At 40.0% G+C, this 72,089-nt stretch overlaps 1 protein-coding gene across 2 annotated transcripts; it reads left to right on the top strand.

The window, feature by feature from the left end:
* The first annotated feature begins 14,764 nt into the window (after window positions 1–14,764).
* On the top strand, window positions 14,765–70,947 carry LOC121330891 (xylosyltransferase 1-like). 2 transcript variants are annotated; one of them, XM_041277811.1, is made up of 11 exons: window positions 14,765–15,080; window positions 47,030–47,621; window positions 50,453–50,625; window positions 51,020–51,222; window positions 55,023–55,103; window positions 56,966–57,182; window positions 57,818–57,994; window positions 60,807–61,069; window positions 62,458–62,653; window positions 66,147–66,480; window positions 67,017–70,947. In XM_041277811.1, the coding sequence occupies exons 1-11, from the start codon at window positions 14,787–14,789 to the stop codon at window positions 67,337–67,339; spliced, it is 2,853 nt and encodes a 950-aa protein (XP_041133745.1). In that variant the 5' UTR covers window positions 14,765–14,786; the 3' UTR covers window positions 67,340–70,947. The 2 variants fall into 2 exon arrangements, with proteins under 2 accessions (XP_041133745.1, XP_041133744.1); XM_041277810.1 differs by having other exon boundaries at window positions 60,804–61,069.
* Window positions 70,948–72,089: the final 1,142 nt, after the last annotated feature.

Here is a 72,089-nt window from a genome sequence, read left to right as displayed (position 1 = left end):
TGTTTCAATATAAAAACATAAAAACACACAACAATAACTACAGCATATTCTTACATAGTAATCTACTATATTTGAATCATTACAACAGTTTGATAAAATTATTTTAAGATGACATGTGTGAGACATTGTTCACACTATGCAACCAGATCACATTACAGCACAAAAGGTGCCCAACAGGATGAATAATCAATAAGGTACCCAGAAGGGAGCAGGGCTGCCCAATTTGCTTGAAATAATCTGTACCTCCAAAACACTTTGCTTCAAATTTGCGCTATTCCTTTAAATAAAAATGTTGTATTTCTTGTAACACAGTTAGAATGCACCAGAATCACATGTATTAGCTTGCTACACCTAAACACAATTCTATTGGACAGGTTTCCCCTCTGAACCAATTAGCCAACAGGTAGTGGAATTTGGGAGTGGGACTTAGCATTTTGATTGGGTTTGTGCGAGAGAGAGAGAGAAAAGGTTCGAGAGTGTGAGGAGGAACAGGCGCAACGTGAGGGAGTGAAAGAAAACTTTTATAGTAAAAGAAATATTATCAGAACGATATATTTTGTACTTAATTAGCAGAGTATAAGAGGCTAATATATTTCAGTAAACCAAACGTTTGCTGTAGACAGTCACCATTTTATCGTATAGTCTTTTTGTTTGTTATTAATTTACTTTTCTGCTGGCGTCTGGAACTGCTGCTGAGACCCTGATAGCACTCGGGGTGACCGGGAGAAAGACCCGAGTACCTCTGGCCACGTTGGAAAAGAAGATTTTTCAGCTGTCGTTGTGTTTATTGTGCCCTTCTACGAACTTACTTGGGAAGCAAGGAACGGAACTGTGTTGCTGGTCGTGAGTACTACTTTCATTCAAAAAATCGTTTTTTGAAAGTATGATTTTGTTGTTTATTTGACATAAATAAGTGAATGGGCATTTTTTTTTTGCCACTACGTACCGAGCGACGGTTCAGGCCTGCAACGTGATATTTCTTTTATATTGGTGTACGTGTTTAGTACACGTGAGTACAGGTGTGTGTGGGCCCACTGTAGTGCTGCTGTTTAATTATTTTGTATAGCAACACATTATTTGAGTAAATATATTATTTGTAATATTGGTTATATGTTATTTATTTTAATACATAGCCTTTTTCTATTGATTGTGTGTTTATGTTATTATTGATAATAATTCCTATTAAGGGGTGCATTGTGTTTTCTCATCAGTTACACAGCATTGTATTTCAATATATTCAAGAGAAGAGATTGACACAGGTTGAGAAGCAGACTGGGAAGTACATATAATCAATATTGATAGATGAAGAGTTGAGACAGATATGTGGTGATTCCAATAAAGCCATTCACAAAGGTTAGTCATGGGATATGACTTTATTCCACCATGAAGGAATAATTTAATAACTCAACAGCAGCACAGGCTTGAGGGAATGCTGAAGGATGCATATTGTAACAACCAATGTCATTGTTTCTTTATTTTATTTTGTATTTGTCTGGTTCAAATTCCTGGCTGAAGATCTCCGGGGACAACAAGAGCAATCTCATATAATCCAGCTGTGTTCTGTTCATGATGACTGAAACAACTCTGGTCTTTTATTCTGACACTGAACACCTGCTGGAAAGGTGCCTGTAGAAATGTAAATGGATGTTATAAATGTGTAAATAAAAAATAACAAAAAACTGCTCTGCTGTTCTGTTTTAATTAGCTGTCAGCTTAAACACACAAGTTTCCATTTTAGCATTTTCAATCAAAAGCTATACACTAAAAAAATGTTTGGATAAGGAGATTGATTTCATCTGAATATTTATACCTCCTTACACAGAAGAATGTTTTCCCCATACTAATACTTGTTTAGTGCTGTTTGACATTGCTTTGACTGTTTATGCTTGTGTCACTTGTGTGGGTAGCCGCTGCTTAGGCAACACAGAGAGACATGGGAGGTGGAGTTGAAAGGCCAGCACAGGCACACAGGATTTATTAATACAAAAGTAAATAAATAAAGGGGCCATGTGATGATACCAGTGATGGTAACACATAGAGGACACATACAGCAAGTTGTACAAAAGTCAAAATAAAACACAGTACAAAAACTACAAATAAAGGGTGCCACACAGGGTGAGCGCTAGCCTTATAAACGAGGGGTCCAGCTCCAGGAACTGGCTACACTACATAACCCTTGCTATACATTACATGGGATCACAGTTCCCTAAACTAACCTGATGAGCCAGTATTCATACGAGGACTCCTGCTGCTTCATACGGCCTTGGCTGGGCATTGATCACAAGCACCGCTTGCAGTTTCAGGGTTGCGTAGCTGTCGTTCCTGCAGAGCGGACTCTCTCCTCCTGAGTGAACGCAGCTCCCCTCTGTAGCATGGCGTTGCAGTCGCCCAGAGTGATCTCCACCGGATGTTTTAAAATTGCAGGACACTCGGTCAAGACCCGCCCACCTGCTTATTGAGGAGCAGCACAGCTAAGCTTGCTGCCCATCCCCTCAACCAAGCCTAGCAGGCAGCAAGTCTCAATCGAGCTCCCATCTGTAAACAATAATTTAAGCACACAAATCAACTCCAAAAATAAACCCATTTCCACATACAGATTATACCAACACTAATACCCACCTGTGCAGGGCAATCGCCCTGCCACACTGTTATACTTTTTTTTCTGTTTAGCTTTATATATATATATATATAGACATAGATATACACACACAGCAGATTCTTGAGAATTAGAACTGGTGCCTGTTTAGACCATTTCAGTACTAGTCTTGTTTTATTGTAGGAGGACCACTGAATCACAAATGCATTGTGTGCCATGCCAGTGGTCAGTTAGTGTTTCTTCAGGGTAATATACTGGTATTATAATGGTAACCAACTTCTGTTTTTCAAACTGCAAGGGCTGTTTTCCTCATGCTACAATTGGTACTTCAGCAAAGTATGGAGTGCATCTTTTTTTATTTTTTATACAAGAAAGGAGGGAGGGGCGCTATGGGCTATACTGCCCGGCACCCTGTCTGCCTGCAGAGCTCTGCTGTTGCTATGGCAGTAATTCATACTGTCACAAATCTCAGTATGCAGGTAATTCATTCTTTTGCTACGCTGAGACTCATTCACGGAGAATAACTGACGTATGGAATTATATAAATGTGCTATTAATGCAGGATTACATTCCTGTCTGTGTCACCGTGGCGATGGCTCTGGTGTTTGTACCGCACTCCTTGAAGCGCAATGGTGGCCCTGTTGCTGCATTTCAGCTGCTCATTAGCTGAGGACTGGCTCTGCCTTCCTGTCAGCCTGGCTGGCCCTAAAGTTTTTACATTGATTTTGACTGATTTATTATCTACACCACACTTCAGCTATCATACCAGCTTGAAAACGTTATCTTCTTGTGCTATGTCTAGAGAACAGTTCATTCAGTAGGGATGAAGCTTCGAATCACCTGTGTGTTGTGTGATCCACTGCCGTTACAGATTCTGTCCCCTGTAGGAGGTTAAAAGCTAACCATAGTGCTTTGTGTCCAGCCTCCACCCCTGTTACACATGGTCATTCATCAGCACAGGTGTTTAAGTGCAGCATTGGTGACCTATTATTTGAATCTTTTTTTGCAAGATAGAGCACATGCTTTCGAAATACAATTAAACCACAGGAGAAAATCTTACTTTTATAATTTAATGTAATATTTCTCTGGGGATAGTCTTATACAATATCTAGTTTTTAGTATTTCTTTTAAATTATTATTGCTTAAAGTTAATGCACTTTCTTATGATTGTATCAGGGAAGCGTTTTTCTTTTATCAATTTGGAGCTTTTTTCATCAAAATGCTTTGCCAGTCAGTGTGTGTGGGGTGTTTAATCAATATGATATATATATATATATATATATCTATATATAATATTTATATATATATTATATATATATATATATGCTGTGTGTGTGGATATATATGTTATGTACATATATATATATTGTCACGGAACGTTTTTAAAAGTCTCTGACCAATTCTCTCATATTACTGAATTACAAATGGTACATTGAAATTTCGTTCTGTTCAATATTTTATTTCAAAACACTTAAACTCAAATTCGGTTATTGTAAGGTGACATTGGTTTTATGTTGGGAAATATTTTTAAGAAAAATAAAAAACTGAAATATCTTGCTTGCATAAGTACTCAACCCCCACACATTAATATTTGGTAGAGCCATCTTTCGCTGCAATAACAGCTTTAAGTCTTTTGGGGTAAGTATGTGCCAGCTTTGCACACAGTGTCGGAGTGATTTTGGCCCATTCTTTTTGGCAGATTTGCTCCAGGTTGTTCAGGTTGGTTGGATGACGCTTGTGGACCGCAATTTTCAAATAGTACCACAGATTCTCAATGGGATTGAGATCAGGACTTTGACTGGGTCACTGTAGGACATTCACCTTTTTGTTCTTGAGCCACTCCAATGTTGCTTTGGTCTTGTGCTTGGGATCGTTGTCCTGCTGAAAGGTGAATTTCCTCCCAAGCTTCAGTTTTTTAGCGGACTGAAGCAGATTCTCTTGCAGTATTTTCCTGTATTTTGCTCAATCTATTCTTCCTCAATTGTAACAAGATGCCCAGTCCCTGCTGATGAGAAGCATCCCCACAGCATGATGCTGCCACCAGCATACTTCAGTGTAGGGATGATGTGTCTTGAGGCATGGGCAGTGTTAGGTTTGCGCCACACAAAGCGCTTTGAGTTTTGGCCGAAAAGCTCTATCTTGGTCTCATCTGGCCACAAAACCTGTTCCCACATCGCAGCTGGGTCACTCACATGCTTTCTGGCAAACTCCAGGCACACTTTCAGATGGTACTTTTTGAGTAATGGCTTCTTTCTTGCCACCCTCCCATACAGGCCAGTGTTATGTAGAGCCCTTTATATGGTTGACTGGTGCACCATTACTTCACTCCCAGCCACTGAACTCTGTAGCTCCTTCAAAGTGATTGTTGGCCTCTCTGTGGCTTCTCTCACAAGTCCACTTCTTGTTTGAGCATTGAGTTTTGAGGGACGGCCTTTTCTTGGCAGTGCCTGGGTGGTGTGATGCAGCTTCCACTTCTTGATTATTCATCCAACTGTGCTCACTGGGATATCCAAACACTTGGATATTATTTTGTACCCTTTCCCTAATATATGCATTTGTATTACTTTATCTCTAACTTCTGTAGAATGCTCTTTGGTCTTCATTTTCCTTCAGATTCACAGCCTTACTAATGAGTGTGGGTTTTTTATCCAGAAAATGTGACAGCAACTTTAATGGTTCACAGGTGGAGGCAAAAAGGTAGAATTGACAAACTATCTGAACACTTAAAAAGGTGATACTACAGAACACACAGTAGGGGTACTGCCTGGAATACTATTAATTCAAGGACTTTATCAATTGACATTTGACTTTTTCCATAATTTAAAAAGGATTTTACTGCAGATGTACCACACCTGCATGACATTTGTGTATTTAGGCAACGTACTTGATTATATATTTAGAAAAGAAAAAAAAAAACACATGACTCTGCTGGACTGCACAGTCCATATTTACATTGATTTTAGGCAGACAGGTTTTACTATTACAGTACTTCCCAGTTATGAGGTGTTGTTTTGGTTACTGTCCAACAGATGATATCCCTGTGGTCTTGTTTTGTCAATTGTTTTACCTAGTATTCAATAGAATTCTTCATCCAGGCCATCTCATTTTCTGTGTAGTTTTTCTATCAAAGCGTCTGTGTAAAATGCAAATAGAATGACTCATCAAGCATAAGCTAAAATTACCACTTAATGACGTCAGTAAACTCAGAACTTCAGTCACTGGGTCTGGGTCTGAAGGAGAAGAGACTAGTGGAGTATGGCACTCAGTCAGGTGGTGTCTGTTTAACCCTAAGCAAAGTGCAAGAGGACCCACCTGAGCCCATAGAGATTCCAATGTGTAGCACAGAACGAGAGCGTGAGGCCCAGGTGGGGTCCAGACGCTTGTCGCACATGAAGAAAATAAGGAGAGTAAAATGACCTCTTTTAGGGCCCAGTTTTAAATAGAAGTAGAAAGGATTTACCACTGTGCTAACCTTTTAGTTTACCAATTTTGCACAGTAATTTAGCAGTTCTGCCCTATATTTCCCCACTATGGTATGCTTTTTTCCTCTATAGTTTACCATGGTTTGAAATGTGTTTTTTTGTCATATGCTTTACTTTACCTCTCCAGGATTTTACTTTGCTTACCTAAGCTTTACCATCACATGTAAAACCAACCAAACAAAAAAAATACTAACTACCAGGAAGCAACAGATGTCCCTGTGTGGTAGGAGCTCTTAAGGAATCTCTTAACATCAACAACATTATGTTTTCTTTTTTAGATATTAAAAGGAATGCTTTATACCCACAGAATTTGCATAACCTTTTGCATGCCGAGCTGTTTAGGGGTACACTAGAACAAAGCAACTGTGATTTATTTTCCATAAAAGATGTACAAAAACGCTGAGGAGTGCAGGAAATGAAATCTGCACATCAGCACCACCATAACGTTCCCTTAACATACGCTCCTTCTATTGTTAAATATGATGCCTAAAGTCTAATCTAATCAGTGCTGCGAATTAGCAAATTAACTGTATTCCAGCAAACAAAATCGGCATAATTTAATTAACCTTTCCCTTCCTGGGAATTCATTAATGTTGACACATGAGTATAATTTCATTCCATGTCTCCGATAAGCAATGTTAGGGCAGGGACCTGTTATAGGACAACTCTGGAGTAGACAGGAAATTAATAACAGGAATTGATAAGTGGCCTCTCCAACCGGATCTGAATATAGAGCTGTGGAAGCCTAAAAGACACCTATTATATAGTCTCTGTGTTTTTCTATTGAGGAAAATTCATTGGGTCCATACCAGAAAAACTGGCGAGGTTTGTTTGTATAAGAACTATAAATGCCAGCCATACTACTGTGTGAAACCTGACCGCAAACGGCGGCTATAAAAAGCATCTAAAATGCTCTTGTTGTTGAGAGAACTCTCAAGATTCAAAAAGTGTTAAAACAAACACAGGTGGAATCTGAGCACAGTTACTGTAGTCTGAGGCATTCGAGACTCCTTTTTGCTCTCTGTCTGATTGCCTGATCAAGTGCTTTGTGAACCACACGCAAACTGCGTGGCTCCCCTGGTTACTAAGCAACTTCAGGAACAGTGTTCCAGTCGTACATCAGGAAAAATGCAATGCCAAAGCAGTGTCACTGGTTTTCCATTGAATTCTGTTTGGAATAGGTCAGCTAATAGCCTCCTTTGCTGTTTGAATCACTGCTTGTGCATTTATTGTCCTTGCCACTTAAATTAATACATTGTGCAGAGCACCCCTGGTGGTCAAACACTGTAACTGTAAAGAAAGTGAAATAATCATTTAATGCCCACCCCGAAAGTCAAATTTAATTAAAGCAGCTGAAAACCAGGGTGGAATTATTTAGTATGTCAAAATAATTTGCCGACTGAACAATAAGGGAAACAGAAGATGAGAGTGACTCCTGTATTAATTATAATAAATGAATTATATATATATATATATATATATATATATATATATATATATATATATATATATATATAATCTACATTATATCTGCTCATAATTATATTTATCAGTCTTAAGATAGAGCTGTGTTTATCCAGTATCTCTTGTATTACCTAGTGGTAACACCAAGGCTCTGCTAACTTTTTGACCTTAAAGAATGTACTGGACCAAGTTCCTTTTGCAATGCAGATTTAATATAGATGTATGTTGACTTCAATTACTTTGCTGTCAATATTTTTTATTTTATTTTTGCAAATCAGAAGTGCAGGTGGCTGAGAGATTGCTGCTGATTCTGAGACAAACCCTACAATTGTACAGACAGGTACTGTAGTATCTAAAGCAGGCATGGGGGGAATGCTGCACCTGGAAGCCGACTGTTCAACAGCTGTGCAGCCTTTAGACAGGTTCTCACTGTACTGTTCATTATGTATGTGTGTATATATCTGTGTGTATAATATATATTGTGGGATCGTTCATGCGGTCTTCTAGTGTAAATGAACACTGGACCACAGATAGTTTTCAAAACAGGGCATGCCTATATATTTATTTATTCACAAAATAATCAAACAAAAGCTTAACTCCTTTCAGGAGTACTAACTAAACTTTATCAAATTCTAACTTTAACCAGATGGCTAAGCAGTTTACCAATAACCAAACAAATACACTTCCTGCTGTCCGCCTTCCTCCCCCCCATGGGGGGGGGGCAGGGGGCAGGTGGTAGGGGAAAGTCCGGAAGTAGATGTGTGTCCGACTGAGTGTTTTAAAGTGGACAAAATCATATATGGACGGACAGATGAATCTCCGTACACAGGGAGTAAGTTAAAAAACAGTCCACTAAAGGTACGGCCGTTTTTTTTGTTAATCTGTTAATATGTTAATTTATTAATTTGACACATAACACCGATACGTTTTTCCCAGGGTCACAAAACACACATTTCCCCAGTGTGAGAGATATATATATATATAATATATATCTATATATTATATATATATATATATATATATATATATATATATATATATATATATATATATATATATAGTATCATCAGTGATTGACTAAAAAATAGATTATAAAAATATTGAAACTGATAGTATATGTCAGTGATTGACTAAAACTTCATCATAGGAGGAAAAATAGATTAAACTATTGCCCTAACTTCCTTACAACACCAGTCAGTAGTCTCAGTCTGTCATGTAATTGGTTCACACCACTGTCAGTCACGGCCCTTTTCAAAGGAACCCCTTTCTCCCCTCTACTCTTCACAAGAGAAAATGGCTGAACACCAATTCTGTGAGTAAACTGAAAATTAATTACAAAACATACTACAAAAGAAAGATGATCCAAACACTAAAATGGTGATTAAAACGTCACTGTCACTGTTTTCGGACTCTCTGAACCTCAAACAAATTAAACTCGACGAAAACAAATATGACAGGCGGGATATAAACTGAATTACGAAGTAGTCGGGAAACCAGATGGAGATGGAGAAAAACTTTGCTAACTATACGGTATGAACTTCAAAAACATTTTCTGTTATTTATGTTATGTATTTATTTACTTATGCTGTATCAGCTATATTTAAACAAAATATATAAAGTTGTATTTACTATCCAATCTTGCCTCACTTATTTTCTTGACTGATTCATATATTAAATATGTACTGCAGACTCAGCCATAGTGGAAAATGAAATGCCAATCATTTTCTATTATAGCTTTCCACTCCAGTCCATATTTATATATATATATATATATATATATATATATATATATATATATATATATATATATATATATATATATATATCAAAATAGTTTGTTACTTATACAGGCATAGCCAGCCATTCAGATCTGTCAGTGTAGATCTTTGCCCCTGTAAATTTCACATTCAGGGATGCCATTGATTTATAACTGCATAACTACAATACAATCGTAAAGGGTGAGTGGATTTGTGTGTGTGTGCGCGTGCATAAGTGCATGTGCGCGTGTGTGTGTGTGCGCATACGTGCATGCATGCGTGCATGTGTGCTTGTGCGTGTGTGTGTGTGTAAGACATCCATTTGGAGAACTTTAGTTTTCATCAGTCCTCACTTGGGCCATGTCCTCATCAGGTTTGGACTGCATTTCTTTCAACTTTAAAAAAGACAGAATTAATGCAGAAGTATTTAGCTTACCATAGCTTTCACATGAGTGTTGACCCATTATCACGGAGTGAAGTTGTAAAATAATACATTTACATTTAATGGAAATCAAAGGCAAAGCCCTCATAAGCAAATTATGCAGTAGGATGCTAATGCGTGCAGGTGTTTCTGTGTGTTTATCTAAATGGACAACACATTCAGGAAAAGATAGGAAACAATAACAATTTTATATTAAGAGGATGCAGAGTCAGTGATTGATGAATACAGTCAATCCTTCTCCAAAATGCATGTGTTCGTGTCTAAGCAGTGTTTAACTAAGCAGCTCAGTGTTAGCCAAGAGTACTGCAAGTCCAAAATAAACACGCCACCGAGACGTGCTATATTGATATTATCCGCCTGGGCTATTTTAGCGTTTATATAAGACTTTCAAAACCTCTAAGCATGCTCATAACAAAATCACTAAGCCTTTATATTTTTACATTTGATGATATTGTGTGACGTATACAAAGCATCTGAAGATTACTCTATATTAATACATACTTCAGTAAATCCAGAAGAACGGCACAGCATGAGTTTAATTGTAAATAGATTTATAACATTTTACTTTTTTTTTTTTTTTATGGAATGTGGAAATCAAAGAAATTAAATACACCTATAGGAGATATTGGGGCAGCAAAACTCAAAACTTGATAATTGCAAACATGAACCTGCTCTGACAAGGGAAAAGTACAGTGTTGCATTTAGAAAATAAAGTTTTTACCTTATAAGACCATAAGACATACACTGCTAAAAAAAATATTTCCCCTGTCACATAGGTGAGGATAGCAATCTATAATGCAATAATCAGACTGCTCTCTCCTAGGATTCCTAAGGCAAAATCAAAGGATTCTGACCTGTTGCAATATAATGTACTCTGTGAACAGAAGAGATACAAAAAAAATTGCATGCTGTGTTCATGCATGTATCCCTCGAGCTCTGAGTACCAGCGGTAGAAGTGTAGAGGCAGCATGCCAAAGATTGACTGACAGATAAATCCACTCTAATTAAATTCTTCACCATTTTCTCGTATTCTGAGGTCTGCAGCAGATGCCGAATTGTGTAATGTTCACTGTCCTGTCAGATCTGAGACTGCAGGACCTGTGGGCTTTCTCTTGAACACATATTTTGTTTAGGTTCTATAAAGAATCATTCTAAAGCACAACAGAGTGGGATATATATATATATATATATATATATATATATATATATATATATATATATATATATATATATATATATATATATGGATGTCATATGAATATACAAAACAAATGGGAACAAAATATTGTGTTTCTATGTTATGATACGTCATAATCTTTGAATTACAGAAATGGTCTATTTTTGGTGTTTCACAATTCATAATACATATTTCTGATATATCTGCTTGGGTCAAATATACCAGCATGGTTTGAAATGTATTAGCAGACAAAAAAGATTGTATTTGTGTTAAGGCAGAGCTATGTTATCAAAGAGCACTTTACATAAGAGCAGCAGCAATGTATTTAATATTTCTGCTTTAACATGAGCATGGTCTTTTTTGTCTGCTAATACATTTCAATCCATGCTCGAATATTTGCTCCAGGCTAGATCCATCAGTCTAATACCACTAGTGAGCACAAGCAGGATAAAAAAAAAATAAAAAATCTTAAGCCTAGATTTAGCAACATTCATTGAATCTGTATCCCTAATACTGAGGTATACTGAGGTAAATAATTCCAAAGGTAAGGGGCATTACAACTGAAAGCCCTTGCTCCAGTCAACTACAGTCCTAACCTGGGGACTACAAGGACACCAGTATGCTAAGATCTCAAAGTACGAGCAAGGGCATAGGGAGTGAGCAGTTCTCTGAGGTAATGTCCCATTTGCCTTAAAAGCTGTATTGTAAATTTCTGGCTGTAGGTGGCACTGTGGTACAAAAGGTGACACATTTAGAAATCAGTTCTGCTTCAATTGCGTCACTTAAGAATATCAGTGGTGCAGAGAAAACAGGAAGCACTTTTTCACATAATTTTTGTTTGTTTTCCCAAAATAACCACTCTCTCTAAATCAAATTCTTGGTGCTACAGACCCGAACTAATTAATTCCCGTAATTTGAAAACCGTGAAACAATTTTGATGCAAAACAGGTGAAGACAAATAACATGTTTTCCATTATGATTATTGAAATCACAACAGTACCATTGTTTATGATGATGGATTACCCTAAACAGTAGATTTTAATATGGGCTTATTTCTGCAGAAGCTGTGACTGCCATCTGTCGACAGTGAGGATACGCAGAACTCTATTGCATTGGTCATAGACAGCAATGGCATAGTTAAGGGGGTGGTTTTAGGGGTTTGAAACCCCCTGAAAGTTATTATTCAACGAAGTGGAAGAATAAAAAGTCAGCCCCATGTGACAATGTAAACCCCTGCTCCAACCATTGTAAGCTCTGACCCGCAAGCTGTTTGCTTCGCTGCCCATCTGAGCACACGTCCAAAAAAGCATTCAAACACATAACTTGTGATAGGACATTTTTACGCCAGATTCAGCCTTCGACGCCTTTGATTGGACAATGCGTGTGCACGTACTGTTTATACTGACGTGCAAGGAGCTGTCCAAGTTGAAAATGAATATAGAAATTATGGCCTTGAGGGATGGGCGAAAATACAAAACATAATTGTCATCTCTTAGAAAATTTAAGCAAGTTTCAGCTCTGTATTCTGATGATGTAACTAAAAGCAACAAACCTGTGCCTAAGGAAATAAAGAATATTGCTAAGAGGGACAAGACAGGAGTGCTATTAATGTGCATTAAAAAATGTATCTCCCAAAAAAATTATTGCCCAAAAAATTAATGTGTTAATCACAGAGGTTAACTGCAATTTTATGACAGCCCTTATTGCTACCTATCTGTAAAAATCTCCAACCTCCCAAAACAAAATCCTGGCCGGCTACACCACTGATAGACAATACTGAGATTATTTTACTGAGCAGATAGAGAACTAGTAAAAAATATAATTACCAAGCTCCATTACCATGAATGCATGAGTATACAGACAACACATAACTGATACAGTATCTATAACCTGATATGAAGTATATCCATACACTTTAGCACATACATATGGTCAGTTGTGTTTCGTCACCTGATTCAGCTGGTTCTGTACTGAAAGTGGTATGATATGTATAAGCATCCATGTGTAACAAGAACAGTTCTGTGCTTACCAAGGTTTAGCTTCTCTGGAAAACTAGCATACAGTGACTGTGTAGTAAATTGATACGAGTAATTGCAAAATTGTGTGACTAGACTGCAGTTTGAGTATATTGCAGCTGCAGATTATCTGGCTATATATACAGAGGAGGCACGCTGCATTTTAATTTGCAGTTTTACCATGCTGTTCCCAAGGTTGTACTGTGCCTTTATCATAGTTTACCCTGGTTTGCCATGTTTATTAATATGCTTTGCCATACCTTGCTATTCTTTACAATGCATACCCTATGCTTTAGCAAACCTTCACTGTGCTTTATTACACTTTAAGGTAGCTTAGCAGTAGAACAGCACTGCAGTGTACTACTTCCCTCAAAGCATCCTAGTAATGCAACAAAGCCACACTGTTTTCTGAGCAACCAGACTACACCACTTTTTATTCCCTTAAATTTTCTAATGGAGCTAGCATCATAGCATTATTATTATTATTATTATTATTATTATTATTATTATTATTATTATTATTATTATTATTATTATTATTATTATTATTATTATTATTATTATTATTATTATTATTATTAATAAACACCAGGATACAAAAGCATGTAATGTCATATCAGACTACTTTGCATCAGCATTCCTCGTGATGTGCTGTTCAGATATCCACCTGTAACAGGGGGAGGTGTAACGTGTTTGGGTCGTCATTGAATAATATTGAATCAGACACAGAGCAGTGGGTGTCGACATGCCTCACGTACACATAGATTTAATAATGTAGGTGCTGCCACTAGGGTACCATCAATGGTAGCCCTAGTGTCAGATTTAATAAATAAAACAAAACAAAACAAAGCTGGAAATACAAGTTTGCCACTCAAGGCAAGCACTAGCCTCACTAAAAGAGACCTACTACCAAGACCCTCTCTACACTTAGTTTGGTATTATATCCCTTAAACTGATCTAGTGAAGTCCCTGCATCCTCCTGGCGACTCCGGTCTCTTCCTGGCAGCCTAGGCTAGGCATATGCCTTCACAACCACCGTCTTGGAATGGAAGGGTTTCGTGAAGACGATGATGTCCACACAGCAAGCTTTCGCTTAACGCCCGTCTGCATGACTATGGCTGGACACGCCCCCCCCCCCACGTCCCCCAGCCGGACCTCACTTACAGAGGTGTCAACCCTAGAAACACTGCTGAAGATTAATTATGGGAGGCTCTAGTACTGACCATTGAGCCACAGAATTACAAACACTTTCCCCCTCAACCCTCTATAGTCAGAAAACCAAACCATAATTCCAATCAATTCCTGTCACACTTAACCAGCAGATTCACACACATTCACAAAACACGTTTATTTCTAAGAATATGCATAATACAGTTATGTATATTCTTAGTAGTATCCATAACTTTCCTCTCCGCTCTCTCTGTAAAGGTGAGGTCGCTGCATAGCTCAAAGCTGGGGAGCAGTATAGCTGGCGTCTGAAGGGCACAGCTGGGTGGAAGTGAAGGGCAGTCCTCGGTTTGACGAGATAGACAGCAGTTTAGGACTTGTAGAATTTCAGTCATAACGTGTAGACTGTAAGAAATTCCTTCTTTTTTCACTGCAATGTTACAACCCAACACCTGTCAACGAAATTAACTGCCTTCCACAACTATGTCTGTCCAATATAATTTACCTATGTCCCCATCTTTCATCGTCTCAGTACTCTGACGTCTCTCATCAACCACGGGGGGGCTCCCTTTCCTCCCTCTTTCTTCCCTCCTTACCAGCCCTCGCCAACCTACCCCCCTTCTTTCACCGAGGCTACACATAGCCACAAAATCGCGCTGTCGGCACATCGTCTGTTCAGAGCGAAGATGGTTGGTGTTCCGTGCGCTCGTAGACTGGCTCGCCGCTCACGGTCCGCCTTGATAGCGGCGCTCACCGTATTGCTTGTGCAAACGCTGATCGTTTGGAACTTCAGCAGCTTAGACTCGGGCGAAGACCGAGAGAACGGTGGCTCCAACAGCCGGGAAAAGCGGGACGGAGTTGGGGTCGGGAGCACCAGAAACAATAACCGAGCCGGCAGCGAGTTCCTTAACCGCGGGGATAAGCAACATCATCATCAGGCTCCGCTGAGAAAGGGACACGCTGTGCACAAGCAGCAGCCGGTAAACCCTTGTTTTAGTCAATGCAAGCTTGGGATTTTGCATCAAGTAATTTTGGGTTTGTAATTACAGGCAGGGATAGTCTAAGAATACATCCTTGCTTTGGATATTAACGTATATTTCTGTTAGCGAAATGGCTGTAAACTGTGTATTTTAAATGTATGGATTTTTTTTTTTTTTTTGCATTTCCCGAGAAACCAAGAAACTGTAGACAGTGTAGGGGTGTTTGCTGCATTCCAATGACAATGTCATTAGTAGTAGTCGTACTACCATAGCTGTATGGTACTAAATACTATAATGGCAAAAAAAAAAAAAAAAAAAAAAGCGACAAAATGAAATACGGTACACACTGGTTCTAGGAATCTGCATTTTGGTATTAATAGGTTGTCATGCATCGGCTAGAGGTAAGGATTTTAAAGGTTTTTGGAGAAGATGCAAATGGTTTCATAGGTCATGCATAGCTTCTGTCCTTTTTGTTTAAAAGAAAGTCGATCTTTTTAACCCACTCAAAAAAAGATACAATGTATGCATATCTGATAACAGTGTGCTCAAAAGTACACTACACTGTATTATATTGTACTATATGCGGTATTACAGTATCGAGACTGGCTTGAATTTAACTGCATGTAGCTGTTGAACTAGCGAGGTCGTATTGAGCAGTGCAGTTCTATAAAGTCTTTTCGCTTGAAAACGGGATAGATATTGTAGTTTGGGGTGGGGGTCGTCCTATATCGACTGGTATAGTGTTACAGCCGAACATTTTAACAAGTGTTATAGTATTACAATCAAATGTGATAGGCGCTTGTGTGTAACTGACATGTGAAAACAAGACAATAAATACGGTATCTATTAAAAACTGTAGAAAAAAAAAATAACGTTGAAATAACGTTGATAATCATACATTTAACAGCCATAAAACATTCTAACAAAAATGTAATACAAATGTACAGTATAATTATCACAGATCAGCTAACATCACAGACAAGCCTCTTTATTACAGAGTGTGCAAGCTCCCGGGACATCTGTTTTAAATACAATAGGCTGTAAATGGTAAGGATGTCTTGTCCAAAAAAAAAAAAAAAAAAACCCTGAACATGGTTCAGCAATAAACCAATAAACCACAGGCATTTTCAGAATAGTTACACATTCGTTTTATAACCAGACTTCAAAGGTTTAATGCAAGATGTGAGTGTTCTGTTGTTTTCTGTAGAAATAAAACACACACACACACAACAAGTAGCCTACCAAACAAGTAAATGCTACAGTATGTTTTTCTCTTAGAACAAATTGATGGAATTGAATGCTGAAAACACATGGGAATCTTTGTTTAGTAATTTGGGATGCATTTAGCTAATTTAAGCAATGGGGGTTATTTTGGGGGAAAAAAAATCATTGGTACCTGCCTGGTGACACAGTAGAAAAATCAATTTTCTAAACCTTGGGCTGAGTCAGAAACTGAGTCATGAAACAAGATCAATTGAGTCACTTGCTTGTATTTTAAATCCAAACTAACCACCAAGAAAGCTGTGGTGTCTGGATTGGAGATCTAGTATTACTCACTGCTCGCTGATTATAGCTGGGAGGAGGCCAGTAAGTAGTTAGAATCCAAGGGAGAGGGAGCCAACACTAAATCCTACTGTGGTGGTGCATCTGATATTGGAGGGTACAGCTTTTAACCCTTTCCTACATCTCTCCACGCTGCTCCTCTACTGCAGATCGTCCTGTTTAAACAGTTCACACAGATTGTTTCAGGGGCTCTCTAACACAAAGATAGTTCATTGAGCCATCGACTTGAAGTTGCATTGCTCGGCCCCTCCAGGATTTTGCATTTTTTTCATTTGAATACATTCTCAGGTAATCTTGTAGATTTCAAAGTGTGCCTCCATTCAAGTGAGACTAGGAGCGTGAATTGTCACTAACTGGTTATGGACAGACAAGTATTGGACATTAATGTGTTAACAGAGCTCAGACCAATCGAGTTCCACTGCTGCTGAAGTGTCTGAACCCTGACTATCCAATCACATTTCATGTTCTCTGTTTATACAGAACGTAAATGCAGTCCGATGATATTCAATGCAACTTCAATTAACCAAATCTCCCGTTTTTCAGATCTGAGAGCGTGTTGCCATAGAAATTCAGCAAATAGAGTTTCTGTTATTCCAAATAATTGTACAGTAATAATCTGTTTATAAACACAGTAATTATAAATAATAGTGGTGTCTGTTGGTGGTAGTTGCAGATGACTGAAATGCTGAAAACAACTGATCGAATACTGGCAGACATTTCAAGAATAACATTATACAGTAGCTGTAACAAAATAATATAGAAGTGAAGCCGCATAATAATTTCGAAGATTGTGTCATTCTATCAACTCGTGTATAATTCTGGCAGGGAACGTAGTTATATCTTAGCGATAGTAGCAAATGAGATATGACACATAGTCGTCAGCATATTCAAAATGTCAAATTCAATTTCAAACAGAAGGCAAATGTTTCAACTGTAGGACTGAGTATTACTAATAACCAAATATGAGATTGGTTATTGTAGCCTAAAATTCTCCACTCTTTCTTTTAGTCCTTTATGTCCCCCCTCTGTAGCCCTGCAAGTTCCCTGCATCATTAGGGTATGTGTCAGCAGATGAGACCAGGAGCTTGCCACTACATGTTGCCGTGGGATTTTTTCCATGATGACAGGGATACATCAGGGAGTTGGTAGCATTGAACAGCTCCGTAGTTACAGCACTGGGCTCAGTGTGGAAGACGGTGAATGCATGTAAGTTCAGCAGTGAATTAGTGGGTTCTGATTTGCTCAGTATTGATAGTGCTGGGCTGTAGTGTATGCATGAGTACTTTAGTAGGGGGCTGCAGAGAGTGGGAATAAAGTTTGTACACTTTTGCTGTTTATTTTGCTGGGCTGTGCAGTGAAATTGCTTGGCCATTGATTCATAGGGCCACAGTGTTCTGTTTTTTAGGTAAATTGTTGTTTCATTTTAATTTTGCACCAGTTTAATTTCAGAGGAATTATAACCATCAGTACGTGTATAACAGCAGAGATTCTTTCTTTTCTAAAGCAAATCTACTGGTACTATTGATTACGTGGAAAGTGAGCACTGTTTGTTTATAAATTTGGGCAGTTTTGCATTGAGGCCAAGTTGTTCTCTCTTGCAGAGGCACAGCTATTGCTCCATGCAAAGTTTTGATGAAAACAAAACTCCTGTTTCAGCAGTTCTTTTTTCTTTTAACAGAAAAAAAAATGTACAAACTTTGGACAAATCAGAAATACCAGACTATTGGCAAGATAACAAAAATCTTGTCTTTGACATTAATCCTATATACCAGTGAAACAAACACGCTATTTTTGTGCCCTGAACAAAAGTTTAATAAATTCTGCCTCTTTGCATCCAACACAGTGTACAGCATACAGTGGAATCTGTCCCCATGCTAGATTGGGGAAGTGATGATTTTTTTGGTGGAATTTCAGCCAGAGCCCTGGGAGTGTTTTAATCTCACTGGCAAATTCCCCCTGGAGTTCCCCTTGCAAGTTTCTGCAGACGTGGTAACATCCACCCACTCCTTACCCAGCCTTGGTCCCGCTGCTGCCTGTATGGAGGAGTAAGTGTTACCCCGCTGTGTGGTAGAGTAAGAGTGCCTCACGCTTTGCCTGCCTGTGTAATCATTGCCAGCCCCCTCGTAGTGGCTCAGATAAGGTATGATGGTGAGCGTGACAGAATGTTTAGGCCCCCGCTTGCTTGTCTGCCCATGTGCCTCCTGTGCTGTGATTCATGCTATTTTGTCATTATTGCCCTGCTGATACACGCACACACAAACACACACACACGCACACACACACACATGCACACATGCATGCATCCTGATTTGGATACTGTCCTACTTTCAAGAGCTTAATGTGATCAGCAGTCAGTAAAAATGCTACTAAATTCTGGAGATCTATGAAGTGGTTTTGAAAGCTAACTGAATGTATACCTGTTTGTGTCCTTAATTTATCAAACAGAAATATCTGCAAAATACTAGGGGCACTACATTTGAAAAACAGGTGCAGCCCTTATTTGGAAGTATACAATTATTATATAACCCAACTTAGCCAGCATCAGCTAACATGTAATTGGGTCTGCGTTTGTTGCTTCTGTGCATAGATTTAAATAACTTCTCTCCATTTCTCCATCCATTCATTTATCTCATCATCCTTGCTATTCTACCAGAGTACTACGGAAGCCAACATGTCATTGTGAATTTGTCAAAGCCGTGCAATAGGCCCTTAGGCACAGTGTTCGACCTTTATTGTACACATGGCTGTATAACATAATCTGCACAGTTTATGACTCATGTACCAATACCCAAACGATAGTAGTATTGTGTTTCATAAGTGTAGTCCTCAATGAACATTTTCAGTGAAGTAGTGGATCTGTTCACATTGTCTTCATTTTCTTTTATAATAGTGAGTTATGTAGTTTTTAGTATCATGTATTCAGACTGATATTCTTTCATTATTTAATATTGTGTGTTTTATTCACAAAGAGTAAATGAGCATGCTTGATGTTGGGATTCCCCATTTACAATGTTTAGTGAACGACAAAACATTTACCACGGGAGTGGTAAACTAAACTAAACAAGGACAATAAAAGTTGCAGTAAAACAGAAACTGAAGACATCTTTTTGTGAGTGTTGGGAGAGGTCATGAGATAGTGCAGTCAACACAGGGATTTTGAACATTGCCACGATGGTGAATCATCAGTCTCCCCACTCATCCTCTTGTGGTCCATGAAGATTGCACACAGACACCAGTACAGCTGTGAGGATATCATACTTAAGAGGACTTGCAATAGAAATCCATAGAAACTGTACTTCTAACATGACACTATTTCTGACACACATACACAGACATTGACTCAGTCAATTAGACACTGGCAGACTTAAAGAAGCTCAAGGTACATACACACACCACATTGAAGCAAATACAAGACAGGCAGAGGCACAACCACAGCCTACTCTACACAACACAGTTACTGTTACAAAGCTAATGTGAGACAACCTTCCTCCTTTTGGGTTTTGGAGTAAAGTTCATCTGACCCATTGTATTTTATATGCCTGTTTAAGGTGTTATATTGCATGTATCTTGAGTGACCTGTGACCCCCCATAATAATGATGCAGAACATCTTGTGGGCAAAAACTAAAATAAGCATGCACACTCCCACACACTGGGGACATGAGTCAGAGACTGCAGGAAAAAATCTCTGAATTCTGCTTTAGAGAGAATATAAATAAAGTTCATTTCCTGCAGCTCACAATTAGATTTCCTTTATCGCCCATATAAAACAGTCTCCACTATCTTTGTGTTTTCACTGAGAAATTGCAGATTAAATGGTAATTTGAATCCTTTTCCTGTCTGAACGACAGTGTCTGTCTTGTCGTGGCTTACTTACAAGGGCTTGTTTGATCATCATCAGTGGCAAAGTCTGCTTATTTTTTATTTTTTTATTTCACTCCCCCTGAGTTCAGTTGCGCTCATTTTCTCCCAGTTTCATGACTTTAACGTGTTTTAATCAGGTACGCGCTCTGCTGTTCGGTAATTCACTAGGGACACTGCAAGTATTGCTGTAAAAGTCTAGAATTGTGTTTTAAAGGGAAACAGCTTTGCAAAGATAATCTGACAAAGTGGCACATTTGATATAAGAATTGATCAAATTGCTTAGGCCAGATTGTTTCAATGCTTCTGTATATCTTATTTTCAACTGTTCAAAGTTATGGTTGATTTAATATTGGACCAACTTGGGTACATGCTTATTCTGTAGAGCCTTATGTGTGGAAAAAGGGACAAAACCAGAATTTTATTTTCTGAATGCCTCCATACTAGAGTAACCTATTAAGAAGGACATTACTGAAAAAAATTCTTATTTGTTATTGAAATTGTGATATTATATGCAGGCTTGGTTCTGCAAATACCACATGAAGACTTGTGGAATGGTTCTAACAAACATGATTGGGTGTAGGGTCCAACCATTACTGTGGCTGGGTTTTCTTAGAGCAGTTCCCATTAATGCACAATTTCACAGCCCTGTTTCACCTCTAATCCTACCTTTTTGCTAGCACCTTTTTAATATCATTCCCTCTTTCCAAAGAAAAGAAAAAAAGGGCGAACATTAGGAATTTGCTTGGGAATTGTCACTGCATTGGATTCTTATTAGATTTTTAGTTGTTGCTTGTAGTGGTTCAACAGTACAGTACATATATCAATATACAGTCTGCAATCAATACAGTATACCTATTCATGTGATGGCCCTGATTGGCTACTTTGTGTGATGTATAAAAATAATAATAAATGATGGACTGCTTTTTTTAGGGCAAAACCTGGCAACTCTAATGCATTTACTCTAATGTAATTGACAGCTCATGTATGTGCACGAGTGATCTGTATCTGTGTATCTGTGCCTGTATGAATGGTGATGCACTGCTGTTACGAATTCTCTCCCCTGTCGGTGAGATGAGGTTAAAAACTCTAAAATCACGGATGCAGACGAGCCCGGGTGACTGATCTGCGCCCAGCCTCCGCCCTGTTACACTGACGGCAAGCTGACATTCATGCAGACCCTTGCAGGGAGGCACAGGCTTATGTGACATTTTGCAAAGGTGTTTTCAAATATGCAGTAATAAAAGCGAGGCGCTTATCTCAAAGCCCCTGATAGCTCAATCATTTCTTTAACCCTTTAAGCACTTGAGCCGCCTCTGAATCCTCTTTTTAGCCCCTGTTTGTTAAACATCAAGAAGCTTGGCGCTTGACTGCGGTGTGTTGGAGCAGGTCAGTGATTAGAGCTCTTTGTTCTAGTGTGGCTGCAAAGTTTTAATAGCGAACAAAAATATTCATGTACAGATTTTTATTACAAGCAGTTCAGCGTATTTATTTTAATGAAAAGGCGGTAAGATGCATCATACGTGGTTACGTTTAAAACTGTAGACCTCAAAATGAATTTGCGTATTTGCAGCCAATGTGGCGTTGCAGGGTTTGCAATACAATATGCCTGTAGCGAAAATATAGGCGAATAGTGCATAGCTGTGTAAACTCTACTACTGTACATTTGTTTATGTGGGATACATATTCTATATTTAAACACCATTTTATTGTACACTGGTACCAGTCAGCCAGAAGTGAGTAGTTTTTCGAGATTTACAATTATACTGTATTTACAGTATAATTGTAAATCTCGAAAAACTACTCGCTTCTAAATCTTTTGTAGTCATCTTTGTATTACTTTAGTATAAATACATGTTAATTTGGATTCATATGTTGTGTTTTTCTGACTTTATGTGAACGAAAAGACACACATTTGCCCATTTTCCCATTGGAAATAGTGATATTTTGAACTATCACTGTCCTGGTCACAAAAGCAAAGTTTGTGGGGAATAATAGCCATTTGCTATACTTTTGAGGCATAAGCAATTAGGAAATAACACTTACTACCCAGGAACAAAAATTGTTACATAGTGTTATCAAACGCAATCTGATCAGCGTTACCTAATTCGGATGAGGTTTTGTCATAATGTATTTGCTAAATTAATCAGATTTGTTTCATAGTCCATGCTTGCAGTTAACTTCTGTCTAATGGAGTATACCCTGTCCATATATAATGTCTTTCAGACATTCATAAAGCTCCTATTAATTTAGCCTGTAAAGGCTCAAAAATTAGATGTACGGTGATGACCATCAGAAACCTGGAATATGTGCTTTAGTAATGGCCCTTTATCACAAGCTTTCACCTGTGAGCTGTTTGATGAAAGTCTGGTTTTTATTCGTATTTATATATATATATATATATATATATATATATATATATATATATATATATATATATATATATATATATATATATATATATAATATACGTTTTTTGTCTTGCTATTAATGTAAAACGATAATTACAATTTTAACCTTAAAAATTTTTTGATGCTAAAGTGTTTTCAGTCTATATGACGGTCAGTAAGTTTAACCAATAGGAGAGTCAAATATCTGCCAAGTTTTACGCAGCTGTCCAATCATAAGCAAGCAGAGGCCGTTCACGGTATTCTGCATGAAAATTGAAGGCGAGTGAGTAGCCAATGGGAAAGTGAAAGATCTGACAGCTGTCCAATCATTCGTGAGCAGAATTTAATTCTCTCTCTCTCTCTCTCTCTCTCTCTCTCTCTCTCTCTCTCTCTCTCTCTCTCTCTCTCTCTCTCTCTCTCTCTCTCTCTCTCTCTCTCTCTCTCTCTCTCTCTCTCTCTCTATATATATATATATATATATATATATATATATATATATATATATATATATATATATATATAATTAATTAATTAATTTCACCAGACAAGGGAAACAGCGTAGTAGATGTAGTTACAAATCCACTTTCTCTGAATAATTTTACTGGAGGCGAGTGATCTTTAAAACAGGAGTAGTGTTGACAAATTTGTCAAATTGAAATGAAGCGAGGCACTATCTATCCTCTTATTGTAGTTTATTAATGGTTATCTGTGTAAACAAGTTATTTAAAAATATTTGCATTGTGTATTTTATATAAATTATTTAAAGAATAAGCGCAGCACGCACAATTACTGCCTGAGACTTGGCCTTATCGGAGTGAGCCAAGACTTAACTCCCTGTAAAACTCTTATGTCGCAGGAAGTCAGTGTGAAGATAAGCACCTATGCAATAGTCAGCGTGCCCGCAAACAGCAAAGTAAGATCAATTTATGCCTGTGCCCAAATTACTTTGAGGACCACTGTTCTAGACAGTGAGCCCCACTAACCCTCTCCACCCCAGACACACACACACACACGTTTTATGGCCATGAACAGAGATGTTGTAACTGGGAGGTATAACAGATCTGAATACATACTACACTCTGGGCAATTCTTAGACCTCCCTTCGGTCTCTTCTGGTGACCCTTGAGTCCTTGATCCATCTTTCTCTTTGTCTTTATCATTTAGAAACAGGTTTGAGGACAATCGAGACATTCTATTCAGCTGCAGAGCTGGAACTGAGTGCTGTAAAAACCTCACGGATCCCTGGTACCAAGTAGAGGTTTGATTAAAATGTAGGAGTATCATATTTATCTTTATTTTGCTGATATGTTACACTTTCTTAGTTCAACCTACTATTCACCAAAAAGAATATATATATATATAGAGAGAGAGAGATATAAAATTTTCCTAATCTGTTCCACGATTTCTTTGGTAAATTTTATTGAAAACATATTGTACCTGAGGGTCTGTCTATGCTCCTGTGCAGAGGAGATTGGTACTTTGTGACATTATTTATTACATCTCTTGACTAGAGGTGTCAAGTTTAAACCTGTGTGCTTCACTTTCATTAACTGCTACAAAATGTATATCCGTTCACTCAACATTTAAATTAACTTAGCGATAGCAAGATATTTTTGTCATTTCTAGCGAATACGAACATCTGAATTTTGTATCCAAATACATGTCAAAAAATATTTGTTCTAATATTTTGATATTTGTCCCAGCACTAGTGTATACTTCAAAAATCAGAGAAAGTATAGCATATTCCTCTATGACAACAGGGCAGGAAAGCATTGCATGCAGCAGGACAGGTTACCTGAGGGACAGAGGTGTTTGTGTTCAGCTTATTACACTGTTTTTTTAATGGGGGTAATGATAATGGTTTAAAAAAGTGAGTGTGAAACAAAAATAAATACCGTTACGAAGGGGTGCAGAAAAATGTGTGCCGAAGGATTTGGTCGGGACCTGAAGATTTTCTTCTAGCTGTAATTTTTTGGACTTTCTGGGTCAATGCTTTGTGCCTCACTCTTCAAATGTCTCAACAGGCAAACCTTTACAGTCATAAAATAGAATATTTTGAACGCTTTGTAATAAACAACACATTCTACCAAGCAATTTAACTTCCTTCCCAAAACAGATAATTATTATATTATTAATAATTTAATATACAGTATATCCTACAGTTTATGGAGGCATTCAGAGTTGCCCGATAAGAAAAGCTTGAGTTGTTTTGAGAAGTGTTTCAGCATGCATGTACAAATCCCTGCAGCACACGAGTGTGTCAACAGCAGTGATGGCCTACAGCAGAGTCAAGATTAAGGTCACACACAGTCTCTTACAGTAGAAGAGCAAATGTGGTAAAGTAATAAGTGTTGATCTACAGCTGTGGCCAAAGGTTTTGCATCACCTAGAATTTTAGGATTGAGACAGAATAAAAAATAAACGATATGAACGTAATTTAGATATTTTATTTAACATCATGAAGGTTAGTCTGAGGATGGTTAATGTATACTGCAGTCTTTAATCTCAGGAGGCTGGGGTCTTGCGGTCTCTGCTCACAAAACCTCTGCATCATTCGTCACCGTTCATTGTTTTTCATGGGGAACGGAGTAGCAGGGGTGTTGTTGAGTTCATTTAAAAATCTTGTTTAGGTCTAACATCCTCAGGGTGTCCTTGGAGACAGCAGCGTGGTTGATGCAATACTTACATACTGTAAACCTGCTTGCTTTACCTCTCTTCTGCAGGGCAGTCCATTACTATGATACATATATGGTTTCCACTCTTCTGTAATTAAAATAGAATGTGTGCACAAGTTCTCGTGAAGGTTGGGATACATATTTCTTTATCTTTCTTAATATCATCGGTAGAGGATCTTGCATTTAATCATTCAAAGAGTAAACCACTCTCAGAGTTATTAATTATTAAAATTTATTTTAAAGAACTCCAAACTGGAAGATGCCTTAACACAGCAATTTACACAGCTGGTGCCATGATCAAACTCTTTACTGTATTAAACAGTTTTAAAAACAATATCTGTAAGCAAACACTACATAGATTCTGTGCTGTAGCACTGAAAATGTGCAAAATGACTGGGTACTCTAAGTGCATTCCATCCCTCTCCTATTTGCCAAAAGCAGGCAGACCACAGTTGGCTTCAGGGTAGATGCTCAGTTGCAGAGTCAGTACTTCAATAGAAGGCAGAGAGCAGTAACTGCTGGAAACGTTTTCAATTTGAGATCAGGCATTAAATGGTAATCGACCAGCACTATTGCATTCATCTTCTGTGATTGGAGTGGAGTGAGAGGTAAGAGGGAAGCAGTGATTTTTCCAGACCTAAATCCTAAATCTACTCAAATCCCCAGCGTAATCCCTTTCAATCTCGCAGGTTTCCAGGCTACTTAGTGCAGCATCGGCTTGGCAAGATCTAACTATTCATTGACTGCTGTCCTCCTTTTGTAAGGTTAATAAATCTAAGGTGCCGAATACAGTACATAATAAATCTGCTGTAAAAGTGTTTAAAATGTATGAAAAAAAGGGAGTAGGTTTAAATAGTACTACACAATGATGTGCTACAGTTGTCCTTACAATGAGTAAAGCAAACATAAAAAAATATGTTGTTCTCACAATCAATTCTAAAGAGCACAGTTTTAAAGTAAGAAATTGTCCAATGTTGTCTGCTTTTTATAATGTACCACCTCCCGCTGTATATCCATCTCAGTTTTGTGTGCAGCTTCGTAGCCAATTTCAAAGCCATGATTCTGCCTCAGTCTGTCAAATACGCAGTTGTGAAGTCAGTGTGTTATAAAAGCTGCATGAAGTATGCGCATAAATCATGCAAGTGCGCTCTGTAGCACTGGCAACTAGTAATAAAGTTGTCAATAAGCAATGTGCAGTTGCTAATATCAGAATTCCATTAACATTAAAGTCTATGGGACGGGATTGGTTCCTGGGAAAATGTTGTTAATAACCGAAAATATATATAATGTAAAAATTTACCCTGACAATAACTAAACTTTTTAAATAATGTGCCATGCTAAAATTTAAAGACTGAAATTGGCTCTCCTCGCCATCAATACTACCAGCCCCTCAGCTCTAACCACTTAGCTACACTGCTTCCCAGCCCCTCGGCTCTAACCCCTTAACTACACTGCTCCCCAGCCCCTCTGCTCTAACCCCTTAGCTACACTGCTCCTCATCACCTTGGCTCTAACCTCTAGGTCAGACTGCCTGTCTCTCGGCTGCCTGAGAGGTCAGACACACAGTCTCTGTACTCTGTAAATACAACTCCTGCTCAGTTTGATTTATTTAAACTTGGATTGCAGGCTAATGTAATTTCAACTCTGATGCTGCCCAGGATACAAAGGTGCTGTTATCTAGACACTGCGTCATTCATGTGAACCGTGGCACTGCTGCCTCACATTGGCGCTCCAGAGCTGGGGCCGGGACCCAGGCTGCCCTTCGCTGACAGGCTGGGGAGACGGGCCCTCATTCCCTGCCAGCTTGACTGACTGCCTTGTGTGCTGACACCAGCACACATAGGCAGTTTACCTGCACTGCAACTTGTAAACATGTAAAAACAAAATGTCTAAAGCCCTTTGTGCACAGAAGAGGCAGGGTTTTTACCACTAACATCACTGAAATGCAGTCAAGCTCAGCCTAGGGCTGAGTCTTTTCCTGCCTTAATCTTGATTTTATTTTTTACACAAGCTAAATCAAATGCCACAAATATTTGAAAGCAAAACTCATTCACAGGGCCTGCTAGCCTGCCTGCCTGCCTGTCTGCCCATGACAAATTTGAGCTTGAGCTTCATGAAAGAGGTGTTTTCGTGAACAGTAAGTTGCCCAGGGTGCAAGCAAGCTATTCGACAGGCAACACACAATCCAGGGCTGTGTGGAGAAGGAGGAAGTGAGATTGAGACAAAGAGAGGCTGAGACAATAACCTGATTGTAAAGGCTTGGAAACTGCAGTGCCATGTCCTGTAGTAAGTCAGTTTAATGTTATATTCAAGCAATATACATTAAATGAGCAACACTGAACATACGTTTACGTTTTAAGTGACATTTTTTCCATGTGGATCGACTTCTAAGGAGCAGTTTAGATTTGTATATCTTTCTGGGCCAAATTAGGCATGCATCTCTGCATCCTTATACTGTACATTGAAATTAAACTTACAAATAATTCATGCTGTGGCAGAAATTCTTTATTTAGAGCAAAACAACTATGTTGTCTGTTTTTATAGGCCCTGACTAGCACTACTCAGGGCCAGCCTTACCTGATATAACATTAGGTAGTCCAAGCTAAGTGCTAATCAGGGTCTGTGAAACCATATGTATTTGTAAGTGCCATATACTGCAATTTACATTTTTTCTTTACAGCACCATATTGTCAGCTAATTAAACATGAATATTTGAGTAGCTGAACGAAATCCATGTGCATTCCAACAAAAAAAAAAAACCTGGTAGTTGACACTGAGCTTGAGGCTGAGGCAGGGAGATAAGAGGAGAGGGGAGGGACCAGGGCTCAGGGTAGAAAAAGCAGACGAACCCAGGGCGAGTAAGAGTCTGTAGTGTGTTGTAATGGACAGCCAGGCAGGCATGCATCCTAAACACATCTGCCAGCAAGGTCCCGTCTCCACGGCCCCTGTGGGACCTAGTTTACAGAGTGAGGACTGAAAAGCTCTGTGCCTCTCTAAAATCTAACTGCTGCTGGCCCCTCCCAACAGATTTAATGCTCTTCATGAACAGAGCCCACTGAGGGAGTCTGTCTGCCCCCGAGCAGCTCAGTGAGAGAGGGGCTGTGTGAGAGGGAGACTGTTTGTGTACAGGGTTCACTGTACACTCGAGAGCCCTAAGCAGCAGTGAACCATAAACAACTGACGCATTGCATGTCTATATTTCCTTGGGATGGAAATATTTTCATTACATTCAGTACAATAAGCCTGTTGTCAGCACAGCAGACCAGTCACACAAACCTACAGACCTCTCTAGTTAGGAAAGCCCGTTCTACTAACAGCACACCAGTAAGCTAAAATAATGATATTTATATCTGTGTCCCCTTTTCCTTTAGCTTTCATTATACGATATTTTAGTTGGATAAATTCTCCTAGAGGCTTTCTGTAAAGTTACTTAAGAGTAACTACTTAACTAGTAATTGAGCATAGATTTTAATCAGAGGTTCACCCTTCAAACCTGACATTTTATGGTTGGAAAAAGTTTTCTATGGAAAATTTACCTTAAGCAGTTTAGCTGAAATGCATGCTTTTAGTTTAAAGGTTAGATTCCGTTTTTAGGAAGGATGTTGCTTTGAGAGCCTGACAGTGTAGGTCTCTATGGAAGATTCTATTGTAAGTAAAATTATACCAACATTAGAGAGGGTGTGCGTGGGTATTTGAAATAGACTTCACCTCCTGTTGAATGCTTTTAATGTCCAGTGACCTTTTTAGTGGTTAACATATTTTGAATGCTAGCGATATCTTGTGGTTTCTAAAGTCAGTCATTGAAATTGTGTTTTTAAGTAACGGACACCAGCGTTAAACAAAGTTCCTTGATCATGCTGACACTGTTTCTGGCAGTGGTGTCTCAGTTTAGCCTTCTTCCACAGAGGGAAAAAGACATTCAATCTGTGATGCTTTTGAAAAGTTATTCAACCATGGAAACTCCTTTTGAGAGAGCTTATACCTCCTTTCCATGCACCACTCAACCCAGGTTGAAAACCCTGCTGCCCTTGATACTCCGTTTCCATGTTAATTTAGCCAAATTCCTTCCAATGCGAGCTTCCCCTGATTTGGTTACAGACCAGCATGTGATGAGTGGGCGTAAACATTTCGGGTGGGGGGTGAGCAGATTTCTCCACGATTTAATATTCTCATATAGCTTTTTTTAGTAACAAAAAACTGCAAAGAATTGGTAGGATTGTCAGAAGCAAAGCAACAGTGTCCATCCTTTCGCTTTTGGAAACAAATGAGTGTGACCTTAGCCACAAGGCATGCTGGGAAAGAACCACCAACATCTGTCAAAAACTCGCATTACATGGAAATTGAGTGTTTTCGGGTCGGCTATCAATGGGAGTTCAGAATCAGTGCGGGAGAACCTGGATAACCTCTGATTGGCAGTCAGTCCGTGCTCTTGGAAACAAGGTATTAGTTACAGTGCATTATTTTGTTTCATTAGTGACTGTGCTTTATTCAAGTAAGTTTTCGTAAACACAGGGAATTGATTTTCAGAATTACCACTCAACTAGTCTTGTGTTGGTGGACGATAGCAGCAGTAGGCCATGGGAAAGAGGAAGGTAAGGTATGAGGTACAGTTGGTCATTTGGTTAATTGTCTTTATATATCTATAGGTGCTTAGTGTGACCACCATTGGTTTACACAACGCCTTGCGTCCTTGGGATGACATCTTTAACCAGGTTGGCTGGTGGTGACGTCAGACCTGGAAGCAAGTAGTCAGCAGAGTGGTGAATAAATATACTGATGCACCGGTTTATTGAAAAATAAAAAGGGCGAACAAAACAAAAACACTTGAAAGAAATAAAAAGGTGCTATGGCCAAAATAAACAGGCTAACAAACAGACGGACTTGTGTGTCTTTTCGTTCACAAAGTCAGAAAAAAACAACATATGAATCCAAATTAACATGTATTTTACTAAAGTAATACAAAAATGACTACAAAAGATTTAGAAGTGAGTAGTTTTTTGAGATTTACAATTATACTGTATTTACAGTATAATCGTAAATCTCGAAAAACTACTCACTTCTAAATCTTTTGTTGTCATTTTTGTATTACTTTAGTATCACTGTCCTGTTCACAAAAGCAAAGTTTGTGGGGAATAATAGCCATTTTCTATACTTTTGAGGCATAAGCAATTAGGAAATAACACCGTGTAATCAATCATTCAATTGGGATCTCGGTACATCTGCACGTGAACTAATTGTGCTCCCTGTGCTTCCATCCTAATACCCAGTTTAATCTGCAGGTGGAGTGATTGTGCAATCCCTGTGCCTAAATACAACTATATATTTTAAATCACTTATAACAGACAACATAAAACACAAAACACAAAATATGCACAGTGATGAGGAACCCTGCCACACATCCCCCAGGGGAATGTAGTGGTGTCAACCACCCCATCCTCTGCCTGCCAAGTTTCATTGCACTATTGCACAAGTACAGCCACACAGCCTATACAGCAAGTCCTGGCAACTCAGACCTGAAATCGGAATTTCTTTTACGGAACATGTGTTGAGCGGTTGAGGACCGTAACTGCTGTGGTTACTTCTTCCCATTTTCAGAGAAGACAAAGAAATGACTTTAACTTCCCTCATCTCTACCCTGTTCATTTTGAGAGTAAAGGGGGGCTTTTTCATTGGCTTGTTTGTTTGCCCCTTTCAGTTTCAAGTTATAATCAAATCGAAACAAAATTGCCACATGCCAAGTGAACCAACACTTATGATCATGTTGCTACATTCTGCATAGTGCTTCTAAATTTTCCATGATGCTTTAATTGTATGAAATGCTCACTTATCAGAATAAAGCACAGCAAATGACGACAAGTGCATTGGGATAATTGAGTGTCTACTGTATATTCTCAGCTTCTATTTTAGCATTTTTTTTGTAGCTCTCAGTTCTCTACACATGTCTTAGTTTTAAACCACCAAATGAGAATTTAGCCCAGAGGATAGCACCTGAGGGACAAGGAGCAAATCTGGTTAATGTTTTTAGAGCTAGAGACTCAAATCCCTGAGACTAATTTGTTTTTTAAAAATAATGTATCAATTTATTTTTGCCAGGAGGATGATCTTCACCACTCCACAGCCTCTTGTTTTATATAATTTCATTAACAACTCAGGACCTAAAGGAACACTCCTGCCCGCATGGCTCTGCCAAGTTGTCAGTGTTCCATTGGCTCATTGACTATCAGGGGAGTGCTGGGGTTTGTCTTGGCCGAAGTCTAATTTAGTTTTTCCACAGCTATTCGTCACCTCTTTATTTCAGTCCAGACCCCTCTCCCTGGGTGTGAGAAATGTACTGATGTGTGTTCTGGCATTACCCAAAAGTGGCTTTTCATTAATCATTGGGATGCCTGTTTAATCACCCAACACAGACCAGTTTGGAATTGTTTAATAACATTAAAAAAAATTGGAAATTGAACTATCCGTGTTTTGTTTCAGATATAATTAATTCACTCGGCTTCCTGTTAAATGGGTGTTTCAATGCTGCTAGTTGAATCTATACCTCTTGCTGCTTCTGATTTTCCATGTCTGAGCTGGTTTTAATTACTTTTTTATCATTAGCAGTGGTTAAGGCTTGTCTTCACAGTGAGCACTGGAATTATGGCCTCATGGTTGTAGCTGAGAAACTGGGAGGCACTGTGGCTTAGAGGGTAAAGCTGAGGGACCGGGTGTAAAGATGGACAGGCCTCTGCCTGGGTATTTAGGGTAAACATGTGCGCATTCTATAATTAAACCCAGAAAAAAAACAGCTTGATCTCTTTGCGTATCCCAGAGCAGATGAACACAGCATTTACACAGCTGGGAAACAGAGTGGCTGCTGCTTCTGTGGGAGTGGGGTGTTCTGGGAAATCATAATGATTTGTTGCTTTGTTGTGAAGAAATGGTATCCTGTATATTCAGTGGTAGCTCTGGACCCAGGCAAAGAGAATGGTGTGAAACAGACTCTCAGAATTTCACTCCCTGTCTGAGACCACACTGCAGGGGGAATGAGAGCTGGAGCCAATAATCAGAATGGAGGACTTTAGTTGGTTAGTGGATTCAAGTAGCTCAGTTGAGTGCTGGACTGCAGTGTGGAGGTAGTGTGTTTTCAATAGCTCAGTGGTTACTGCTGGGCTGCAGTGTAGAATGTAGTGGATTTCAGTAGCACAGTGTGCTGGGCTCCAGTGTAGAAAGGTACAGCTCTCTAGCAAGCCACTGCTTTTTGACAATAAAGAAATAAAACAAACCAGTTTTTGCTGCTGGAAAGGAAGTCTGATCACTTTGCTTTCCTGTTCGGCGTGTGTGGCTCTAATACAGGAAAAGCCAACACAATGCTGCAACCGTTCCCTTGGCTGTAAGAAACTGTGTTTTAACAAATTGTATGAATGGGTCTTTTGACTGCATGCGCCTAGAAGGGGCCACTAACCAGTACAGCCACAAACAGTCTCTGGTTTACACGTAAGTCAGTCTCTTGTCTCAGGACACATGTACATTATATACATTAAAATACCAGTGATAGTTTTCATCGTTATTATATAGATTAGTGCCTGGATTTTTCCAGTTGAATTGCTACTGAAACTCACGTCTCCAGTTTCATTTTTTTTTCTGCTCTGTTTCCATTCCTAGCAAGCAAACCAGTCTCCCTACATCCATAAAACTGTTGGATTGTACAGTAATGCTTACTGTGTAAAAGAACATTTTATTTCTCAGTTCTAGACTCACAAAGAGATGTGTGTGCTAGTTTAGATGGTCTCCTCTTTAGCTAATCTCCAATCCAAATACAAACTGTTGTTACAGTAGCAACCAATATCATTTTTGTAAACTGTTAAAACATAATGAAATGTTCAGTAGCCAACATTACCTGTTTAATGCCAATCCAGTTCCTGAATGACTAAAAAAACAACAATTCTGCCCTTTATTACTTTCGGTAACATTTTCCCCACATTATTGTGCAGCCCAACTTCTCATTTGTAATACAGTTTCTTGTCTTCACTTTGGAGAGTCTCTGAAGGTCTAGAGGTCAAAGATTCTGCCCATTTTTAAAACCTCTCTGAGAGGCTGTATCGATTTCCAATTAAATACCTGCATTGATCCAACTTTTGAAAATGGTGAAACGTATTGATCAGTTCATGATGTTTAAACAATGCATTCGTTTTCCATTATGTTTAAAATGCTGTTCTGCCCTTTTGAAAAAGATCTTCTTTGTAAACGTTGTATAAACAGTACTGCATGTGGCTGTCAGTCTGGCCTCCAGTGCAGTGAGCTACACCCATTTAAACCATGTAGGCCAGATCTCCAGTACAGTGGCATACTGCCAGTTACGCCACATGTCAGCACATTTTGTGAGGGAATTATTTTTTCCATTTAATATTTTATAGCTTTCACTAAGTTTCAGTATTTTTATAGCCCGTTTGGTTTTCTTCGTTTTTTTTTTTTTTGTTTTTTTTTTTTAAACAAACAAGTGGGTCTCCTCCTCTATTTCTAACATGTGTTGCTAGGCATGTTTAAGTTGCTTACCAATGGGAAGTTTTTCTCTGCTTGGGTTTGTATATCTGATTGGGTGTTTTGCTTTGGTGCAGTAAGTAGTGAATGTGGAGTGCAGCATATGAGCAGAAATAACTAAGAGGACAGTTCAGGTGAACCATTAGGTGTTTTGGGCTACCCTACTTCATGAGGGATGTGATTGGCTAAAGGAGGTTCTTGGCAGTACAACCTAATTAAAGTATGAAGGATCCTCTTATTTAGTACAGGCTAGACTACCCCAGAAATCTGGAATTAAAAGTCGTGTTTACTGACTGAGCCCCCAACACCTCCTAGCTCCCAGCCACAGATTCCTGTGAAGCAGTGCTGGATACAGCATTGATTTATTTGTGGATAAAGACTCCTGTTTTTCTGTATTGATTCAACCAAAACACTGCAATTTGCTTCCATCAATCGAGGCTTCTGTGTGCAGAGAGTCACTGTTAACCTGCAACACCCGGGACTGTGGGTGTGTTTTAAGAGAAATAGATGCACAGAACTATGCATGAATAAATCTAGATGGATAAATAATACAGCAGCACTCAGTGGCAGGCGAGAAGACTCTGGATCTACCAGACAGTCTGTGGCTATTTCAAATTGAGAAAAGACAAGCTGTAAACTAAATGAAATGCTGAGTGCTAACATCTAGTTTAAGGGGAATTAAAAGCTTGCTTTTGAATGAAACTGTCCACAACTTGTAAGTTCCAGTTCCTGCATGTGCAATCATTAGATGAAGTATATGAGAGAATTCCATTCTGCATGAATAAACAATCAATCAATTAATCAATCTTTATTTTATATAGCGCCTTTTATAGTGGACCACCATCACCAAGCACTTTACAAGATGCACTAAGAACAAGAAAATCCATAATGCATAATACATGATATACAGTAAAAAACAATGCATAATGCATTAAATACAATGGAAAGTACATAATACATGAAAAGTACATTAAACACAGTGGAAAGTGCATAATGCATGATAGTAACTTAATATGTGAAATATTAGCGGCAGCTAATAGCACATATCAGGCTTAAAGAGCATGGAAAGCAAGAGAGAACAGGTGGGTCTTGAGAGTTGATTTAAAGCGAGTGACGGTGGGAGCATCACGCACCAAAGCTGGGAGAAAGTTCCAAAGAGTTGGTGCCATGAAGCTAAATGAGCGTTGTCCAAGTGTGGTGCACTTTTGCTTGGGGATAACAAGCAGACCAGAGTCGGAGGACCTCAGCTTGCGGGCAGGGACATAGCAGGCCAGCAGGTTGAGGAGGTACAAAGTCAGAGGACCAGACACCCACCTCCAATCAATGAAGCACTGTAGAAAATTTGATTTCAACCCAAACTAGATGTTTAAGCTTGAATTTAAAGGACAGATTCCACCTCCAACAGTACACTGACCGCTGCACTGGCATTGGTCAATACTCAGTGCTACCACAGCACTACATGTACTACAGCATCTGGTGGACTGTCAGCGACTGATCTGGGGAGTGACAAGGACACCTAAGCAGTGTGATCTTCTGGGATGAAAGCTATGTTGTGTGCTCCTTGGAGACTCTCCCTGTCTGTGTTGGTCATGCTCACTTCTTGAATGTTGAGCTGACAGCTTGAGGATGTTTGGAAATAAGCTGAAGAAATAGTATGGTGGAGATCAAAAAAAAAAAAAAAAAAAAAAAAAAAAAAAAAAAATCTCCATAAAGCAATAAATAAATATACACTTTCCAGGTGGTGGTGTATGTATGTATTATTATATATATATATCTATATAATATATATATATATATATATATATATATATATATATATATATATATATATATTAGTGCACATCTGTCAGCGTGGTTATGCAAGCCATGCCAACTTTTGTGTGGATCTGCAGCTCAAAGGCATCTTTTTTTTTGCGGCAGGGACATAGTGCATTGCTGTTTATGTTAAGGGGTGTGCCAGGTACCCAGGGTCATGAAACTCACTGACTTTCTCATTGATAAACAGCTGCTAATTACAGTACACAGTAACTGAAGCTACTTTTGAAGTTACTGAAATGTTCTGCCATCACCCATTCGCAGCTTGTTAAAAAGAAATTATAGGGTGAGATTCATGAAGAAAGGGATCTGACAGGGCTGCGCCCAGGTCCTGTCTTGTTGTTAGTGGCCACATAGGAAATTAGCACTCAATCTGAAACCTGGTTTATTTTTACTGCGCACGCCCACATTGAAACAAACCTGCAATTAACGGCACCACCCGGATTGAGTTGTGCTGGAATCGTTAGATCGACCCGACACAGAGTATAAAGATAATTTTAGGGTAGCCTTCAAGTGAAGATGGAATAAAGCCATACTTGAGTCGATGATGAATCGCAGACCAGATTTTACCTTTTGGTCCACTGACATCCTTCTCAAGACATAAGCCTTTCTGAGCAGTTTAGCGATCTTCTAAGCACCATGCGGATGGGGTTAAAATGAAATGTAGAAAAAGTCAATAAAAAGACATACCACAAATTCTGTCCCCAGTAGTTTTGTAGCTCTTGGTTGGCTGTTTGTTGGGGGCAGGGGATCAGATGGATGATAGTGCAGGTCAGCAAGCACAATCCCGGCTGCCTGTACGAGCGGTGCAACCTTAGCTCTACTGGCCAGGAGTACAGAGGCCAGCATAGAGCAGGACTGGAATTCATCCACAAGCACCCGCGTGGGTGGGTGGAGTTAGTAGCCGACATTGCTGGAATCCACTTTTTCTGTTTTTTGGGAATATCTACTAACTCATAAGCGCTTTGCTTTATCAAGGAGACACTTGGTTAGCATGAAAATACATCATTATTTATGTGCTGAAGCACAGTCTGAGCCAAGAGATTACCTTCCTATTGGACAGGTCAAGGTTAACATCTCAATGCCTGTCCTCCAGTACAGCAGCTTTAGTCTGTCATACTTTAGAGCACCTGATAGTTTTAATATAAAGTGCAGCCCGGCACTTGAACCACTAAGCAACCTTACCAATTCCCTCTACACTGCAGCCCAAATCTGTATCAACTGCAATGGAGAGTATTGTTAGATTGCCGTATACCTGTCATTGTAACGTTGATCTCAAATGGCAGCTCAACTGTGGCTGCTGTGTATCTACACTGCTGCTGGCAGAGTAGGTAGGGAAGGTTGAGCGATGGTTGTGTTTACAAGATTTCCTACTCAAACATCTGCTCCCCATTGTGCGCAGAAGCCTGCAGATGATTCAAATAAGCTAGACAATCTCCCAGCTCCACCTGTGACAGTGTTCCTGACAGCTGTGATTTAATACACTGAAAGAGTGCTTGTATTCCATGGGACATGTAATCGCAGATAAATCTGATCCGCTCTGTATTGGGTGCTGGCTGGCCATAAACCAGATGTTGGTTACCGTACTTTGGTTTCATTTTAAAGTATTATATATATATATATAAAAAAATACTTGCTGTTAAATACTAAAACTTTTTTTGGCAGGAGAGCATCTTTGGTTGATTAGTGCTGTCTTGAATAGCAAGTTGCTGAATTTTTTAAAAGTCATTACCTATTTTTTCTGTCGCTGAATGCTTGCCTTATTTTATTTGATGGAGTAATCGCACGTTCTGTAATTTCACGTCATTTTGCATGATCTTTTTAAAAATGTTAAATTAATCAAAAGCGTAACATTTTGCATACAGCCTTGTAGTGCCGTGCCACTCAGAGGAGAAATGGAGCACTGCCGTGCACCTATCTCAGCACAGTGAGAATTTCTGTTGCAAACTATTGATCAGGTCCATCAGACGAGAGATTGAGTTCAGACTTGCACTTCTTGCAAGATCTGCTTAATCAGATTATGCTAAATACTTTCATTACTACTTGTGAAAAGGTAGTTTCAGTATCTTCAGTGCATCATCCTACAGCATTTATTGCCTGCCTCTGACACGCTGGTCTCTTGAAAACCATTGAATCCCTGTGTAAAGAGTACTGTGTATGCTGTAGGTCTATTGTTAAATCACCTGTGCTGAAAGACTACTGTAATTATGAGTCTGTAAAGAGCCATGGGATTCTACTCTTTCTGCTTATTGTAGTACCTAAACAATGTTGCCACATTGCAGATGTTCGTTTCATAAATATTAGAGAATCATTCAGATGCAAAGGGAGTATCAATAATTCCTGGGCGAAATCCAAGCTTCTGCTTAAGAGGAGGTGGAGGTGTGAGGGAAGGACACATTTGATTCAGAGGTGCTTGTCTTCATGGGACTCAGTTCTGCCACAGTTACTTTATAGCAGCCTGTGTACTTCAATACAATTTACAAAACAAAACACAGGAAAGCTAAAGGCTTAGCATACTGGATGAGTCCAACACAACAACAGCGATTTAAAAATGATACCCTGGGCTGTCAAGTTGTATACTACATAATTAACCCTGGGCACAACATGAACACTTCAGCTGTAGTGTTAGCTCAGGACACACTCGGAGGAAGGATCAGGGATGGGATGTTTGTCCGCTGTCATTTTTAAATAGCTGTTTGTGTGTGTGGCAGGTTGTTGTGTTGGACTCATCCAGTATGCTAAGCCTTTAGCTTACCCTGCATTAGCCAGGCTTATTGAGTAACAGTAAATGGGTCGGAATATTGATGCAAGGTAAAAGTCCTCAGTTTAACCTCCAGAAACACAGAATTACAGTCGATCCCAGGTCAGCCTATCGGAATGATCGTTATTTCCTCGTTGTTTTGACCTCTGTCTAACACCACCTGGGATCAGGCGCTGAGCCGCAAGTCCTGGAATTCTATCAGTATGTTTGCCACACTTACCGGAAGAGTGAGCACTTTACTGGATGTGTGTGAAAGGCTGACAATAATGAGGTCTAACGACAGAATCTCCTCGTGGTCCTGTTCTAGAATTGACTTCCCGTTTTAAGCCTTTGAAAGAATGTGAAAGAGAATGTGGCAAGGCAATTATAAAACTTACAAAAGAAACACATCCAATTCTATGTCAAAAATGTCTTCAAATGGCTTTGATTTTCACTGAAATATTGAAATAAATAAGTGGAGGAGAAAAAGCAGTCACAATTCAGTATTCATTTTTTAACAAAGACCACAGTCCTGCTTTTTGGACAGTATGCATTAAAGTAACGATTACTGATTACATGATGAACAACCAATATTTACATGGATCTGGTTGTGGATGTAATACACCCAGTTACACAACCCAAATAAATAAATAAATACGAAATCTGTAAAGAACAAAGCTAAAGTAGTTATGCGAAACTGAATGATAATGTCCACTCTATACACATCATCTTTAATACAGATTTGGCTGTATATTCTCAATACCATGGCTGGAATCAAGACTCCTATTGCATAGCAGGTTCACCCATGCCAGGTTTTAATACTGAATGCTTGGTAACAAGCTCAGGTGTGTCTTATTAAACTCATAGTAAAACCAGGAATGCCTCAAACTGCTATTTTAATGGGAGTTTTAGTTCCATCCCTGCACCCCCCTCCCTTCTCTCTCCTGGCTGTTACCAGTAGAGTAAACACGTGTCTGGTAATGAAGCCTGCTGCAAGATTCACTATAAACTGTCAGCTCCAACATTCCTGTGAAAAGCTCATTAAACCCAGCTTACCGCTGGTTAAAAGGACTCTAATGAACCCAAGTTCACGTGTCCCTAAGCCCTTAAGCTTCTGTTTTAATGGTGTGATTGTCGTGTTGTCTGTTTCTGTTATTGTAACCTCCACTGCGTCTTGTCAACAAGGCGTCCCAGTGATCAAGGCATATGAATGGCTTCTTAGATGAATACTGGAAAAATCTAAGTAGAAAAGCATACAGCATGTTCTCTGTTCACCACCTAATGACTATACCCCAACGGATACACCCACCCACGCACAGTAAAAGTGTAAACTGGTATTAAATGCCTGTTTTGTGAACGTCTTCTGTATGCTCAATGAGATATTTAGAGCTATATTTACAAAGGGTTTACTCCATTCTTTAATGAACTCATATACTTTATTCATGCTAATGGGACAAAATGAAATGCAAAGCCCACAGAGAGATGTTTGGTTCTGCTTTTATAAAATGAACAGCCATTTAATGGGAGTTAAAGATTGGTTTTAACGCTTTGAAAATATGTCCCTCCCTTTTTTAATATGTCAATGCCCATCCTTCGTTACAAAGACAAACTTTTTTGTAATGGGTTTATCAATGCACTGACAAATACCGTACTGTATCAAACACTTGTGAAATTTTTCTTAAATTACTTTATTTTAAATGAACTTCAACATTCTCTATCTGTAGTATACATTGAACAGTGCCTGAATATTTAATGGCTCTTGAATGGCTGAACCACTGTACCGTAATGATTGGATATATTGGTTATTAAAAATAAACAAGCACATTTTGTATAAATACTTGGAATTTAAAAAAGGTACATTACACAATCAAGTGTTCTTATTTCAACTTCCCTAATGAAACCATTTTCACGTGACTGTTTACTGAGCATGTGTTTTTTCCAGTTAACACATGCTATGTTAATATTAGCATTCAATCATACATTCTTGAGGTAAAAGTTGACAAACCGTTTTTGGCAAATGTTATCCCTTATAAAAGTTTCTCACAGTAAAAGCATAGCAAAGTGTAATAAAGCACAGTGAAGGTGTGCTGAAGCATAGGTAAGCATTGTAAAGAATGGCGAGGTATGGTAAAGCATATTAATAAACATGGCAAACCAGGATAAAGTGTGGTAAATACCATGTTAAGCTTTTATACAGATGAAATATAAGCTGTTCTGTTTGTTTGAATGTTTAATCTCTGTATTACTATTAAGTGTATCTCAAAATATGCTATTATACAGTGCAGTATATTTGTAACAAAGTTACAGGAAGTCTGTTTCCTGCACAAAGTACTGTATACACATGCAATTGTGTGTGTGTGTGTGTGTTACACATCCGGAGAGGTTTTTAATATGTGTTAGCTTAACTTTGTTGTATTCATTATTTTATGTCTCAAATCCAACTATATTCTTGTAGTACCTTTTTATGCTATCTCCTAGTAAATGTTATTTATGTACCCTTATAAATGTTTACCACAGTATTTTTGCACTTTGACCATGCTTTTCCCACGATTATACTAAGTATTTACCACAGTTTATCCTGTTTTTTTAATGTGCTTTACCATACTCTACAATTCTTGCCCGTGCTTTACCATGCTTTCACTGTGCTTTTTTCCACATTTCTTTGCTTTTACTATGGGAAACTTCTATAAGGGTAGTGTTTATTAGAGTAAAGTCATCCTTCTTTTTAAAGATAGATGTTTTACTTTGCAACGTGTATACATCCTGATGCTATTTAGTGAATCAAAGTCAGTAATAAATCCACACATTCACATTATAGGCTATGGCTGTGGTAGCAATAAGCCTGTTAGCGTAACTACCACTCTACTTCACTTGCTGTAAATATATTGCAAATTTGGGATAATAAGATTAACTTTAGCATTGTGGGAATCAACGCTGGATGAAAATAACAGGTTACGGTTTGTGTTGTACTTTTTATACTTAGGTTAAACAGTGTTTACACAAAGTAATTAAATCCTACCGCAAGGTTATATAAAAAAAAAAAAGGTTTAACGTTTTCAGTTCCTAGGTGTACTGTTGTTTCTTGATCTTAGTTAGTACATTGTGTGGAAGATATAACTTGTATAGCAGCTGTGTCTTTGTGAGCTTTCTAAACAAAATGTCTTATATTATGAACAGGAATGAAAGAGAAAAACTAAATATGACATTGCTGAGATTTAGAGGGTACACAAATGCATGTAATGTTAGTATTTTTAAACTGCTGCATTTTATATATTTTTTATATAATATGAAATCAAGAGTCTAAAATCTGACTGCCCTTCCTGTCCAGATAATTTCATCTTAAAGTTCTCCTCCCAGAGAAGTCTTGTGTTTCCCTGGTTGGGAGTGTCATTCTTGAGCTGGGAGAGCAGGGGGGGCAGGGTCTCGCTGACAGCTCCCTTTCACTGGAGCAGCGAGAAGCCAAGCCGAGAGAGTCTGACTCGCATACCTAACGAGGCTGCCCATTCACCACCGCCAGAAAAACCTTGTTTTTCTCAGACAAACTCCACATACTGAAGCCTGAGTGTGACTTGCATACTATATTAATGCCCACTACTGCCTCCTTTCCTCATGAATAGAGCTGAGAGGCAGGGAGGCAGTGTGGCCTAGATGTTAAAAAATAGGGACTGGAAAGCATAGTCTAATGGTTGAGGCTGCTCACGCATAGACTGGGAGGCAGTGTAGCCTAGCGGATAGAGCAGAGGAGATGCTGTCTGTCTGTGTTGCCCGAGAGTGGTTAGAGCTGAGAAGACTGGAAGGGAGTGTGGCCTTGGGGTTGCAATTGAAGGAATAAGTAGTAGTTTGGCAAAACTTATTATCCATTTGGTGACAATGCACTGTAAGTCTGAAAACGGAGGAAGATTGAGTCAACTGTCTTCAGAATGGTTCCTTTGATGGTTCAGTATTGTTTTGCTACAGTGTGAAGAATGATACATTTATCGCATGCATTATAATCCTTTAAACTTTGCCCTCAGTTTAAACATGGTGTTTGATATGTCTTTTGATGTCATGATGATCTACTAGTAGAAAGGAGCTGAGAATAGAATTTGAGGTGTAAAACATTCGGTATTGGTATGGATAACCAAACAATGACACAGAGAGCAAATTGATAGTGAATGGGGTAGCTGCTGTACAGCCCATGTTTATAGAGGACTACATTAGCACAGTAAACAGCCTCTGGAAAGCTGGAAATATATTTTGTGTATGTTTGCACAATAGTTAGATTAAAGACAGGAAGGCAGGTGGTGAGGGAGGGGAGTAATGTGGTGGTGAGGAGTCTTAATTTGAGTATTTTTGCTTGTGTTTGTGCAGCTCTTGTGGTTTGTCTGTCTCAGGCCAGTGGTGCACGAACTTTTCTTAGCATACATTGTGCTGTGGCCCCACTCCCCCCGACACACATATTAAAACGTTACAAACACACACCCATGAACACACAGAGCATCATAACCAGAAACACCAACCCCACCCAATGCCCAGTTACTGCTGCTTTTACCATACCATCTAGACACATGCTCATTCCCAGAAAAAGAAACAAAACAGTAGGGAAAACATCACACTGTAAGGACATTTACTTGTATAATTTAGTTTTTATGGAAAAAACACACGTCAGTACAAAACTATACTGACACATCCATGCAGTGACAAACAACTACAGTAGTTGTGTTAGACAGGAGAAACCCACTCCACCAATGGTCTGGAGTTGTATTTATTTTTCTGGTCACTGCTGTGTTGGATGTTCCTGTGTGTGTCTCTACCTGGAAGCATCGAGATCTCTACGGCACTCTAATCAGATTGAATGGTCCTTCACTAGGGAATGCTTCTGACGCACCCAGAGGAATGACTACAGAGGGAAGCGTGCTGGTAAACTCACAGCATTGTCATCATGTGCCATTCTGTGAGGGTTTATAACAATGCAAAGTAAATATCCCACATGTCCTTCAGCTGCTAAAGGACAACGGAGCGGGGAAATAACAAAAACCTTTAAATTCGGTACCGCAAATTACTTCAAAATATTGTGAATGAAATGCACTAGTGAGGGAGGCCACCAAGAGGCCTATGGCAACTCTAAAGGAGTTACAGTCTTGTAACTCTGAACTGGGAGACACTGTGCATACAGCAGCAATAGCCCAGGTGCGTCACAAAACAGGCCTTTATGGGAGAGTGGCAAAAAGAAAACCATTGCTGAAAAAAACTCACATCACATCTCAGCCAGAGTTTGCCAGAAGGCATGTGGGAGACTCTGGACCAAGTAGAAGAAGATTCTATGGTCTAATGAGTCCAAAATAGAGCTTTTTGGCCTCAACGCTAAGCGCTATGTTTGGCGCAAGCCTAACACCTCATATCATCCTGAGAACACCATCCCTACCGTGAAGCATGGTGATGGCAGCATCATGCTATGGGGATGCTTCTCTGCGTCAGGGCCTGGAAAGCTTGTGAAGATAGAGGGCAAAATGGATGCAGCAAAGTACAGAGAAATCCTGGAGGAAAATCTGCTGAAGTCTGCAAGAGACCTGGGACTTGGGAGAAGATTCATCTTCCAGCAGGACAATGACCCCAAACATACAACCAAAGCCACACTGGAGTGGTATAAAAACAAAAAGGTCAATGTCTAAGCCCGGACTTAAACCAATTGAGAATATGTGGAAAGAGTTGAAAATTGCTGTTCACCAAAGGTCCCCATCCAACTTGACGGAGCTTGAGCAATTTTGCAAAGAAGAATGCACAAAAATTGCAGTGTCCAGATGTGCAAAGCTGGTAGAGACTTATCCAGATAGACTCATGGCTATAATTGCTGCCAAAGGTGCCTCTACCAAATATTGACTATTAGTTAATTATAACGGCAAAAACATAACATTAAACTTGAAAACTGTAAACATCTATATTTTTCACTTTGATATTATGGCCTTTTTTTGTGTTGATCAGTGGCATAAAAAGAGCCACTCTGTGTGTGTGTGTGTGTGTGTGTGTGTGTGTGTGTGTGTGTGTGTGTGTGTGTATATATATATATATAATATATATATATATATATATATATAATATATATATATATATATATATATATAAAATATTTTTTCATAGAAAGCAAGTGAGAAGAGGCATATGGGAGATCCAAACAGCTTTCCCATCTGTTCCTCGTGTGCATCTGTTTGCTTTGGCTGTGCTTCTCTACAGGCTGTGCCAAGCAGCTTTTAATGTGCCATGAGTGAAAGAAACTCGCCAGGCTTTTTACTGTGTATAATTTCTTTTTACAAAACCCTTGGGATTGCTGCAGTACCTTTGGAATTATGGATCACAGATAATAGCACTAGTAAAGCACTTGAACCCTGACTGTCTTAGTGCTCAATATAAAGGTGCAGAAAAGCTGAGAGGGTGTTTAATTGGTTCTCATTATTATGCACAACATCACTATAGCTACATAGTGATCCTAGTTTTAGACGCCAGCTCGGCTTACAGTGTCTGTCAGGAAATTTTCGTGAAACCACCATCCTTGTTCAGAAACTGTAGGGTTGGTTGGGGAATGTAGTTCTTGAATCCAGCTGATTGTTCAAGAGAACTACAATACGTTTCTTCTTCAGGGAAAATAATATTAAGGCTAAATGTTTCCCCCCCCCAAAAAAAAAAAAAAAAAAAAACCACTTGAACTTTATTAGTGGTCCCTTTGACCTGAAATAATCTTCAAATCGGCTTCAAGTACACTAAACAAGTGAGTTAGACAGGATCCTGGGAAACAGGCCAAAGTAAACTGGCCCCCCCTTGAGGGGACAGGAGGTAGTGAATGGGTCTTTCTTCTCAGAGCACAGACCCTGCTCACTGACAAGGGACTGGGTTTGAACTAGGATTTAAACCAGAATCTCTAGGCTTTGGTTGCCTGATTTGTATGCTGCGCTGCTACCTCCCGATCCTTCCTCTTTTGGTTTTAAATATTTATTACACAGCAGTCAATGACTCAACCAGATTTTTTTTAACCTATTGGATTTTCAGTACAATTTCTGTCCTTTTTTTAAACCTTTTTAAATGTATTTACTTTTTTTCCTTTTTGTAAAAATGTTTCAAAAGCTGAGCAATTGATCATAGCTTGCCCCGAAGGACCGTATTGAAAATGAGACTCTACCTCTGTAAAAAATATCCAGCTTCAACCTTGGTGGTGGGAAAGAAGGGGGGTTGGAGGAGCATGTGAAAATAAAAAAGTAAACTGGAGGACACCCCCCTCCCAATGAGGCTGTCTAGTCTCACCAACAAGAGGCACAGTTTGGAGAAAAATGATGGAGCAGCAGAGCTGTGATCCCAGCACAGGCTTCAAGATGAATCCCCACACCAGATCGATCCATCCTCCGCTGGCAGCCTCTCCATCCCCAGTGGTTTCCCAAGCTATTCATTCCACTCACTAATTTCCTCTTAAAAGCCCCTTTTCTGTCTCTGCACGCACAGAACAGACAGGAGATTAAATAGCTGCTAGGGGTCAAAGTTAGAAAATAAAAACATTTTCTGTTAAAAAAAAAAAAAAAAGTTTCTCGAGACCCTTTCGCTTATTAATCGTGGTTCAAAATATTAAATATTTAAACCTGCAGCCCAACCATTGCCAGTCCATGCTTGGCATAGGCTCAGCTCATTGAAAATGTTATTGGAGCATGGGGGTCTGATGTACGGTAATGGTGATTGTGTGGGCGTGGCCTGCGATCATATTAGATTTCGTACCTCCATGTAATTCTTTGTTCTCTGTATTAGAGCCCGTTTCTATAGTTCACCCCTCTGTGCACAATACTTTATTCGAAAGAAGCTTTTCAGTGTGTACTAAGTCTGCAGCAGCTTCTTTAAGCTCCTCTTTCAGCTCACTACTGTGTAACTGTGAGACCTGACTGCTTCTACTGGTAATTAACTTCTTCAATATGCAGAACCTTCTGGGTCCCTTCTAAGTTTTAACATATTTCTAGGCACTCTTGTTGACACATCTATGGTGCATGTTTAAAGTGCACTAACAAAGTACTGTAAACAATACCTGCCTGCGAAGACCCAGTGTGGACTGTAAAACCAAATGGCTTTTGACCCAATTAAGTGCTTGTTTTGGACTAAACAGGATGTCTGTCATTGTAGCTACAGGATTACTGATAACTTCACAATAACCATTATGCAAGGATCTCGTTTATTAGCATTCTCCAAAGGTAGTGCTTGCAGCACTGTGAGGGGGGAAGCTGGAAGCTGTAATGGCAGCTGTCTTTGCTGTGTCTAACAGTATCTGTCAGTGCTGTTGTCCCTTTTTAATAAGCACTGATATCTACAGAAACAAGTGCATTAATTTGAGTTTATTCATTCAATGATGCAGTATTAAATTATTTTTTTCTCTCTCTCTTCAGGACGGCTATTACTCTCACCGGCCCAAGGAGAAAGTGCGAGTGGACAGCAACAACGAGAACTCGGTGCCCAAGGACTTTGAGAACACTGATAACAGCAACTTTGTGGCACGCTCCCAGCCACAGAAGCAGGCACTGACCAAGCACAAGGAGCGGCTGCAAGAGAAATCACAGACAGAGGAGCGCTGGAAAGAGAATGCCCTGATCCTGGGTAAGAACTCCAACGAGGTGATGCAATACAGGGAGGCCAAAGTGGCAGTGACCCCACCGGGGCGGAACCATAGCAAGACTAACCCCGGGGTCCAGACGGGTCCCAGGACAGCCAAGCTGCAGCCGAGCCCCAGTCACATCCCTCACCCGCATCACCAGCAGCTGCAGCATCATCATGGCAAGAAGGCAACGACAAGAGCCATCTCCTCGCCCCAAATTAAATACGACCAGCCGCCCAAGTGCGAGATCAGCGGCAAGGAAGCCATCTCCGCCCTGTCCAGAGCCAAGACAAAGGAGTGCCGCCAGCGTATCGCAGAGATTTACTGCCAGCACAAAGAGAGGCTCCTCATGCCCGAGAAAGTCACCCGCTTCTGTCCTTTAGAAGGTGAGTGTTTGTGGATTTAAGATTTTTATGGGTTTTCAAACACTTCTTTTCGGGATTAAAGTACTGCTGTGCTGCTGATCAGAGAACTGACAGTTTTAATGCTTAGTATAATGTAGTTTACATTCTGAATTTGTTAATTTGCTTCCATTTAGGTTTTCAAGTGCATCAATTCATTTCCATATATATATATATATATATATTAATGAAACACCTCTAACAGGCTGTACTAACCCACTAATATATATCGGCAAATTCACACCATTTTAAGGTGTCTAATACAGAGCTGAATGATTAACGCCTAGGCTCATGCATTTTTTATGGTGTGTGTGGAGGAGTCACATTAACTTCAAGTCGCAGTTGTGCCCTTAGCAAAGAGCAATGAGTCAGGAGGCAGTAGACTGGTGTCGGTGCTGCTGTGTAGTGGAGTCCCAGCATAGCGTTGTTGCTCTGATTGTCCGGGCATAGTGCTAGTATTGTAGAAAAGAGCTCTCAGACAACCCCTTCCTGTCCAAACCTTAATAAGACGAGAAGAAGAACAGAATTGAGCAGAATTCACTGGATCAATGAATCCTTTGTTTAACAAATCCAATTCTTGTATCCATTTCCTACATCTGCAATTAGGCTTACATGCAAGTAACAGTTTTCCTTTACATTAAAAAGCAAATGCTCAAACTGTCCACCCTGCTATCCCTTTGATATTGTATCACTGCTAATGTATACATGCTGACATTTAGAAATAGAGGATTTAGGAATGCCTGCAGGCAAAAAACTGCAGTAATTAATTCAGGAGAAAAGACAGACATGAGTCTGTGCTTCACTGGATTCTGCTCTAAGCCTGGTCATACCCTGGAGAGGCTGCAGGGAAAGGTAGTTCCTGTAGCCTCAGTGACAGACACAATGTGCTTGTAAAGAGTGCTCAGGGTCGGAGAGAACACCCAGATTTCTACCAGAGGGCTCCATTGACAGCTATCCTAAGGTCCATTGGCAAAGTTCCTGAACAAATCCACAACCTCTTTCTGAGCTGCAGGGAATTGTAAAGAACTCGCAATGATATATTCAATATTGCAGATGCTAGGTCAGCAGCAGGAAGAAGCTGAGCTAATCTAGGCTATTACACTAAAAGGAGCATAAACTATTAATTAGAAGAAAGTAATCTGTAAATACAGACAGATTTAACAGAATAGAGGCTCTTCTGTGTGTGTGTGTTCCTGCATGTTGGTGTGTGTTTTCGTAAAGGCTGCGTGTCTTTGTGCTCACCCGATATAAAATATAAATGTCATTGACATGCACATACATACACACTCACAAACAATTCTGCCTGTCCCCCGAGCGACTAATCTTATGCACGCCATTGATAATCTTTACAAAGCTGTCAGCCTCGCCAGTTTTAATTGCATTCTCTGGGACATATTTGCTGTTGAAGATGTCTCCTTATAATTATAGTCAATTTCTCAGGATTTTCAGAAAGTGAGACTGCAGAGACAGCCGGCAAGAGATCTGTGTTTCACAGAGCTTCCTTTTTGTCTTGTGGGTAAATGTGACCTTATTTCAGCAGAAATGCTCACGAGACAGGCTTTGTTGGGGGTATCTTGTCATCCTATTTTCATCCTGCGGATTTCAGTGCCGTCTTGTTCTACTGCTGTGCATTGATACCGTGGATTCCTTTTTTTCCCACTGTGCACCAAAGATGTGTTTGCAAAGATTGTTGCATAGAATACCTGAGTAGGAGACTCCAGTTCCCCCATGTTAAGTTATGGCAGAGAGCTACATTACAACAGCAAATATATCCACGACTTACAGTGCAAGGAAACCAAACGTTATAGTCATAGGATAAATATCATGGTCCAAAACTACTGTAGCATCTGTTGTGGGAATAGTGCTGATAAACGGTTTTCATACTGCATAAGTAATGTCCATGTGTGTTAATGAACTTCATATAGGAACATTAGCATTGTCATTGACATTTGATGTAACCTCCCTTTGATACAGGATTTGGAGGTCTGATGACATTTGTGGAATCTGATCAAGAAATGAATGCTGGTTATCCAAGCGTTCAGTGACGTTCCAGAAATAGCTCTCTTTCTAGGAACCAAACAGGTTCTAATGAGAAGGAGAGCCTGGGAGCAGTAACTGTGACTGTGCAGGGCTGGGTTGGGTCATGAAATTGATAGTTTTACCAAATACAGTGGGGCAGCTTCTAATACAGCGTTTTCTTGAGTGTGCAAGTCATTGTAAGAGACTGCCCTTTACTTTAGTCTATAAATAACGACATTTAGGTGGGAAATAGCACTCTATTATCACAGTAATTGCTACAGATTTTTTTCATTCTAAAACTGTCTTCCCTCAGATTTAAGATGCAGACAGATAGGGCTATGGCTTCCTATGGCTTCTATATTTAAACACATGGAGGAAGTCCCAGCGTGGCTAATTTGTTTGGCTTCCCCCTTAGTTAGGATGCAGTAAAGAAAACATCCCACCAGCCTTTTCGGAAGGTATTCTTAAAAAAAACTACATTAATTATCTGGCACAAGCAACAAATGTACAGCTTGTCCTTCATGGGGAAAATGCTGAATGATGCCATTCCTGTACGAGCACACACATAATGCACTGCTCATCATTTTTCAGTTATTCTGCTTTTCTGATGTGCAAGTCCCCCTGCTGTGTTTTGAAATGTAATGTACAATAGTCAAAGGTGCACTTTATTCCTCCTCTCATCTTCACACTCTCTCACTACCACTCCTGACTGCACTTGTCTACTTTCGCCCCTCAAGACACTACCTTGTCTATATCTGACTCCTTAGGTCTGAGCCCCTCACTCTCTCATTCCCCAGGTAAGGCGAATGTGAACCTGCAGTGGGACGAGGACTCAGTGGAGGCCGTGCCCACAAACCCAGTGCGGGTTGCCTTTGTCCTGGTGGTGCACGGCCGGGCCTCCCGCCAGCTGCAAAGGTTGTTCAAGGCCATCTACCACGCTGACCACTACTATTACATCCACGTGGACCAGGTACAGACTCAGCCACCAGCACTGGGATGCTAGGCTTACTGAACTGCTTCAACTGAATACATTTTTTTTTTTTTTCAAAATCTAATCTCAATGATACAATATCTTGCACTTGAACTCAGTATGTATCACATTGAGTCAGTATATTGCACACTGGTGTAATACTGTCTTGTCCACTAGTTTAACAAGTACATGGCATAACATATTCAGAGAGGAACACAGAGATCCTCCTTTCTCACTGCAGCTCATCAGATAAACTGGTAGAGGCACCATAAGGTCTGCTTAACCTTTTAAGTCCACGGTTTAAATACTTGTAGCTGGAATAAGCAGTATAATGAACTGTGGGGGCCTGTGTAGCCTTAATCAGCCCGTCTCTCTCTTTCTCATTCCCCTGCAGCGCTCAAACTATCTCCACAGACAGGTAGTGGTGATGGCCAGTCAATACCCCAACGTGCGGGTGACTCCCTGGCGCATGTCCACCATCTGGGGAGGAGCCAGCCTGCTGACCATGTACCTGCAGAGCATGAAGGACCTGCTGGACATGGGCGACTGGAGCTGGGACTTCTTCATCAACCTGAGTGCGGCCGACTATCCCATCAGGTGAGGGGAGACATGGGGTCTGGAATTAGGACTTCATAGAAGAGGAAGGGGTTGTGCTGGGGTTGTGAGTAGGCATCATGTGGGCACTTGTTGTGCACCAGTCAGTTGTGCACACTGAAAATTAAAGGACATCATCAGGACAGTGCAAACTTCACGTCAAATATGATTATCACAGAATTATAATGTGCAAGGCTAACAGTGCAGCTCAGTGTTCCAATACTTTATATATTATATATATATATTTAATATAATATATATATAATATCTATATATTATATAATAATTTTGAGCGGTTAATCTATGGGCATTAGTTGATTAATCAGTAGATTAATCCATCCATATTTTTTATAAAGGTAATGATCTTATAGCGGCTGTCCTACCTAGTAATACTTCTAAATCAATAGAATAATAAATAAATACGCCCAATGGGAATATGGTCTTTTTAAAAGCATTTCTGTTACTATTATTATTATTTTTATTTTTTTTCAGTAATTGTAACACATTTTCACAGAACAACCATTCATTCGGGCCACTGTCAGTCACATACCTGAAAACACGAGACAGCTGAGCTGCGTTTCCCATTACATCTACATACTTGGCTTCCTGTACTTCTCCTTTTCATTGCATCTAGAAAAAACTGAGACACCGAAGAGATGAAGTCGTTCTAAGTCTTGTTAGAGGTACCCGAGAATACTGTGGCTATTGACAAGTGATTGCTTAACCTAATGCCACATAATTACCTCTATTTGAGGATTCGGTGCCTTCATTGTACCCTCTGAAAGCCAGTTCTTGCTTGCTCATTGTAATGTATTGTATCTCTACATTCAACTGAACATCAATTCAGGTTTGTCCAAAAGTTTTGAGTGTAACAGTGGCTTGCAAGTGATTTTGGGAACACTCATGTTTTTGTGCTGACTTCATGATGTTCCTTTTCACCTTTTCTGTACTGAACAAGACAGTTCAAGCCACAAATACCTTTCATAATTTACATTTTGGAAGAGGCGAGTATATCCCTTCGCTTCCTGTGTTGGTTTGGGTATTTGTGGTGCATACCTCCCTTTTAACAATCTCCATTTTTTCCTGAGAAGCTTCTTGAAAATCGATTCGTAACCAAATCGACTACGATTCCTCCGATGTTCTCAATATAATTCTCAATAACGTTCTATAATAAGCAATATTCAGCTATTGTTTCAATGTTTACGGCTTAGCGTATTTATGTCCCTCCTTCACTAACTTTTGATTGGACTGCCATGGAGAAAATGCAGATCTTCTATTGGTTGGTTCTATTTTATGTACAAAAATAAAACTCTGCACAAACTGTAAAAAAAAAAAAGTATCTGCCATCAACTCTGTAGTTTTATATATATATATTTGTATGTAGGTGTCTATGTATATGTGTGTGAGGGGGTGGGAGCCAATGCAGAGTACAGTTTCTGTTCTCACTCCTAAGTCTAACTCAGAGTCTAGCTCAGACAGAAATTGATGAGTGAGTGGAAAGCATTTAGAAAGAGGGAAGGAACTTAAAAGCATTAAGACAGAACTATCGTCCCCTTCATTCCAGAAAATGTACATCTGTGGCATATTGGGAGAAATGGCTGACAACAGGCATTTTACACTGCTGAAAGAGAAAGGGAATGAGGAAGGACTGACCCCTCCAATGTGAAAATGAGACATATTGCAAGTATCTGTATATACTGAAGTCACAAGTACAAAAAGAAAAGTATGATAGGATAGGACCCCCCTGTAAATGAGATGTATATCTTTCTTTGTTAAATAAACACATTTGAAATTTGGACTTAACGAGTTCCTAGTAATAAATACTTTTTAATGCAGACCTTATTCAGCAGACTTTTCTGGTTGTGATGATTCATTACTATACAGAGTTTAGAATAGTACATTTGCGTGGGATGAGTCGATGCAAATATGTCATTTACATTAGGTGTGTGTGTGTGTGTGTGTGTGTGTGTGTGTGTGTGTGTGTGTGTGTAAAAGCTGTGCCTCAGTGAGTGACCACACTGCCAGCGAGTGAGTGAGTGAGAGAGATAGAGAGAGACACACAAACCGGACCTTTCTCGTAGAGTCTGTGTGGTCCCCCTGGCATGTGCTTGCTCATTAATCCCGCTGCGATGTTTCTCCCATCTCTCTGCCAGAGACAGGGGTGCAGCTGCAGTCTCCGTGCAGTATCCATTATTTCCCCTCTAATTCCCAGGTAATATCTGCGCTTCTGCATGGATTGCTCTGAAAGAAGCGCAGGCCGGCCCAGCACATCAGGGGGTCGGAGGCAGCCAGAGGCCAGGGGATTGGTTACACACTCACTCTGTCAATGAAGAGGAGAGTCTTGGCAGCTCTGTGTCTAGCTGTTCCTCCACCTCTTTTTAAAAGTAGCTGCTTTTTCAGACGGTACTGAACAGCCAGACTGCCGGTGAACACGAGGCTGCATTAATGACAATTTCCTCTTCAGCCCCTTCTGCCGAGAGATGCGACTCCTGCTACCTTACTTTGCTATACAAGGGCCCCTGTTTGGTATTTTGTTTAAATATTTTCAAGTCAGACATGTCCACATGATTGTATTTGATCTCCTATTTGTTATTTTACTAGTTTACTTTTATGTTTCTCTCTGACAGGTTTTATTTTGTTCATAGCACAGTGTCAGCGATTGGGATTTAAACTTGAAACAAGGTCAAGAGTAAAACAAAAACTACTGTCCAAAATGTATTGCAATAGCTGGAGACTGGAACCACAGGGTCTACTTCACTCTCCTTTGCACATTCCTGTTCAAGTACAATGTATTTGATTTAATGTTCCAAAGCTACAGTTTAGCTTCACATGTCCATTCTCTAATGACACATTACTGAGAAAGTCTGTAAACCAGTGTCCTTAAAGTTGACTTGCAGCACGCATGGGCTGTTTCAGGTCATTGAGAGGAGTGGTGCCTATGGCTGAAAGTGGGAGCTTTCAGCTGACACTTTATTCCCCAACAGTATTATGAAGGATTAGTTATCACTACGCATCTCTCAAGCAGAAGGTGGCTAAGTAAACCTGGTAAATGTGGCCCGAGGCAGGGAGATGAAGACCCAGTCAAGTTCCATTCTAACTGGCTGAGAGCGCCTTTATGGTTTATAATGGCGTGTAAAGATTGCTGTTGCTGGCTCTGTTGGAGAATGTGGCCTGCTCCCCCAGAGGCCATATTGACTGATGTCTTCACTTCCTGCTGAAAATGAACCGTTGCATCTTGACTGATGTCTTCACTTCCTGCTGAAAATGAACCGTTGCATCTCAGCAGATCTTTACTACATAAATCTTTTTAAGTATAGGTCACAAGTTTCATAGTGGTGATTACTTCTCTTCCCTGCCTCTGAGAACACAAGCATATTTAGCTCATAATGAGAATTTCATGATTACAAGGTTCAGATCGGATTTCAAAATCTAAGTAGAGCTTGGCTTGGTCAGTACTTGGGAGGGATACCACCTCTAAACACAAGAGACCAATACTGAAGCTACATTTTTTAACAGGAATATAATAATAATAATAGCCCTTGCTTCAATTCCTTGTTGTTTTTACATTAGAACTGGAGCTCCCTATGAATATCTAAAATTAAATCAATAGTTTATATAATGTATAGTCTTTGTAGCAGCAAATCACGATTCAATGTGGAGACTGCAGGTCTGAGTGAATCTAGTCTGTTTAATAATCCATTGGGTGACTTCAATACTGAATCGCCCGTGTGTCATGAGTACAGTTTGTTTCAAAACCAGACTCACATTATTCTTTTGTGCCTCCTCTTCCTCATCCATTGCAGGACAAATGATCAGCTGGTGGCCTTCCTTTCCAAGTACAGGGACATGAACTTCCTCAAGTCACATGGCAGAGACAACGCTAGGTAAGAAACTGCATCTCATTCCATCAGCTTTAACCACTAGACCTCACTGCCTCCCAGTCCCTCTGCTTTAACCACTAGACCTCATTGCCTCCCAGTCCCTCTGCTTTAAACACTAAAGAACACTGCCTCCCAGTCCCTCTGCTTTAACCACTAGAGAACACTGCCTCCCAGTCCCTCTGCTTTAAACACTAGACTACACTGCCTCCCAGTCCCTCTGCTTTAAACACTAGACCTCACTGTCTCCCAGTCCCTCTGCTTTAAACACTAGAGAACACTGCCTCCCAGTCCCTCTGCTTTAAACACTAGACTACACTGCCTCCCAGTCCCTCTGCTTTAACCACTAGAGAACACTGCCTCCCAGTCCCTCTGCTTTAACCACTAGACTACACTGCCTCCCAGTCCCTCTGCTTTAACCACTAGACCTCACTGCCTCCCAGTCCCTCTGCTTTAACCACTAGACCTCACTGTCTCCCAGTCCCTCTGCTTTAAACACTAGACCTCACTGCCTCCCAGTCCCTCTGCTTTAACCACTAGACCTCACTGCCTCCCAGTCCCTCTGCTTTAACCACTAGACCTCACTGCCTCCCAGTCCCTCTGCTTTAACCACTAGACCTCACTGCCTCCCAGTCCCTCTGCTTTAACCACTAGACTACACTGCCTCCCAGTCCCTCTGCTTTAACCACTAGACTACACTGCCTCCCAGTCCCTCTGCTTTAACCACTAGACTACACTGCCTCCCAGTCCCTCTGCTTTAACCACTAGACCTCACTGCCTCCCAGTCCCTCTGCTTTAACCACTAGACCTCACTGCCTCCCAGTCCCTCTGCTTTAACCACTAGATAACACTGCCTCCCAGTCCCTCTGCTTTAAACACTAGACCTCATTGCCTCCCAGTCCCTCTGCTTTAACCACTAGACTAGTCTGCCTCTCAGTCCCTCTGCTTTAACCACTAGAGAACACTGCCTCCCAGTCCCTCTGCTTTAACCACTAGAGAACACTGCCTCCCAGCCCCTCTGCTTTAAACACTAAATGACGTTGCTTTTCACGGCACATTTCTCCACTCTGTACCAAGCAGTTTTATAATTATTCTTTATTTAGCTTAATGAGTCTCTGAGCTTTAATCCAATTGCTGCTGCGACACTAATTAACCTTCCGGTAACTTAGGTGTGGGGCGACACACTCAGTCCTCACTTACACTCTCACCTCCTCACACAGGGAAAGAGGCTGGGGGCTATTTGTCCATTAGCTTACTTCGCTTTATTATATTGTTTACTCCTAAATTAATTAATACAAGGATTTGTATGCTTTTAATTATGCCATGAATCCGTTTGATTTAATAAGATGACCTTGTTTGGGTTGATGTATGCCTGGTGCTGTTGTGTTCAGAAAATTGCTGTAAATTAATTTTCCAGGTTAGCAAATGTGCAGATTTAATAATTTGATAAACAAGGCATGCTAGCACCAGTCTGTTTTTACTTGCGGGACTTCAAACTATAATTTGATCAACAAAATAAGTTTTGGCTAACTTCCGTACTGGAAACAGGTTATTTATCATGCTATCGCCTTCAGAGAAATTCCTTTATGAATAAAAACAAATATCTTGATTTCTGGCTTGTTTCACACACCCAGATTAACACAAGTCACTTTACCTAAATTAACATGAGGTAGTCCATGATAAGTGCTAATCGGGGTCTGTGAAACCAGACGATAAAATTCTGATGACTGCCTGTTTAGAAATGTAAAGGGTGTTTTATTCCTATAGTAGCTTGAGCGTAAATGGCTAGAGAATGTAGCCCCCAAACCAGGTAGTCAAATGTTGGGACTGTTTCTTTTTTCATTGTGCTGTCTCCCTCTGTTTCTCAGGTTTATCCGAAAGCAGGGGCTGGACAGGCTGTTCTTCGAGTGTGACACCCACATGTGGCGACTCGGGGACCGCAAGATTCCGGAGGGCATCACTGTGGACGGAGGCTCGGACTGGTTCCTACTAAACAGGAAGTTTGTGAACTACGTCATCAACTCCCAGGATGACCTGGTGACCAACATGAAGCGCTTCTACTCCTACACGCTGCTCCCCGCCGAGGTACGAGCGCCGTCACCTGCCAGCTCATTGATCAAACCGTGCATTCAAAAGAGGAACTGCAGTTAAAAAATCGGAGCTCGGCAGTGTTCTACTAAACGTTGGTCAGGGTGTAATACAATTTCTTACATTTTCAGTAGAAAGGATAAACAATCATTGAATGCGTTTCAGCTGAAATAAAATTGTCAAAATGGTCTACGGATTCAAGTTAGTAAATTAATTTGGGAAATGTATTTGAGGATTACTTCATTGGAGTGCATTTGGAAAGAATATTTGGAATTACATGTAAATTCCTGCCACTTATATAGCCTGGCAATGTAACATTATCCATTATGGATATGAAAGAAAGTAGTGTGCCTCAAATAAGCTCTCCTTCCAGCTGTTGTTCTAATGAATTGGTGACACCTGGTGGTGAAACATAATACATCATTATCTTCAAAGGGAATTTCAGCATTGTCAAATCTTCTGCACATTTTTATCCATACACAGTGAAAACCTGACACATACATTCTGTATACACAGATCAAATTCTATAGACCAAGTGCATCTGCAGCAGGTTTTGGAATTTCAGAACGGTATTTCACTTTCGGCTTTAGTCTTAACAGTGATCACACCCTCTGTCTCCCTCCTCCCTCCAGTCCTTCTTCCACACGGTGCTGGAGAACAGTCCCCACTGCGAGAGCATGGTGGACAATAACCTGCGCATCACAAACTGGAACCGCAAGCTGGGTTGCAAGTGTCAGTACAAGCACATTGTGGACTGGTGCGGCTGCTCTCCCAACGACTTCAAACCTGCAGACTTCCACCGCTTCCAGGTGAGTGAGGCCAGGAGGCAGCTCCTGCAAGAGAGAGGTGGATACACAGGCATCCAGAGTGCTGCACACCTACAGCTTTCTCTTCCAGCCCAGTCTTAAGTGTTAATGTAGCCTAAAAAACTGAATGCATTAAATTAGCTTTGGAAAGAAAAAAAAAAGGGTTACTGTTTGTGGCACAAGAAGGATCCACAGACACCTGCCCAGCAGTTTCAGTACCTATATGCTAGATAATCTTGTTGCACCAGTTCTTCATCTCATTTCGCAGAGAAATTTGTTAGAAAATGCTGGAGTATATCCATCTGTCTCATTCTATTAGAACATTCAAAACTAGATGAAAGCTTAAGTTTTTTCATCAAACCTACTTGTGACTGTCAAAACAAAACTTTGCTGCAGTGTTTTACCACAGTGGCTCTTGCATGTTCTCAAGAGCTCACCCATTATTGTATTTTGTTATACACTGTACATACAGGATGGTTCAAAGATCACGGGACCTGTTCCCTGGAGGAAACCTCTGTGACTATCTATGAACATGCTGTGACTGCAACCAACCTGCTTCTATCAACTTCTTTTTAATCAGTCATCTTTGTAATTAAAAAAAAAAAACAACAACAAATGACTGAGAATAATTAAAAGCATTGCGGTCCTATCAACATCCCTAAGCCACTCTCAATGAGCCATTGTGTCTTTTGATCACACATTTCCAGTGAAGGCATAGGAATGTTCATGAATAGAGTAATCTGATTGGCCGAGCAGGACTTGATGATATGACCTCAGTCCTTGCTCCGTTGGCAGGCTGGGGTTTGTGATGGCAAGATTTAGAACAATACTCTTATTTACTGCCCTGTCCTGGGAGGTAATACCGCCGTCCAACAGTCACATCTCTCAATTTACCAGCTCAGTACAGGGTGAGATACAGTAAGACAGCGAAACACACTGGAAGAGATTCCAAACAAGCCCTTAGCGCAAGAATGCATTGGAAACTGCAGATATTATAAGAGATGGTTTGGCCATCAAAGGGAAGGCAGCAGTTCAATCAAAGGTTTCCAGTTTCCAAGGCCATAGATTGAGAAATGGATTGCAGACTTTATCCAAACCCCTTTCATTTGATTACTGGAGCTTTGTGCCTTGTACAGTAAGTCATTATGGTTTATGTTAATATACAAAATGTGTATGTGGTTCGCTGTTTTCATTAGACATAGCTGTTACTTGCTTTCCATTCATAATTGTTGGCAACAGGTGTCTGTCCTTGAATTCAAGTATTGGAATCTGATGTTGCAATAAAATCACTTCCTTCCTGGGGTTTACAGTGAACCTCCAGTTGCGCTAGTCTCTGCATGTTGAGCATCATGTGCAGGCTATATTATATAGCTGACCATGTCTCTTTTGGTTCTGTTACCAAGGTGCTATTGGCAAGACAACCAAACTTCTTAATTAATTGCCACACCTGTACACTCCCCTTCAATATAGCCTAGTGCCATAGGGCTTCCAGAATGCACAGGAGGCTTGGGCTCTTACCCATCACATGTCCATGCAGCTGTTTAAATACACTGTAGTGTCATTGTACATCATAGAGCCTCCACTGTGCTGCATATCCAGACAGCCAGGTGTCTGCGGGAGGCTGCCAGTCTGGACCGCAGGGACAGGTCCTTCTTATTCCAGCAATAAAGAATGTATTGGTCTTGGCCGGAGGATCATTCGCAGTAAATTGTTACTCGGACTGACATTTTTGAAAAACAAGAAAACTCTTGTCTGTACGCCAGAGCTTAATCTTAACATTTATTTTTTTTTTATTAGCTCTTCCTGCCTCGGATCCTTGTTTCAAAAACAGAGATTCCCCAGTGTAGACAGGTTTACCAGCACATCTCTGTGTGGGAAGCTGTTGGGCAGCGAGGAGGAAACAATAGAGGCCACAAAAAGGGAAATGTGTCCAACAAAGGATGATAAGGGGTATTGTAGTTTAGCAACTTCAAAAATCTGTTTAGACTGATGCAACTTCCTATTTAAATTGCATTATTTAATTGTTTTAATTGTGTAAATGTAATATTTTGTTTAGAAACTAGACAGACAGACACACACTACCACACAGTGAGAAATAATTAAAAGTTACTTTATGTACAATGAGAAATAATTAAAAGTTACTTTATGTAGGTCAGGAGTTGGTCCTTCCTCCCCTGGTCTTTGTTCCAACCCTGTTCTAAATTGTTTAATTGAACCAATTAAACCTCCATCCAGATCCTGAACTAGTTCATTATATAATTTTCCCTGTTAAACCTGGAGTGGATTGGCCCTCCAGGACCATGATTAGACACCCCTGACGTAGGTACTGGGCCATGCTAGCCCACATCAGGATTACAAGTGAGAATGGGAACCTGCAGGCTCTCAGGGGGGCTCTGTCTGTATTTTGATTCAGTCAGCAGTTGAATGGAGAGAGCAGAAATATTCCAGTCAGGGGAGCTGTTAACCAACTGGGAACCGGGATTGTTATATTTATTACATATTTGTTTGCCACATAACTTCTGTAGCGCTCACTCCAATATAAATACCGGTACCTCTGTTTTAAAATGTCCTGCTGTTATGATACAGACATATGATACTAGACTTATATATATATTATATTATATCTAATATTATATATTATCTATATATATTATACTATCGATAGATATATATATATATATAATATGTGTGTGTGTGTGTGTTATAGCACTTAACTCTAACCACTGGACTCATGACTTAAAGTTGCCCTAGTCTTGCTGATCTCTGCCTCTATTCAGAGGAACCTCACGCTCTCTCCCTCTCTTCTCCACAGCAGACTGCTCGGCCCACATTCTTCGCCAGGAAGTTCGAGGCGAGTGTGAACCAGGAGATCGTGACTCAGCTGGATGGGTTCCTGTTCGGCAGCCTGCCCTCAGGCACCCCCGGCCTCAAGGCATACTGGGAGAATGTCTTTGACGAGCCTGACGGTGTCCACAGCCTCTCCGACTCCCAGCTCACCTACTACCACGCCTTTGCACGTATGGGGCTGCAGAGAGCCGCCAACTCCTTGCAGGGCGACCCCAATGACAGCAGCTGCAGGTTAGTCAGTGTCTCTCACACACACACAGTTTGTGTTAAAGCCACTACAGACTACTTTACATTGTTTTCTGAACATGAAAAAGGCTTTCTACCATGTGTTTTCTAAATTGTGGTCACTGGTGAGTAGAGCTTTTGAGGTACTATTTGAGAGAGCTGAGGGAGTTGGATGGAAACCGTGTGGGTTAGTGGTCTGAGTTGAGAGACTGGGAGGAAAGCACCTGGGCCCATTACTGATAAGGCCTGGCCCTTATAAAAGTTTACAATAGTATTTTTGCAATTTCCCCATGCTTTTCCAGCAGGTTACCATACCTTGCTATTCTTTACAATGCTTTCCTGCTCTTTACCATGATTTCATTGTGCTTTAATACACCTTGTTGTGCTTTTACTGTGGGGAACATTTATAAAGGGAAAGACTTGCCTAGCAGTTATTAAGTGTCCTGCAGGCGTTGTTGAATGAGGACAAAATGGAGGAGAAATGAAGTATCATGTAGATAGATCAGTCCTACTCATCTATGGCCCTCGAGATCTAATCCAGTCCAGGTTTTTACTCCAAGCATGTTCTAATGCAGTTGATTGAAGCTGCTAAGAAGCAATTAACTCATTTAGAACCTGGTTGGAATAAAGACCAGGACTGGAATGGCTCTCTAGTACTACTGCTGTAGATAAATTTCTCAGTCATGATTTCTAAGGAGCACAAGGAGCACAAGGCGTTTGGCAGCAAGTGTGAATTTCAATCTTTAACAGCCTTCTGCAATTCTGCAGGGTAGACATCATGGAAGCCCACAATGGCACCTCTGTTCTCAACCGTGTGCACACCAACGCCCGGGGGAGCCCACCAGGGACTGAGCTGGGAGTGGGAGAGGGAGGGAGGAAGAGAGGGGAGTTGTTGGGTTATGCTGGATCAGAGGCCAGGGTGTAAATATTTGCTGCTCTGTTTGTCATGGTGGTACCACTGGGATGGGATGGACCAGATCCAAGTGCTGACAGTATACAGATGAGGCCATTGCTTGCTTTGGCTGACAGAGCGGCTGTTTACTGTTCAGCTGGAGCAATTCAGTCTTTGTCAGACTGGTTTGTGTTCCGTCTGTCCAAGTTTCGAGAGATACTCTTTGTCGCTATCTGTGCGCGAGTGTGAATATGCGCGTGTCTTTAGATGTCTCCCAAATAAAATAAAATAAAATTATATGTACAAAAAGAGAGAAAAGTATATGCATGCCAATACTAATAGATTCATGTTTTTTCATTTTCAGCGTAATAATTCGTTGTGTTGCTAATTTGAAAAATAAGATTAAAGCTAAATCTTAAAACGGAAATACATTTCAGTATATTGGGAAACTGCTTCTTGGTTTTGGTTGGGATTCAGACTAAAGTCTGTTTGTTTCTCTCAGGTATTTCCCAATGGGACACCCTGTGTCAGTCCACCTGTACTTCCTGTCAGACCGTTTTCAAGGTTATCTGGTGAGGCACCATGCCACCAACCTGGCGACCAGCAAACTGGAGACGCTGGAGACCTGGGTGATGCCCAAGAAGGTGTTCAAGATTGCCAACCCACCCAGAAACTTTGAGAGACTCCAGTTTGCAGAGGTAACCAATCACTTGTGCAAAACGAATTTGAAAAAACGCTGTTGTAGCCATATACAGCTATGGCCAAAAGTTTTGCATCACCCTATAGAATCAACTAATTTTGCTTAATATAGTCGAATGAAACCTGCTGAATAATATTATATTAACATATTGAATTACATATCGCTTTGTAGTTTTCCATATACTTAATGAAAAAATGAAGAAAATGAAAAAAATATGACATTTTTTTTGTCTCAATTCTAAAATTCTAGGTGATGGAAAACATTTGGCCATAGCTACCTGTTGGAATTCTGCACTTGCAAAATTAGAGAGGTGCAAAAGAGTCACTGGTTAATTATACATCTGAGTAGATTTTCTCTGGATCAGACAAATGTCAACCAAACATTGAGATCATGCTTCATGCTGTCTGACACAGCGAATATAATTCAAATGTGCCATCACCTACTCTCCAGTACTCAAATGTTATATATTTGGTTTATAATATTACTTAATAATCCAACAGCAGTATTTGAACAGGTGGATTGTATTTATTGGGTTTGGAAATTGTGCACAAGTTTTATTGCCACCTACATTTAATTTGCCATCAATTCCTTTCAAATAATAATTGCAGTCTTTGAAAATAATCTCAGCTAATCAGTTTAGCAGTCATTGCACATCCTACAGGATAAGTGGTGGGTGCATGCTGAACAATAAGAATTTAATTTCTTCAGGAGGTTTATTAGGTTAACAGAAGCGAGAAACATCCTCAGAAGCAGACATTATTATAGACCGATATTTGGGCTTTGTTTGCTTCAATAAATGTCTTTGTGAAGACTTTTTAATAAGCAATGGAGGTTGGCTGTGACAATTGCTTGATCTTGGTAAAACTATAGTGTTAAAATGGTCCTTGAATTCTAGGGCGTGGCAGGGTGAAAAGACTGCCGGTGCACGAGTGTGTGTTGTGTGGGGAATGTTAGGTTGGCAGGGAGGGGGTTACATTTCTCCCTGTCAAAATACGTGGGAATGTGGCTGGAGCCAACAAGTGAATCAATGATTAAATTAGTCTCTGTCCGTGCATTACCATCTGGGCTAGGAGGCTACCGTGCCACATAGTGGAATGAAGGCCAAGTCTCTGGACTCCAGCCCAGGCTTTTCAAAAATCAGTAGGTTCAAGTTGGTCTAGATTTATAGGAATTGCTTGTCTATTTATAGAGCACTCCTCACGTGTCTCTGCAGCTTAATATAGATACACTTACAAGCAGAAATTGATCTTGGTATTTACTTAATCAGCTACTGTAATGATGATCACACCAGATCCAACCACCTCCTCTTTTTCCCAGTTCCAGATACCGCTGGCTCTTATATCTATTCTTTCTCTCACATCTTCTCTGCTCTTGCTTCCAAAAATCCATCCATTCATGATATTTGGTATCTGCTTAATTGAAACTGATTAAGTTAGTCAGCTAGCCATCTTTAAACTCATACTGGGGAGTAGGGTACATTGAGCTAGATAAACTCCAAGGTGGAGAATTCTACTTTTTTAAAACTTAAGGTTGTTTAGAATGTAAACCTCGGGTGACATCACATCAGATTCTCTCTAGTACTAATAGCACAATGCACAAGCAAATATTTCATAAATAATCTAGAAACAAATAGCATGCTTTGCGCAGTTGCAGGCTTGCCAATTACCCTTCCTCTTTCCATTAAGCGACACCGGCTTAGGGCATGGTAAGGACAATGAGAGCAGGCTGTTCTTGGCCATTCTTACTGTCCAGCTGGTAAATACTAGTTCTCAAGCCGCATTCAGATGTAACCGAATATAGACAGGTGAAAACAGGAGCAGCTATTCTCAAAACCGGTCAGATTCCCAAAGGTTGTGAGATTGGTTTTCCCAGAGCGCAATGATTTTTTAAAATTTTTATTTGATTTTTTTTTAAAAGATCTTGTTTGGGAATATATAAAGCAGCCTTAGCCCTGCCCTTGACGTCCCAAGGTTCTGCGTAGTGCTTAACAAGACGATCAATCCAGATTGATTGGAGGCAGCCAGTCTACTGGGACTGTTTGCTGGCTGCCTAAAAATACTCTGCAGCTCATTCAGAAATGGCTATCAGAGTTATCAAACTTTGCTCAACAGTATTTAGCATTGGTAAAACTAAAAGGGTCAGAACTAAACTAAACCTACATTTGTCATCGTAAATTGGGTAGTGGTGCAATCGGCAACCGAATTTCTTATTCAGTTATCTTATCGGTATTTATCAACAATAATCGATGAATTGACGCTTTATTTTTCAAAATAACAAAACATTATTTAACAGAAGATCCAAGAATTAAAAACACTGTTGTCCATTAGTTAAATAAAAAAACAACTATTTACATGCAAATTAGAACACTTCTGATATTAAAAAAAAAAAGAAATACAAAGTGAGTTTTTAACAACTGAAAAGAATATGCATGCTTTTGCATCAGATGTCCCTTTAACATTTTAATACTAATAATAAAAAAAACTTTATTTTAACAGAAGTAATTTCTATCTGAACTATGGTTGTTCATTACTGTTAACATTTTATGTCCAAAACAAAGCAAAACATTATAATTAATCTCGCAAATCCTGACTAATTTAACTACCATACTAAATTCAGCTTCTTTTTAATCTTGCCATGAAATCCAAATGCAACATGCTTTGAAACAAAAAATGGTAATCGGTACATTCGTTATTAGCATCCGTTTGAAATGATTACGCATAACATAAAATGTATATGCTGTGCTCTGGTCACTTTTTAGTGCAAAAAAAAAGAAGCATACTCACCAGTGAAGCAACTCATTTTACACAGGGTATATCCAACATGAATGTAGATGCTTAAATTGTGTATCCTAGCAACGTACTGATGTTGTCTATCTACTGTACTGGCACTAAAAGAAGAGCATTCTCACACTCGAGGTTTTAAACCTGACGAGAGCGGCAATGTTAAACTGATGGAAGAAATTCAAAATTAGTTTGTACCTGGACTGGAATGGCCACACCTGCCCTTGTCATTCCCAGTTCAACCAATTTGGGACATTTGTCCCCCTGCGTAGGGCATTAGAGTCTAGACCAGGGGTGTTCCTGGAGAGGGCCGTAGTGTCTTCTGGCTTTCGTTCCACCCAAGCTCTCAGTTACTTAATTGGTCTAATTATTTCATTAACTGGACACATTTAATACTTCTCTCAGGGTCTCAAAATGTTTCATAGGTTGTGTACCTTGTATCAAGTGCATTTTTGAAACCATTAACTGTAAAAAAAAAAAAAAAAAAAAAAAAAAACCTTGAAAAATTCAAATTCAACAAATAATTAGATCAATTATGTTAATTGAGAGCTTAAGTTGGAATGAAAACCAGAAGAGCCTGCGGCCCTCGACGACTGGAGTTGGACACCCCTGGACTAGGTGATGGGAACCTACTTGATGTGGATGTGTTGTTTATTTTACTATCTATGTAGATTACTGACATACGTTGTTTTGAATTTTGCTAATTACCAGATTGGCACGGACTGGGATGCCAAGGAGCGCATTTACCGGAATTTCGGAGGGCTGATGGGCCCGACAGACGAGCCGGTGGGGATGCAGAAGTGGGGGAAGGGGGCCAACGTGACTGTGACGGTGGTCTGGGTGGATCCCACCAATGTGATCGCAGCCACCTACGACATCCTGATCGAGGCGAGCGCCGAGTTCACACACTACCGGCCACCGCTCAACCTGCCGTTGCGGCCTGGCATCTGGACTGTCAAGGTGCTGCACCACTGGAGCCCGGTCGCAGAGACTCGCTTCCTCATCGCCCCGCTCGCCTTCTACAACCACCAGCCCATCAGACAAGGTGAGGGGCCCTTTCACTCTGAGCAATGCGTGACTTTTCCTACTGGTTACTGAAGCAGAAAAAAAAACTGATGCTGGCCAGAAGTGAGAAGCAGGTGTCTGTGTGAGAGAGACTATGGGAAACGAAACCACCGTCGTGAGTAACACAATTAGAAACTAGGTGTTCAGTGCGAGGTGGAATTTTTACATTAAAATGTTGAAGCACTAACTCTTTCTGCTAGAAATCCAACTGTAATTCAACTGCAAGGTCCATGGGTCAGCAGCCAGGTCCTAAACTTTGAGTGCTCCCTGTCTTGTGAGTTTTAAGGCTTTACTTATTCTACAATAATACAGAAAATAATATAATTTATATATCTATCTGTCTATCCATATACATATATACATACACATGTTTTTGTCATTGCATAGCAAAGAATTACAACACAACCTTGTTCCTGAGACAACAGGAAGCCAGTTCTCCTCTGCACTTCCCTGTTACCCAGTCTCACTGTGTCTCAGCTGCTGAACCGTATTGGTTGTTTGTTCTTCCTCTTCCAGATGATGCTTTGAGGCTGCACAACGGACCAGCCAAGAACAGCTACATGGAGCAGAGCTTCCATGGGCTCAATCCGGTGCTGAACATCCCGGTCCACCTGGGGCAGGTGGAGGCAGCCAAGCGCAATGCAGGGTTGACTGGTAGAGAGCTGGAGCGCTGGGTGGACGAGCTGGTGGGGGCACACTGGTCTGCGCTAGACGTGTGTTCCGTGGGGCCCAGCAACTGTCCGGTCATGCAGGCCTGCAGCCAGACCACATGGAGTGCGCTCAGCCCCGACCCCAAAGCCGAGCTTGGGCCAGTCAGAGCAGACGGTCACCTCAGGTAGCGCCCACTGCTGGACGGGAGGCTCAGTTGCTATTTATTTTTTATTGCAACCGTTTTTATTCAAGCGTTACTGCTTCTTAAACAACAAGGGAAGGCTGCTAATATTATATATTAGTAACGGTATTGCCTTCGGTCAGGCAGCTTTTGATTTTTATTATGGAAGGGAAGTCTAGACTGTGATTTAAGAAGAAAACTATTTTGAGCCATTTATGTCAAATACAGTACCTACTTTGTGTTATTTTAAACTTTGTTTCTCAATCCTAAATTCGAAGCCCTCCCAATTGCGCGACGGTGACTCTGACAAAGACTTCCTTTCGAAACTTTTCTAAGTTTCTATTTTATGTTACTGGACATACACACTGATAGCTATATTGTAGTCATCCTGACCCAAGGCGATACCGATACACACTGTCTTACTGTGGAGTGCTGCTGCCAGTCACTGTATTCACACAATGACCTCACAATGGGGGCACAAAGATGTTTTAGGGTGCCACTTTGTTTGTGCAGACTTGCCTTTCTGTTAGTTTTGATGTAACTTTGCTTTGCAACAATACATCTTGGGGAAGCATGTTACCATTCACACTTTATTTCTCAGACTGCTTTTTCTTTATTTGGAAAACGGCACAGTTGAGATAAAAACAACACGGTAGCCATATTGACGTGTACTCTGCATTACCTTATTTAAAGTCAAGCCATTGATCTTGAATCCCAATGTGGTTTTGTATTTAAAACTTGGAAGCACACAGAAAGGGACAACTTATTTTAAGCTCATGGCTGGCAACCAGGCAACTGATAACTGTACCATTAGTCATGTGAGCTCAACATGTTGACGTCATTGTGGTTGGGCATGTGACATCGGCTGTTAAAGTATATAGGGCTTCCCAAAATGTAATTTAAAAAAAAAATGATAATAGTAAACAAAAAAATATATAAAGGCAGCACATCAGGAAGCCGAACAGTGCAGCTGTAGATGGTACAGCTGGTGTTGTTTTTTTAATGTTCAGGCTTTTGTTGTTTTGTTTTGTTTGTTTGTTTGTTTGTTTTATTTTTTATTTGGCTACAGCAGGCTGCCTAAAACTTGAAATATGGGATGTCGGCTGCGCTGGCATTCCAGGAGAAAATATCCTAAGGCTTTTTTTTTTTTTTTTAGGGGGAAACAAATGGAAGCACAGAGAGAGAGTAACGTTTTAGCTATTTATTTATAAATATATATATTTTTAGTCAATGACTAATGACTACATGCTGCATTTGCAGCTTGGTGAATATTTCTATCTTTACTAACAAGCTGCCTTTATTTACAAAGGCCTTCACCCTGACTTACCGCATTCCACCCCCTCCCAGCCTTTGTCTAGACTGGCCATGGTTTTGGTGTGCCGTGTCACAGGAGTGTGCTGATGCATGCAGTACTGGAGGGATACCGGAGAAATGAAAGTACATTCTAGTATTGAAATCTTCTATTGGCCCATACATGTAAAATAATCTATATTTCATGCATTTTCCAGCGTGTAATACACAATAATTATTGGGGTTTTTTTTACAAGCTATGGAATCTGGGCCGTAGTTGCCATTTTATGTATGTTGCTGCTTTGCCTTCTGTGGCTGGCAGGCATTACTTCTGAGTGAAGAAACTGGTAACTGTGCCTCAGCGGATACTGTCTGAACAGGTAATCCTTAAATAATGGAACTCTAATTGAAATACCAAACAGTATTCAGATCCACATGTGTGTGTGTTGTAGTTCTAAAGTGGAAATGGTGTTGCAGTGAGATCGTATTCGTTCGTTCTGAGTGCTGTACAGTCTAGGAGCTGTTTTAACAGTAACGAGAGATTCTGTTCTTTTTATAGGAAAATTTTGGTGTTTTATTTTTTTTAATGTATGATACTGTATAAACAAACATGTTCGAACAGTAAGGCAGACTATTGGATCCCCTAATTCCTACATTGCAGCCCAGTACCACTGAGCTACTCAAACCCACTACCTTCCAGGTGTGTGCTTGGAGAAAATGCTGTACCTGCTATCAATAACAGCTGCCATTAAAAAGGGAATGATTGATAGAGGTGATTAGCTGCTCCGCGCATGGCAATCGCCTCCAGATTTCACAGACAGTGCACACAAGGTCCGAGGATCTGGGAGCCACAGGACTTGAAGGGAAGGAGGCAGTGTGGTCCAGTTAAAGCTGAAGGACTGAGAGGAAAGCAATCTGCGTGATCTAGTGGGTTGAGTTGAGGGGCCGGGGGGGGGCGCAGCGTGGCTCCGTAGATAGTGATTGAAGGATAACGGATATATGAAGGATGAGCTAAACAGGGCGATCTGAATATGGATTTTGTCAAAGCTAAGCTATGGTTAAACTTAATGGCAGGTGTCGGCAATTCCAGTCCAGTTTTTGTTCTGGCCATGTCTTAAAAAATGTTTACTTTATAATAAAAATAAATAAAATCAATGAACTGTAGCCAGACAGAGCTCGGCACATAGCATACTAACTCCAGATTACCGGACTGCTACCAGCTGTGAATATTTGTTGTTTAATGTCTGATATTAAACCAGCAGTACTAGTACACATATAGAATCGACAGTGTCAGAGCAAGGGTCTGGTATTTCTTTTTTACAATCCCATTCTGTTTGTTCATGAAAATAATAAGAAAGTGGGGCTTCATTTAGGACTTCCTTAAAAAGAAAAACGTAAACTGTGAGCAGTACTCAAAACCAGTTCTGACCTCACCTAATCAAACAAATACTCTTTCAACTACAGCCCTGACAACTGTGGGGCAGTATTGGGGCAAAGTGAACAGGTACAGGCAGCTACTCCAGAAATGCCTTTCCCAGCAACACCTTCGCTGTGGAGTCATTCAGGTTCACAGGTTCTATTCTGTTGAAATGCAGTTCACCACCTTTTAGTTTTAATTTCTGCTGTTAGAACAAGAAAACAAGTACAAAAAGAGCCAGTACTAACCATCCTTTCATTGTAAAAATGAAGAAATAATAAAGATAATCTAATGTTACTGTATGTTATGATGAATGAAAGAACAACAACTATTTTGTTATAAATATTATACATAAGAAATGTACAGAAGTATTTTGTAAACTGAAGTCTTTAAAAAAAAAAAAAAAAAAGAATATTGTAAATACAGTACAAGGCAAAATAAAATAAATTCCCAGCACAGAACTTTGGCACATTAAATGATGTAGATATTTTGTAATTTATTTAAAAGTAAAAAGTAAAGAAATATTTTATGATTCATTTTACGAGGTAGTAATTGTTATAGTGATGATTATCTGCCATTCTGAGAATCTAAACATCAAACTGCTGTTCCTGTCACTTGAATGTTTTTTTTTTGTTGTTGTTGTTGTTTTTTTGCACTAACTTCTCTGAACTCATCTGCCCCCCTCCCCCCCTTCTGTTAGCAGAGGTGAGAAGAGATTTGTGCCTTAGCTGTTCTTTCATCTTGGGAACTCTTGCTTTTAATGTATGCAAATAAAAATTGGCTTTTATTATTTTATTTTTCCAAGAAAATAAAACATGTACCAGAAATTTGTTTCATACCAAAAAAACTGCTGTTGTATATACAATGCCTTCTGTCTTACTGTTTTAAAATAAAGTGAGAAAATACTCTTTTGTCCATGTTTTTATTTTGTTTTTTTGTTCTTTTTGTGGGTGGCGGAGCGGGGGGGGCGCACCACCATGATAATAAACGTTACAGGTAACATTTAGAGTTGGTCTTTTTGAAATCATGTATGTCTCCTAAAAAGTCATGTGTATTTAAGCTTGGTCACTCCAGTGGTATTCTCGCCTAAGGAATTGAAGTTCACATGTTTTAGCTGCACCCTTCCTTGAGCCTGGGGGACTACAATCATAACTACAATGATGGAGGAAAATTATTGAGTTGTGTAATACAAACTCATTTCCATGAGTCTTCCAGCCATCACCTTCACACGTGATGTATGAATGAATAAAATGAAAAGACATTGCAAATATAAGTGCAGCAGAAATCAATTACAGGGGATCTCTAAGGGGCCCCTGAGTGACATATCAGGTAAAGGCACTCCGCCTGGATTGCAGGATGCGCCCTATAGCTTGGAGATCACCGATTCGAATCCAGACTATGCCGTTGCCGACTGTGGACGACGCACAACTGACCAAATTCTGCCCGGGCAGGGTAGGAGTTAGGTCGGCTAGGGAGTCCTTGGCTCACCACACACCAGCTACCCCTGTGGCTGGCCTATGCGCAATCCGGAACTGCACAGGCTTGCAGAGCAAAAAAAAAACGGACAGCTGACGGCACTCATTTCGGAGGACGCGGGTGCTCGTCTTCGTCTATCCCGAGTTAGTTCGGGGGTTGCAGTGGTGAGCCAGGTTGAATAATTAATTGGACATTCCAAAATTGGGAGAAAAATTGGAAAATGTATACAAATAATAACAGGGTAGCTCTAAAAGCCTTGTCAGGTTAAAGTGGAAGCAAAACATGCACAAGCTGAAAATCTGTTGAACACAGCAGCCGTTTGATCTTGAATACACCAGAAAGATATTATGGGAGAAAATAATCATTAAAACAAGATGAAGCAAAATACAGGTGTGAAGATGGTACTAAATGCAAAATCAGAGCTAGGAAATCTGACAGCAAACAGCCATCAATGCAAGAATCATATTTAAATATAAAATGGAACATGACAATGGGATACTGCATCTTAAATGCAGAGTTCCACACTTATACTATAAACGGGAGGATTAGCTGTTTACCCCTTGCTTTCTCTCCC

This window comes from Polyodon spathula, chromosome 18, assembly GCF_017654505.1.
Source record: "Polyodon spathula isolate WHYD16114869_AA chromosome 18, ASM1765450v1, whole genome shotgun sequence".
In the NCBI taxonomy this organism is placed as follows: Eukaryota; Metazoa; Chordata; class Actinopteri; order Acipenseriformes; family Polyodontidae; genus Polyodon; species Polyodon spathula.
Note: the sequence above shows the minus strand (reverse complement) of the source record. Positions and strands in the feature narration are given on the sequence as shown.

Excerpts from the sequence above, each read along its gene's own strand:
- LOC121330891 (XM_041277810.1), top strand. The coding sequence starts at position 14,787 with ATGGTTGGTGTTCCGTGCGCTCGTAGACTGGCTCGCCGCTCACGGTCC. Across the intron at positions 50,626-51,019 it reads ATTACATCCACGTGGACCAG|CGCTCAAACTATCTCCACAG; the intron begins GTACAGACTCAG and ends ATTCCCCTGCAG. Across the intron at positions 55,104-56,965 it reads CATGGCAGAGACAACGCTAG|GTTTATCCGAAAGCAGGGGC; the intron begins GTAAGAAACTGC and ends TCTGTTTCTCAG.